General features: G+C 33.3%; 2 protein-coding genes and 1 long non-coding RNA gene across 4 annotated transcripts; 2 read left to right on the top strand and 1 right to left on the bottom strand.

The window, feature by feature from the left end:
* Positions 1-9171: 9171 nt before the first annotated feature.
* Positions 9172-9624, bottom strand: LOC127148931 (uncharacterized). Its single transcript, XM_051083366.1, has one exon. It carries the CDS (start codon positions 9622-9624, stop codon positions 9172-9174), a length of 453 nt encoding a protein of 150 aa, XP_050939323.1.
* Positions 9625-45433: 35809 nt separating this feature from the next.
* On the top strand, positions 45434-48764 carry LOC107990895 (uncharacterized). Of its 2 annotated transcripts, XR_001762708.2 has the most exons (4): positions 45434-45534; positions 45723-45891; positions 46038-46121; positions 48497-48764. It is a non-coding gene; the product is annotated as an uncharacterized LOC107990895 (long non-coding RNA). The 2 variants fall into 2 exon arrangements; XR_001762707.2 differs by lacking the exon at positions 45434-45534 and having other exon boundaries at positions 45566-45891; positions 45996-46121; positions 48497-48714.
* Positions 48765-50458: 1694 nt separating this feature from the next.
* LOC103489917 (cytochrome c oxidase subunit 5b-2, mitochondrial) lies at positions 50459-57485 on the top strand. Its single transcript, XM_051084346.1, has 6 exons — positions 50459-50774; positions 50942-51027; positions 51350-51400; positions 56105-56171; positions 56317-56396; positions 57013-57485. The coding sequence occupies exons 1-6, from the start codon at positions 50597-50599 to the stop codon at positions 57073-57075; spliced, it is 525 nt and encodes a 174-aa protein (XP_050940303.1). The 5' UTR covers positions 50459-50596; the 3' UTR covers positions 57076-57485.
* Positions 57486-57824: the final 339 nt, after the last annotated feature.

The following is a 57824-nucleotide window of genomic DNA, read 5'->3' as shown; positions in this document are numbered from 1 at the left end:
GAGCTTGAGGGTTAGTTTAGTTATGGAAGTAAAGGTGATAAATAAATGGTACTAGAAACCGAATAGTCAAAATACAAGTAAATAAAATATAAAGACAAATTCAGCTCCACTAACAACCAATTACTCGAAACATGGATCTTTAGTTTAATTTTTGTGTTTGTTAATTAATCATTTGGTTTTACAACAACTTTCCTAAGAAATTGAAGTCTTAAATTAATTAAAATTTTTAATTTTTAAAACTTTGGCCTTTTTTTCCTTCATAAAGTTGGTAAAAATAGAACAAATAACAAAGAAAAAAATTTAGAAGGAAGAGCTTATTTTGAAAAATACAAACCTTTTTTTTTTTTTTTTTCTTTTTCTAAAGAAGAATTTTATTTGTTTGTTTATTAGGATTATTTTGTTGGTGTGTTTGGTGAACGACGTGGTTGGTGGAGGGAAAACGAAGGATTTGTTGGGTGTGGGATCCACCACTAAGGTAGATAAGGTAACGCTCTAACTCTAAAAATGTTTGGTTGGTAAATGTTTGCTTTGTTTATTGGTTTATTTCATTTTCCAAATTTACCCCCTTACTTCAACCTCCCCGTTTTAATAACCAAGATTTGATTTTAATGAGGGCAATGCATTTACATGATTTTTATGCGTCTAAAATTATATTATTTCTTCTTCAAATAAAATTTCAACTCACCCCAAAGTGTTTTGTTGTAAAGTTGGTGTCACATAACTCCATTTTATCAAAGATTCGCAATTGAAATTTCCAAATTTATCTTAGAATTTCATCTCATCTTCCATTCTTTCTATCTTCCTCCCTTAAAGGTTTTCAATCGCTCCATTATCAACCACCGCTCATGCCCAACTCCATCGACAATCATCGTTGGCGATATACTTTGATTATCATTTTTAGCAGTTAACTCTAGCAATCAACTTCAACACTTAACTTTAGGGATTACCCATGCTAGTGGCTACAATGCTTCTCTTCAACAACCACCTTTTGAAATCCTCCAACAACCACTTTTTGGCACTACCACCTAGGGGACCAATTTCGATGATTATCTCTAATGACCAACTTTGTCTACCAACTTCATCAACTATCTTAAACGATCAACTCAAACAATGATATACCAAAACAAAAAAAAAAAAAAAACTCGAGCTCTGAAAATGTTTATTAATGCAAAACAAAAAATTATTAATTCTTAGAGTTTGATAACCAGTCTTATATATTATTTGTTAAAAAAAATAATTGTATTATATAGTAATTCAACAATAATACAAACATCAAGATTGCATCTTTGTCCCCTTTCATACATAACTCTTAATGGCTTTACTTTTGGTTACACCCAAAAAATCTCATATCATTGATGATAGTTGTCCTCCATATATATTTAATGATCGTCTCTTTATTTAGCCATTTGATCTCATTCCCAACACCAACAAACATGCACTACAAACTCCAACCTACCGTTTGACAAAAAATCCCATTATAAAATCCCTAAACTTCTCGATGACCTATATCGTATAATTTTGTTGTTTGTATCTAAAAAAGAGTATTTTATCTACCTCAAGCACCATTGTTACATGTAAAAAAATTGTAAAATATGAAAAATGGTGTAAGATAATCAAATAAATCTTTAGTTAATTCTAAAGTAAATAACTATTGTAATAACTAGAGGGACAGCAGAAGAAAATAACATAAGAAATTTTGGTAATCCAGTTCGGCTAATGTTGCCTACGTCTGGGGAGCGGTGCACAACCTTGATGAGTAATATTATTATAATTCACACTTAGTCAATATACATCGATACAACATATAACCTTTGTTCAATTATATGACTATTTAACATGTACATTAGCTTCAGACTTTAGGCTCCCCTAATGCATGATTGAATCTCTTCGACAATATCTTCATCATCTTCTGAAGTTTTCTATGACCACTGGAATCGCTACTATGTCGTATGCCTTACTCATTATAATAATATCTCAGATCAACACGTCGTGACCATAGATAGATAATCGCACTACCTTCTTCCGCTCATAGTTTTTGCAATATAGATTCGATTAATGGCTCCAAAAGTTTTATTCGTTCTTCACTCGTACTAGAACCCACAAGTTCCGTTGTGTGTATATATATTTTCTCAAGGATAATCTTAAAAAGATAATAATATAAGTTCTTAAAATAAAAGAGAATCTTTTATCTTTTCGAAATTAAATAACTATAATCTCATAAAATCTTTTTGACGAAATCCCAATAAAATATATATGCAATACCAAAAATGTTAAACAAAAGGTTATGCAATTAAAAATAACCACAAATCATGCATTTTTATATTACGAAAAACGACACCATATACCCTAAACTTAATAATTCAGCTTTGCACTTAAATGCAAACTTTGTAACCTAAATTAAACATCTTTAATTAAACCCTATGTACAAACTTTCTTACTTCACAAACGTAGAACTCACCTTTTTCATCAAAACCAACTCCATCCCACAATCTCAAACTCAAGGATACTTTTCTAGATTGGTTGTTGAATCTACAATTTGTTTAAACTTATACTAAATAGATAAATAATTTTACTATTATGAAATAAAGTTTTTTCTATTCAAATACTTTTTGAGTCACTCAAGCTACCAACCCATAGGTGATTTTCTGTTTAGTTTGTTCGTATCCAAAACAATTATTTTCCTTTTATTGATTGATTCAAACTAGGGATCATATGTTTTTCTGTTTGATTTGTATTAAATGATTCAAACTTTTTTTTTTTCTAGATCATGTTGTATAGATTCTTAGCCGTATGTTTTCATCTAGAGTAAGTGAATATCATATAATTATTATAAAAATAAAATCAAATAAATACTTTTAAATATTTTTAAAAATTCAGTTACTAAAATATTCATTTTGAAAATTTGGAAACCAAATAGTTTTATTCTCATAAACAAGAGACTAAAAAGATACATATTTTAAATTTAGGAACCAAATACACATATTCATGAAAACTCTAAGACGAAAAAGAAGTATGAAGAAGAAAAAGAAAAAACCATCTCAATGATGTTGTTGAATAACAACCAATATAACCTATATCCATACAAAAATTAAAATAATGAAACAAAACCTTGAAATTTAAAAAGAGGCTCTTGCAAATATGACAATTATAGTATCATAAATTAGGCCTATAGCACATCATTTTTACATTTGCAAAAATAGCAAAATTGAAGCCCAGCCCGCATTTTAAAATTACGAAATTACGAAGTTACCATTCAGTCATTACTGATACACCAATATATACGGTTGATACACAAATATATACGGTTGATACACAAATATATACGGTTGATACACAAATATATACGGTTGATACACCAATATATACAGCTGATACACCAATATATACCGTTGATACACCAATATATACCGTTGATACACCAATATATACCGTCGATACACCTGATTTGATGTACTGCTTGTACACTTTTTTTTACTCTCTAATACTTCACTGATACATATTATTAGTTTAAAACACTTGATATGTTATTGATACACTCAATCAATTAAATACACTTGAAGCACTAAGAATGATACACTTTATATATCGTTGATACATTTGTTATTATTTCTTGATACACTCGATAGATTTAATACACTTAATCACTTGCTAAACTTTATTGATACATATTATTAGTTTGATACACTTGATATGTTGTTGATACAGTTGCTCAACTGTTGATATACTCAATCAATTAAATACACTTTGATGCACTAAGAATTATACACTTTATATATCATTGATACATGTTATATATTGTTGATACACTTGTTATTGTTTGCTGATACACTTGATAGATTTAATACACTTAATCACTTGCTAAACTTCGTTGATACATATTATTAGTTTGAAACACTTGATATGTTGTTGAGACACTTGCTCAACTATTGATACACTTAATCAATTAAATACACTTGATGCGCTAAGAATGATATACTTTATATATCGTTGATACACTTGTTTGTTTGCTAATACATTTGATAGATGTAATACACTTAATCACTTAAAAAACTTCATTGATACATATTATTAGTTTGAAACACTTGATATGTTGTTGATACACACTGTTGATACACTCAATTAATTAAATACACCTGATGCACTAAGCATGATGCACTAAGCATGATACACTTTATGTATTGTCGATACAATTGTTATGGTATGTTTACAATCTTAATAACATGTTGAACATCATTATCGCCTATAGTCAACAAATTAAAACTGAAAGTTCAATACATGACTCAACCTGAATTTCAGTATGAATCAAGTTCACAAAAGAATCAAATGATGATATCGCTCCATCAACCAAAACACAATTTGTTTTGTAATCCACGTAGTAATGTTGCTCATCTCATTGACCACTTTGAAAAACAATTACTGCCAATTTAACCATAACTACAATGAACTGCAACAATTTTGGAAAAATAAAAAATACGTAGTAAGTATATCAGTCAACTAATATATATAATATAAGTATATCATACCGTTGATATAAAAAACTGATATAAATTAAAAAAAAAAAAGAGAACCGAACGTAAATAAATAAAACCAAACTGATCTACAAAGTTCCTTTCGATAAAAGATATTATGAACAAATAAAAGAGACGAGGAAGAATTAATCGTAGCCCTAATTTTAATAAATAATATATGAGCAATTTACAGAAATAATATTAGGGCTTCAAAAAAGGAAAATAAATACATACATAATTCTTGTTTTCTTTGAAGAAAAAATGAGGAGAATAGGAGAAGAAGACGAGGAGAAGATGATAAAAAAAATAGAAGCCGACGAAGAGAGAGAAATCTAGAAGAACGAAACTGAAGAGAGAAGAGAAGGACGGTGGAGAAGAACAGTGGAGAAGAGGCAGAAGAAGACGAGGAGAAGAGAAGTAGGTGAATAGGAGAAATGGTGAAGAAGAACGATAGAGAAGAGAAGAAGAAAACGAAAAATGAAGGAGGACAATAAAGAAAAACGAAAGAGAACAATAAAGAAAAACGAAAGAGGAAGAGAAAACACCAAAGAAGGGCAATTTTGGAATAATAAAAAGAATAAAATAAGAAATATCAACTAAAAAGTTGCTATATTTGCAAAATTGAAAATGTTAGTGCTAATATTGCTAAATTGGATTTTTATTGTGCCACCAAATACAATTTCCCATTTAAAAATGTGAGATTTTGCTGAAGATAATAACTGAGATAAACTTCATCAACAGAGTGAATTAATAAATGGATATCAAGAATCCATGCACAAAGAATGAGTATTGAGAATTAGAGGCAAAAATTAGGGTCTTGTTGAGGTTAATTAAGCTAAATATTTTGTTCTTCATTTTCTTGGTCTGTTTAAATTGAGACGTTTTCATTTTTGTAAGAATTTCAATGAATCGATAAAACGATCCTTAGAATATGGTAGTAGTTGTAAACAATTTGTAAAAATTTGATCTTCTAAAAGTGTTAGATCAACTAGATCATAGTCAAGCTTACAAAATTTGTAAAAGTTAAACTCACTAATGATAAAAGTCGAATATTTAAACTTTCAATCTATATGAAGCTTTTGGTCTAATTTTAAAAATTAAATAAGTATGAGAGTTTAATTTTTAATTTTAAAAATTTAAGGATATAATTGCAATATGAAAAGTAGATCAAATTTAATTACATTTTTTATTGTTTACTTGTGTTTTGTAATTGTAATAAAATATGAGATTTATGGTTAAATTCATAGACAATAACAAATATCATTCAACTGTGAAATTTATAGGTATTTTGTAAATAGTTTCAATATTTTGCTATTCATAACAATTCCCTTTCTTGGGTTGTAACGACCCAACTTTTTATACTAAGCTGAGGTCATTCCTATTAATAAAATAAAAACTTTCTTAAACAAATGAGAAAATAACAAATCTTAACTAAAAACCTCAAATGTTCATTAAAATTATAAATAACTAAAAGTGTGTAGAAATAAGATCTAAAATAAATTCCTAATTCAAGCCCTATCTACTTTTAAAGAAAATAGTCAAAGAGCACAAAAATATTGAAGTCAAAATTGGATAGTGAAAGCGAAAGCAAAAAGTTTCCCTATGGCAAGTCACGATCACTTCTTGTCATGCGCCAACTTTCCTCTACCTCTACCTCTACCTTTGCCTGAAAAATAAAACATAGAAAGAGTGAGTATAAACATATACTCAGTAAGGGACCTACTACTAGTCCCGCTAGGTGTTTGTTAACTTCCCATTAGAGTCCTGTAAAGAAGTACCCCTAAACTGGCATGTTCGGGGACACACGTAATCTAATGATCTCGTAAGAACATCTTTGGTCTTCGGTGAACCCAAAGGAACACCTAGGACAAAGTTGGTCTTCAGTGAACTCGAAAGAACACCTAAGACAAACTGGTCTTTAGTGAACCCGAAGGAACACTTAGGACAATCAGGCTGTAAGTGACCCCGTCGGACCATTCATATACATAGCATCTCATGAGACTAGTAATCCTGTCGAACCACACAGTCATAAAGAAGGTGGTGATCTCGAGAGACACCTATATGGGTACGATTTTAATAGATAAAGTTAACAGAACACTCTATCCATAGCATGTAGCACATCATAACATCATAAACATGACATGAATATTAATCATAATGTTCTTACTCATGAGACTAATATTTCATGCATCAACATTAACATAATCATTTATCATCGTCAACATAACTCATTCATAACTATCAGTCATCAATATAAGTCATCAATACATTATGCATTTTAGCTACATTAATGCATAATAGAAAAATCACATGGAAACTCTTAACTTTAGTACGAGGGTCTAGTAGGATAATCTCTTACCTTAAGATTAGCAAACATATAAATATGCCTAATAGCAATAACCAAGCTTTCCCAAACAGACAAGTCCTAGACAGTAAGGGGAAAATAACTAAGATAGTAAATTTAATGGTTGCTTAAAGACCAAAAATCAATTTAATTCAACTTATCCAAAGTTGAGGTTAAATCCAATTTATCCTTAGTTTATGAAAAAATCTACAGCAAAACTTCCAATTTTCTAACCAGTCCTTCATGAAAAATAATCTGGCCAATTTAATACAAAATTTAAATTATTTAATGTTCAAAATTAATATCTCATGGGTATTATCCAAAACCCACAAAACTTACCAAATAAGTGGAAAATGACTAGAACTAGTTTGACGACTCGACTTAAGGAAAACGGCTCGGGTGGCATAGAGAAAGTGGCTAGGTGGCTTGCAAAGGGGTGGCGGCTCACATGTGGCTTGGATGACAGCTTGGGGTTCATGTGTGGCTTAGATATGAGGAGATCGGGTTGGTAAGATGGCTGACAATAGAGGACAGCTTGCACGCCTGGCTTGCAAGAAGGTAGCGGCTCGAGTTGCGAGGCTCACGAAGAATTGACTTGGACGCTGGCAAAATGCAACGATTAGCGATTGATGAGGGCTTGTCGACGGTGCTGCTGCTTGATAGAAAGACGCAATGGAAGACGACGCCCAACTATTGGCTTGCAAAAGGAGAAGCGACTTGGTACTTGTGGCTTGCAACGGTCAACGACGAATGGCAGACAGCTTGTGCGCGGCGGTGGTTGGAGAAGGATGACGACGGATCTTGAGTGGTTAAGATTTTGTGTGAGGAAGAAGATAAATGAATAGTGATGGGCACACATCACGAGAGATTCTATTGAAATAAAAATAATAATAACATAACTATTATTTTTTTTGTTTTTCTTATTCTTTTCCCAAATAAACCAACCTAAAATAACTTTCTCTCTCCATTTAATACAAATCAAACCAAATAATTTTATTCTCCCTCCTAATTAAATCTTCCCATCACATCATCACTTTTATTTTATTTTTTTTCTCTTCTCCTCTAAACAATATCAAATATTCTCTTTCCACAAAACATATCATATTTCTTTAATTAAGTATATTATTCTCATGATATAATTAGGGTTTTTTTTTTAAATATAACAAAGCAGCAAAATATTTACACTATATAGAACAATTCCAGAAATGGAAAAAGCCCATAGGCCCACATGGAAAATACAAAAAATGTCCCGTCAACCACGCCTCAACAACGCACGTGTAATATATTTGGTACACGATCGTTTAGATTTGGCTATTGTTTAGTACACGATCATTTAGATTTGGTCGTTTAGATTTGACTACAATTTATTTTTTCAATTCTATTGTTTAAATTTGGTTACACGATCATTTAGATTTAGACCCAAATCTAAACGATTTTTTTTCAAAATTTGATCCACGATCATTTAGATTTGGCTAAATAATTTTTTTAATTCTTTTGATACACGATCGTTTAAATTTGTTTACACGATAATTTTTTTTATACGATCGTTTACTTTTTTTACACGATCCTTACATTTGGCTGTTCCAATATAAATGATTTTTTTAATATTCTTTATACATGATCTTTTAAATTTTGCTATTTTTTGTACATGGTCGTTTAGATTTAGTTACTCAAATTTAAACGACGTAAAAAAAGAAGAAGAAAAGAAGAAAGACGATGAAAAGAAATCGCAGCGGAAAAAAAGAAGAGGAAAAGAAGAAAGACGATGGAAAGAAAATGCAGCGAAAAAAAAAAGAAGAGAAAAAAAGAAAGGCGATGTAAAAAAAGAATAGGAAAAGAAGAAAGATGATGGAAAGAAATCACAGTGGAAAAAAAGAAGAGGAAAAGAAGAAAGACGATGAAAGAAATCGCAGTGAGCAGGAGAAGAAAGACGGAAGGGCAAACCTGAAATAATTAAAAAATGGCTAACTTCTGGGCTTTGTTACATGCGCCGTAAATAGTTTGGTGTTTTGTTACATTTATAAAAATTAACCATATAATTATTCTTATCTTTACTAATCAAATTAATTATATATACACATATATAATTATCCAAAATTCTCTAAACTTCAACCATACAAATCAACGAATAACATTCAATTTAAATCAAATCTTTCAACACCAAAAGTTTCAAATTTCCAAATTAATTAAATATTCTCCCAAAAATATTTAATTAAACCTAATTCCCACAAAATCAAATAAATCTCACCAATTAACTGACTTTGCACCCAAAATAATTTTGATATAATTAAAATTACTCCAAGATAATTAAAATTAAAATTACCTTATATTTTGGAGCGTTACAATCTTCTTTCCTTTGAGAAACTTTTGTTCTCGAAAGTTCGAATCCTTGAACAGCTCGGGATACTGAACTCTCATGTCATCCTCTCTTTTCCATTTGGCCTCTTCAACTTCGTGGTTTCGCCAAAGAACTTTAAGCAGTGCAATTCCTCTATTGGGAAGTAGTTTGACCTCTCTTGTCAAAATCTCAACGGGTTGTTCCTCATAACTCAAATTCTCATTAATTTGCAATGGTTTAAAGTCAACTATATGTATCGAGTCTGCTACATAATTTCTCAACATAGAGACATGCAATACATCATGAACTGCAAAAAATAACGGAGGCAACGTCAAACGATAAGCTACGGGGCTAATTTGCTCAAGTATCTTAAATGGCCCTACAAAACGTGGACTTAGCTTTCCCTTCTTTTCAAATCTCAAAACACCCTTCATAGGTGCTATCTTCAGAAAAACCATGTCTCCCACATCAAACTCAAGATCCTTACGTCGTTCATCAGTGTAACTCTTCTGCCTGCTATGCTTTGTCAACATAGAACTCTGATCTTCTGTATGGCTGCATTGGTGGTCTGAAGTAGCTCAAGTCCTAACATCCTCTGCTCACCAACCTTACCCGAACACATAGAAGATCTACAACACTTACCATACAGAGCTTCAAATGGTGCCATGTAAATGGTAGCCTGATAACTGTTATTATAAGCGAACTCCATTAGATGCAAATGTGAGTCCCAACTCCCTGTAAACTTTAGCATACATGCTCACATCATATCCTCTAAGATTTGATTCAAACATTCTGTTTGACCATCAGTCTAGGGATGAAATGTTGTGCTAAAATCTAATCTCGTTCCCAAGGCAATCTGAAGTCCTTTCCATAACTTTGAAGTGAAACAAGCATCTCTGTCAGAAACAATCGATACAGGCACTCCATGAAGTCTCACTATCTCAGTCATATATAATTGTCTCTACTTACTGGCCATATAAGTGGATTTCCTTGAAATGAAATAAGCTGACTTCGTAAGCCTATCAACAATAACCCAAATCACTGTTTAACCCTTCACGGTCCTAGGCAATTCTGTGATGAAGTCCATAGACACAGTCTCCCACTTCCACTCTAGCACACTCAATGGTTGACCCAAACCTGCTGGCTTCTGTCTTGGTGCCTTCACCTACTGGCACACCAAACATCTACTAATGAAGTCTGCCACTTCTCTCTTCATATTTGGCTACTACTAAACACACTTCAAGTCCTGGTACATTTTTGTACTACCAGGATGCATAGAAAATGAAGAACTATGAGCCTCAGTCAAAAGCACTATCTTAACTGTACTGTCTGCTGGCACACAGAACCGTATTTTAAACATAAGTCCATCATCAAAGGATATAGAGAACTCCTCAATTTGCCTTGCTTCTGCAAGACAGCGTTTCTCAACCAAATATGAATCATTAAATGTGGAATACATTGTGAATTGCCGATTCTTGTGGAAGATCAAGTTTGTTGCCACCTCCCCAATTTCTTTAGTGATCCGATAAAGGCCATAGTACCTAGGAGCTAACTTTTTTGACCATTTCTTTGCTAATGAGCGTTGCCTGTAGGGTCTTAGTTTTAGGAATACCTCGTTCGCAATTTTAAATTTGAGCTTTCTCCTCTTCTTATTAGTCATTTTCTTCATTCGATTCTGGGCCACATATAAGTTTTCCTTCAAAGCGTTAATGGCCAGGTCTCTTGCTTTCAACAATGATTCTACCTTGTTGTTTGGCATTTTCCTTTCTCCATAAGGCAACAGGGGTGGGGGCGGACGACCATAGACTGCCTGAAAAGGGGTTGTCCGCATAGAGGAATGGAAAGTAGTATTATACCATAGTTCCGCCCACGGTATGAACGGTCCCATTTGCTTGGTTGTTCATTACAAAAGCATCTTAAGAAAGTTTCTAAGCACTGACTAACCCTTTTAGTCTATCCATCCATTTGTGGGTGGAATGCCATGCTCCTCTTAAGTATGGTCCCCATAGTGGCAAATAACTCTTTCCAGAAATTGCTAAGAAAGATCTTGTCTCTATTTGAGATGATAGATTTAGGAATGTCGTGCCTTCTCACTATCTTATCAATGAACTCGGTTGCTACTTATTTTGTTGAGAATTGGTTCTTCAGAGTGATGAAATAAGCATACTTGCTTAGTCGATCCACTACTACCATAATCACATTCATTCCTCCCACTTTAGGTAGTCCATCTATAAAGTCCATAGTCCAGTCTTCTAAAATCCTTCCCGGGATGGGAATAAGCTAAAGAACTCCAACTGGCTTAGTGGCTTCATACTTATTTCTTTGGCAAATCTCATACTGCTTTACATAACGTTTGATGTCTGCCTTCATTCCTATCCAATATAACTCTCCGTTCATCCGTTTTGTAGGTTCTTAGAAACCCTGAGTGACCTCCTAAAATGGAGTCATGGAACATGTGCAACAGGCTAGACATGAGGGATGATGATTTCGACCATACTACTTTTCCTTTATAAAGCAGCCATCCATTCTCCCATTTATAATTACCTTCGATTGGAGGGTCCCTCCGTAGTTGTTCCACAATTTTCTAAAGCTCTTCACCTTTTTCTACTTCTTTTGCCATGGTTTCCATGTCTACAATTTCGGTCGTAGTCATAGTTGTCAGCTCGGGTGTAGTGTCCATTCTTGAGAGTGCATCGGTAGCCTTATTTTGGAGTCCTGGTTGATACAATATCTTAAAGTCAACCCAAGAGTTTGGTTAGCCACTTTTGAAACTGCAGTTGAACCTCCCTTTGCTCCAACAACAACTTCAAAGCCTTCTGATATGACATAATCGTGTACCTCCTCCCCAACAAATAATGTCTCCATTTTTGTAAAGAAAGTACTACAGCCATAAGTCCCCTTTTGTAGGTTTATTTAGTTTGAGCCCTTGGGAATAGGTTTTGACTAAAGAAGGCTATAGGATGGCCATTTTAGGATAGTACTGCACCCAAGTCGATTCCCGAAGCATCAATTTCCACAAGAAAAGGTAGGGAGCAATCTGGGAGGGCTAGTATTGGGATTGTGGTCATGGCCAGCTTGAGGTTTTCAAAGGCGAGAGTAGCTTCTCCATCCCATTTAAAAGAATTTTTCTGTAGTAGTTTGGTTAAAAGAGTTGTGATTTCTCCATACCCTTTGACAAATCGCTTGTAGTACCCATTCAGCCCTAAGAATCCCCTTAAACTGGTTATGTTAGTAGGTTAGTGCTATTGCAACATACTTATGACCTTTTCCTGATCTGCTTCCACCCTTTTCTTGGAAATTACATGGCCTAGGTATTGGATTTGTGAGTGTGCGAATACATACTTCTTTCGATTGGCATATAGTTTATTATCTCTCAACACAACAAACACCATTCCCAAGTGCTTCTCATGCTAAGTTATATCAGTACTATAAATGAGGATATCATAAAAAATACTAGTACACAAACTCTTAAGAATGACTTAAATACCTGGTTCATGAGGAATTGGAAGATAGTCAAGGCATTAGTCAAGCCAAAAGGCATCACTAGAAATTCATAGTAGCCTTCATATGTGCGAAATGTTGTCTTCTCAATGTCCTCTTCCTTCATTCTGATATGGTGATAACTAGATTTTAGATCTAACTTCAAAAAAACAGTGGCCTCATGTAATTCATCTAACAACTCTTCAATCACTGGGATGGGGAATTTATCAGATATAGTGGCTTGATTTAATTTCCTGTAGTCAACATAGAACCTCCATCCACCGTCCTTTTTCTTTACTAGCAGCACCAGGCTTTGAGTAAGGGTTGTGACTGGATCAGATCACCTCTGCCTTAGATTGGGAAGCTCTTTGTTAGAGCCTCATAGCTTAAATATAGTAGAAGAAATAAAAATATTACGAATGCCACACGTGGGAGTATAGAGGAGTAAAGGAATTGGGGACCACTCTGTTGGGGCCCATTAGTTAGTTAGCACAACATAATAAAAAGAAGGAAATAGAGGGGAAGAGGCATCGAGCATTTTGTGAAGGAGAAGAAGGGTTGTGTTCCTCCTCGGGAGAGAGGGAGTAGCAGTGGGTCCAGGTTCTTTGTTACTGTTCTTGCTTTTCGTAATTCATCTTGAGAATTGTAGTGAAGTATTTTTGTTCGTTGACTGTTCTTTTATTAAGTTTCCGTAATTTCCTTTAGTTGATGAATGTGATCAATTTCCATTGAATCACAGAGAAGTTTATATTGTCATTGTTGATTGAATATCAATATACAAGGATATTTCTGTAGTATCCTTACAATATGGCGACAAAATAAACAAGAGGTGGTCGCTGGCAAGAAATTGTAGGACACCTTGAATCAGATGAGAAATGAAAGTAGCCTTGAGTTGTGCAGAATCTTTACTACAACTCTTTCCTTTATGTATTGTTTCTTTCTCCTATATCAAGATATTCTATTCCAATAAAATCTACAGCATAGATTACCATTCTGATTTTTTATTTTAAATTTTTTCTGGCGGAGTTGGTTCAAAAAGCCCTTCATCTAAAGGTCGATGTGAAGACGTTACAATGCACTTCTATTTGTAATCCATACTGTGATAAAACGAGACAAATTTTACTTGGTCTTATCAATCTTTTACCACTTACGAGATAAAAACACTCAAGTTGCAAATATGGATGGGATGGTTCAACTGGAACAATTTTGGGAGAACCTCAAACCTACTTAATCTGTAAAATTGTGGCCTATTTAATCTAACCTAGATAAACTTCTATCTAACCCTACTGAATCTGTATAGTTTGGGTTGGGTCGACTCATTCTTTTGAGTCACTAGAATTGTTTGGGCATCATCGGAGTGAAACAAGACAACTAAACTTTTTCATTTGCAAGCAAGGCTTTAGCTATCTTCAAGTCAAAGGCAGCAGTTGAAATGGCATTAACTGATTTGGGCAAGAGATGTCTGATGCTTCCAAACTTCTATCTCATTGAAAACACACCAACAGTTTCAAAAAGGATATCCAAACACCACCAATGAGCTAGACATTAGATTTGATCAAACATGGGATGACGCTATCACATTTCATTATCTTCTAAACTAGGAAGTTATTTGTACCAGATGAGAGTTTTGGAAGTTGAAATTGATCTCATAATTTAAACAAACAAAAGTTAATTCGAATTATGATTTAAAAATGCTATCTTCGAAAGTTAATTCTGAAAAAACAATGTGAGATAATCAAATAATCCTTCGGTTAATCCAAAAGTAAATAACTATTGTGATAGCTAGAGGGACAACAAATAAGAATGACACAAAGAACTCTGGTAACCTAGTTCGGCCAATGATGTCTACGTCTAGGAGCTACGCATAGCCCTGATGAGTAATTTTATTATAATTCACTTTCAGTCAAAATACATAGATACAGCATATGAACTTTGTTCTACTATATGACTATTTAACATGCTTAATAGCTTCAGACTTCATGCTCCCCTTGAATGCATGAGTAATCCTTCTCGATGACGTCTAACTTCAACTCTTCCTAAGTGCATGAGTGAATCTTCCAGAGATATCTTCATACTCTACTGAAGTTTTTACTGTGACCACTCAAATCACTGCTTCGTCCTTTTTATTACTCATCATGAGAATTAACTTAGATCAACATCCAATTCCCTAGACATAAGATCACACTACCTTTTCGTACCTGCAGCTTCTATAATCGATTCTTACCTGTAGCTTCTGCAATCGATTAGTCCGTTGATCTTCTATAGTGTATGCTTTTTCGTTTCTTCGTCGGTCAACCCTTTTCGATAACCATCTTTACATATATATATATATATATATCTAGGTGTGTGTGTGTGTGTGTGACTTATATATATATTTCTTATTTCCACAAAAATATTTTGTAAGATTCCTTAAATAAAGGAGAATCTTTTTATCTTTTGATTATTTTATTTTTTTAAAAGAATAATCTCACATTTTCTTTTGGACAAAATCTTCAACAAACTCCCCCTTTTGTCTAAAAGAAGAGATTTCTTTTTTTGTTCAATACAACGCTTTTTTATTATCATCTTATGGATCAGATAGCTAGTGTAGATACAACAGCATGACATACCAATTTTCCAAAAAAAAAAAAATAAACATCATATCTAACACCACCATCTTTCAACAACAACCTAATCAGTTTATCAACATTTCAAACATAGTTGGCTTTAGTAAATAGAATAGAAGCTTTAGAAACAACATACTTTCTTTCAAAAAGTTCAAACAGAAACTAAACAAGGAGAAACTTCAAAAAGATAACAAAAACAAGGACACAACATTCTAGTTCAGATACATTCAACCATCGATTAACATCCAGCGTTTAACATCCATCATCCATCCTTGCCACTTCTCCCCCTTTGGACTAGAAAGAAATAGCATTCAAAACTATGAACCCTTACTTGTAGAAGGAGCAAACGTCTTCAAATGACGAATTAGAGAGTTAACTTCCAAACGTCATTCAGATAACAGATTAATGGAAGTAGAGAGAGCTCGAGACTCAGTTGTAAGAGAATTAACAATTCTAGAAGCTAACTCCCGATCAACAAAGAACCCATCAGCATCCTCAGCCCAATCATTTGTGTCGAACACACGTGGACCTCGAGAAGGATGCATATCATAAACTATATCAGGTACACAACTACCCTGAAAAAGTTTGTAGCTCAGGGATAAGGTCTTAGGCTGAGGTCTAGGGGCATCGGATGTTGTTAATACATTGGCTTTTAAATGGAGTAGCAGACCAGAGAAGAACCATGGTAAGGCAATCAGAATTTTGACCCCAAACGATCTTACATGCCTTAGGAGTTGATTATATATAAAGTACCTGTGTCTACATGTCGTCGTTACAAATTTGATAAAAGAAAGTCCCTAAAGCAACGGACACACTTGAGGCATGGGAGGATGGAAACCAATTTGCAATGCCAATCTTATACAATATGACATATTTAACACTTAGAGCAACTGCAGGAATACTATTAACAGGCCAAGAAGACAAGGTCCCTCCAGATAAAATGGATGCCAAAACTTCATTCGATGGAATAGATGGAGAAAAGTCAGGTGTAACATTACTACCTAGAAAACCATTAATGAAAGTCGGAGAGATTTTGAATTTTAAACCTCTAATATGAACAATCTGATAATCAGAACTACTCGGATCATTAAACTCACCTGGTAAATTAACTATAAATTTCCTAATTAATTAAGGATAAAATGGTCCAACATTTGATATAGTTTTGAATAAACTAATCTTCTCAATAAGACTCATGACACTCAAACAAGAATGATGTTTATCCGAGACATTTATCTCATTAGCTATTCTTCGCTACACAACAAATTTTCAACGTTGAACATTTTCTTCGAGATGAAACGATATTCCATCAATAGGAACAGATGAAATATTATGAGGGATCTTCTTTCTTCTCGTCTTGGTAGTCATATTGCACCGGTTCTGCTGAAATTTCTTCCTTGCTGGCCTGAACTCCTCTACAAATGGTTGAGTCTCAGATTGAGAATCATTATGAGCATCTGGGTCATCATTATCACCAACAGGAATCTCATTAGTATGGATACCGATGTTGACAAGTTTAACAACATCTTTATCATTAGTAGGGATTTCATCATCGGGAACATCAGGCTTCCTTCAGTTGCAATAGACTCATCAGTAGGAGCAGGTGCAGGGTTAATATGTAGATCAGTTATAGTAGCATTGTCTGGAATGGATGACCCAACTGGTGGAGAATGATGCAATGGACCAGGCTCTACATTAGAAGTATGTGCTTGAAAATGAAGACCAAGATTAGGAACAAACACACCTTCAGAAGACGAGCATTTCTGAGAATGAACTGATATAATAGGATCAGTAAATTTTTCAACCGCAACATCAGGAACAGAATTCTTATTTATCAGGTTAACTAGTGGAACGTTATCTAGGTCATCAGAATCTATGTCGGAGATATGAGTCTCAGAAACACTAGGAGCAATTTTAGTGTCTTTCGCTGCACCTCCAGTACTAACATCATCTTGCACAGGCATATGAGATCTTTCGGAGACATGTGCCTGAAATTTTTCTGACGAAAGTCGATAGGGTCTTCGTGGCAGTGTACTTTTGAACGACGGCCTCTCATTCTCTTACCATGCATGGAAAACTTTGAAACTAGAGCATCATGAACCTCTTCGGATGATTTAGCTGCATAAATCCCCTTCCAAGTATTCACCATTGTTGTCTCAATTTAACACACAAAATAGTGTATGTGAGAAAAAAATTCTCAAATAGTATAGAAGGATGAAGAATGTTGAAGATGAAACGATCAACTTAAATAACCTATACTCCCTCTCGAATAATTAATTTTCCCTTATCAAAGAAATCTTTTCAGACATCATAAAGATAGTTATTAATTTCTAATACAGCGTTGACACAACTCATCCTTCTTGATCGTGTTAAAGTGCTCTGTCTTTTTAGTTGATTAAGGAGTTAAATTTTACAAACTCCTAATTCAACGCGTAAGTGCTCAAATGTGCTCGCGTCAAGAGGCGTGGTAAAAATATCTGCTAGTTGTAAATTCGAACGAATATGTTCCAGTGTAATAATATTATCTTCAATGTGCTCTCTAATAAAATGATGCCTTATATCAATATGTTTGGTTCGACTATGCTAAACTGGATTCTTTGATATATCAATAGCACTCATATTATCACAGTATAGAGTCATAATATCTCGTGTAATCCCATACTCATGCAGCATATTTTTCATCTATATCAATTGGGTACATGCACTCTCTACTGTAATATATTCAGCCTTTGTAGTAGATAAAGATACATAGTTTTGTTCTTAATAAGCCATGAGATAAGATTATTTCTAAGAAAGAAACATCCTCTAGATGTGATTTTCCTATAATCGGAAGAGTCAGCCCAATCTGCATCGCAAAATCCTACTAAAATAGAATTCGTATCATAGGAATATAGAATTCTAAAATCACTTGTTCCGTGAACATACTTAAATATTTTTTTGACTGCTGCTAAGTGTGAAACACGAGGATCAGACTGAAATCGAGCACATATTCCAATGGCATAGGCAATGTCAGGTCTACTGGCCGTTAAGTACAAGAGACTTCCGATCATGCTCCCGATTGCAAAATCCTACTAAAATAGAATTTATATCATAGTAATATAGAATTCCAAAATCACTTGTTTCGTGAACATACTTAAATATCCTTTTGACTGCTGCTAAGTGTGAAACTTGAGAATTAGACTGAAATCAAGCACATATTCCAATGGCATAGGCAATGTTAGGTCTACTAGCCGTTAAGTACAAGAGACTCCCGATCATGCTCCTTTAAAGCTTATGATCTACTGTTGTGACATTTAATGATGTTGTTCTAGAGCAAACATCATTTATGCATGATCTCTTAAAAGAACTGTTGTTATTCATTCGAGAGCAATATGGATGACTATATTTGCGCTAAGATGCTTTACGCTCTACAGAAAACAAGTACCAAAAGGCTCCAAAGGCTTGGAAGGAATAGATAGATACTGAGTTAATGCTAAGATATGGGCAAAGATACAGAAGTTTAGAAAACATGTTTAGAATGATTTTCTAAGTACTTAAAAAATATGTTCGAGTGCAAAAAAAAAAGTGTTTTTAGCCGAAATCTACTACACAACCAATGATTTTACACTTTCGAACAGAAATTCACATTACTTTCACCAAACAATTCGAAGTTGATAAGATAAGATGGAAAAGCACAAGGACACGTTATTTCCCACGCCAAAGAAACCCATAATACCTAACAGGTTATTTTGTAGTCTTCATAAGTATCCTCTGATTTGAGAAAAAGAAACAAATAGTATTGAGACATAATGAACTCTTGTTACAAGAATAGAGTTTAAAACCCAAACAAGTAAAATAATAATTTGTAAATGTCCTATCTAAGAAAGAGATGAACAAACATAAATAAACTTAGCTGTATTATTTAATGAACTCGATTAACCCAAGACATTCCCAAACAAAGAGGATAGCACATAAATGTATAGGAAAAACCCAAATGTGAATCTTTACTTCTTCCCTTTCAGATTCTAAAGAAAAAAAACTAGATCCCTTTTGTTAGAAACTGTAATGAAGTAACTTGTCTCCTCTCCCACAAGAACAGATCACAACACCAGGCCAGAATAAGAAAATGGTCCAAAACTAACTATATATGGTAAGAATTGAAAAACAGAAGAATAAACCGTATGGCATCATCTTCTACATTCATAGCGAGGTCAGGACTTTGTTGGTGGATATAGGTGAATATTCTTATTGCATTGACGAGTAAACAAGCTGGGTGAAGCAAATACACGATTTCGTCAACCATTAAAAGTAGTCTTCCTTCATTGGTTGTGGAATATTGTTACTTTTTTACAATAAATTTTATTTAGTTTATTTTAAAAAGAATTATTTAAAGAAAATGTATCAATCCAATTCTTTTGATCCCATTATTCTCTCGCTAAAAGATATTTTCAAGAAGATATTTTAATTTCTTCTCCAAAGAGTATTCTCAACATCTTGACCAAAATCTTTAAAGACTAAATCCACGAATCCCTTTAAACCATAAATCTCTAAAGATTTCTTTTCCATATCAATCCAAGATGAATGAAGATAAGAGATCAAAAGAAGATTGTAATAATTGGATGTTTTAATTATCTAAATCAAGGGAGACTGGTATCTTCAGAAGGACTAAATATAGAAGTCATATATAGTATTTATAATAATTAAAGAGTGTACCAGTCAAGGGGAGCGTTATCTAAATTAATATATATATATATAACACTCTTACAATATTGTACTCATTTGAATCTTGATTAATAAATCTCTTTATTTAACATCAATACAAATTTGAGTTTTAATGACACAAAATTTGCATCATAAAGACATTGGACGACACAATTTTTGCGTCATTGAAGCCACTATCAAGAAAGTCTATTTAACGACACTTTGTAAAATGTGTCATTAAATATGCTTAGATGACATCAAAATTGTGTCATTAATGCCTTTACCATGACACAATAAATATGTCACCGTTAGCTATAACTTGACACCAATATATTATCATCATTGACGCTTTAAATATGTCATCGTTATCTACCACTCGACACAAATATATTGTCATTAATAACCTTACATTGATGCTTTAAATGTGTCACTATTATCTATACCTTGACATGAATATATTGTTATTAATACCCTTATATTGACGCTTTAAATGTGTCATCGTTATCTGCCACTCGACACAAATATATTGTCATTAATACCCTTACATTGACGCTTTAAATGTGTCACCGTAATCTCTCACTTGATACGAATATATTGTCATTAATACCATTACATTGACAATTTAAATGTGTCACCGTTATTTATCACTCGACACGAATATATTGTTATTAATATCCTTATAACGACGCTTTAAGTGTGTTACCTTTTCATATAACTCAACACTAATATATTGTCATTGTAAATGTTTCGTTACACATAATTCTTGGCAAAAAATGTGCTTTGACGACATTGTTTCTCTTCAATAAAGGCTTATATGTCGACACATGTTTGATGTTATTCTTCATTTTTTCAACACATATTTTTCTGTCATATATTCTTTTTTTAAAAAAAAATACTAAATTTCAACATTACCCATATATTGATAATAAAAAATGTAAATTACATTGTCGGTAAATGTTTTACAATAATCCAAAAGATAAATTAACTGTATTATTACATGTATGTGTGACATAATCTAATCAAACTGAGGCACAAATGAACTTGATTGATACTATGGTCTATGGATTCTTCAACTTCCTGCAAATTTGAAGAAAATGGACCTTAGCCAACATTCATTACGTAAAATGAAAAAGCATATGCATAAACATTAAGTACATGCCAAAGAGATTCCTTCTTCTTAATAAAGCCAACAAATGAGCTTTTCAAAATCAGCCAAGGGTCTTAATAAAAGACCCATAAGGGACACAAAAGATAACTAAAAACATCATTTACATAAGCATAAGCATAGTATATAAGTGTTGCAAATGTAAGTTTCGATCCAATTTTGACAGACTCAGCAATGTTCTAGTTTGCATTAAGTTGAAACTTAAGCATAAACTTACCCCCCTCTCCCCCTCTCCCTCCACAAACACAGAAACACACTTAAATCTAAAACTCAGCAAACAAAACACCTAAGCTCATTATAATAACACAACATAAAGTATATGACAAACAAAACACCTACAAAACAAATAAAACTTTACAAACAAACAAAGTCACGTCGTTTATAACAACACAAAACAAAGTATCAAGTTCTTAAATTTATGTTAACATGATTCCTAAAATATATGTCTAAGCAAATCGAACAAAATAGCTTTTCATGACTACCATAACTGCAGGGTAGTTAACGAAACAAAGTAACAAGTTCCCAAGTACATGTCAACATGATTCATAAAACATATGTCTAAATGAATCCACAAAATAGCTTTTTATTAACTACCATAGCTGCAGGATAATCACTGCAACAAAGTATCAAGTTCCTACGTGCATGTCAACACGATTCTTAAAACATATGCTTAAGCAGATCTAACAAAATAGTTTTTCAATGACTACCATAACTTGTAGGATAGTTAACAAAACAACATGTTATGTAATCAAACCTACACAAAAAAACAAATAAAGTTATCTCTACTGTTTTACAAACTTTACCTTTGAGAAAAGAACACATGCAATCCGACGAATTCAGCCCAGTCCGATCTCATGACATCTAAACATCCTGTGAGTATGTCAAAGTTGATCCTTCCATCTATTCATCATTTAGAAATGTATTAATATGCAACAGTTGTAAACAACATATAAGTAACACAAAGAGGTAAAATGAAATACTTACTACTTCAACGATTGTCCTGTCGCTTGATAATATTATATCACGCATGAATCATCTGACGTAAAGTGCTCTATTTCCACTTCTTCTAGAACTTGTCTATTTCTTTCTTTTGTGTCATGATCATTTCCATCATTTAACATCTCTATGCTTTTAGAAGCCATTTGACTCTAGACCTTGCTCTGTTAACGGTTTCTTCTTTTGTTGCCATTTTTGAACCCTCTTATGGTTCAACATTCTTCATCCTTCTATTCTATTTCAAAATTTTTTTCTCACATACACTATTTTGTGCGTTGAATTGAGACAATAATGGTGAATACTCGGAAGGAAAATTATGCAGCTAAATCATCTGAAGAGGTTCATGATGCTCTAGTTTCAAAGTCCTCCATGTATGGTGTGAGAATGAGAGGCGTCATTTCAAAAGTACACCGTCGCGGAGACTATCGACTTCTGTTAGAAAAATTTTAGGCACATGTCTCCTTAAGATCTCATATGCCTGTGCAAGATGATGTTGGTATTGAAGGTGTTGCGAAAGACGCTGGAATTGCTCCTAGTGTTTCTGAGACTCATATCTCCGACATGGATTCCGATGACCTAGATAACGTTCCACTGGCTAGACTGATAAAGAAGAGTTATATTCCTGATGTTACAGTTGAAAAATCTACTGATCCTATTGTATCAGTTCATTCTTAGAAAGCTCTTCTTTTGAAGGTGTGTTTGTTCCTACTCTTGATCCTCATTTTCAAGCACATGGTTCTAATGTAGAGCCTGGTCCATCACATCATTCTCCACCAGTTGGGTCATCCATTCCAAACAATGCTACTACAACTTATCTGCATATTGACCATACACTTGCTCTTATTGATGAGTCTATTGCAACTAAAAGAAGGAATGATGTTTCTGATGATGAAATTCCTACTAATGATGAAGATGTTATTGAACCTGTCAACACTGGTGTCCATACTGATGAGATTCCTGTTGGTGATAATGATGACCCAGATGGTCATAATGATTCTCAACTTGAGACTTAACCATTAAGGAAGAAATTTCAGCAAAACCGTCGCAATATTACTACAAAGACTAGAAGAAAGAAGATCCCTCCTAATATTTCATCTCTTCCTATTGATGGAATATCGTTTCATCTCGAAGAAAATGTTCAGCGTTGCAAATTTATTGTGCAGGGAAAAATAGTTGATGAGGTAAATGTCTCGGATAAACATCATTCTTGCTTGAGTGTCATGAGTCTTATTGAGAAGGCTGGTTTATTCAAAATTATATCGAATGTTGGACCATTGTCCTTCGTTAATTAGGGAATTTATAGTTAATTTACTAGCCGAGTTTAATGATTTGAGTAGTCCTTATTATCAAACTGTTCATATTAGAGGTTTAAAATTCAAAATCTCTCTAGCCGTCATTAATGGTTTTTTGGGTAATAATGTTGCACCTGATTGTTCTCTGTCTATTCCATCGAATGAAGTTTTAGCATCCATTTTATCTGGAAGGACCTTGTCTTCTTGGCCTGTTAATGGTATTTCTACAGTTGCTTTGAGTGTTAAATATGCCATACTGCATAAGATTGACATTGCGAATTGGTTCCCATCCTCTCATGCCTCCAGTGTGTCTGTTGCCTTGGGGACTTTCTTGTATCAAATTTGTAACGACAATATAGACATAGGTACTTTTATATATAATCAACTCCTAAGGCATGTACGATCGCTTATGGTCAAAATTCTGATTGCCTTACCATGGTTCTTCTCTGGTCTGCTACTCCATTTAAATGCTGATATATTAACAGCATTTGATGCCCCTAGACCAAACCCTAAGACCTTATCCCTGAGCTACAGACTTTTTTAAGGCAATCATGTGCTCGATATAGTTCATAATATGCATCATTCTCGAGGTCCACGCGTGTTCAACATAAATGATTAGGATGAGGATGTTGATGGGCTCTTTATTGATCGGGAGTTAGCTTCCAGAATTGTTAATTCTCTTACAGATGAGTCTCAAGCTCTCTCTAATTCCATTAATCTGTTATCTGAACGACGGTTGGAAGTTGACTCTCTCATTCGTCATTTGAAGACGTTTGCTCCTTCTACAAGTAGGGGGTTCATAGTTTTGAATGATATTTCTTTTTAGTCCAAAGAGGGAGCAGTGGCAAGGATGGATGATGGATGTTGGACGCTGGATGTTGATCGATGGTTGAATGTATTTGAACTAGAATGTTGTATCCTTGTTTTTGTTATCTTTTTGAAGTTTCTCCTTGTTTAGTTTCTGTTTGAACTTTTTGAAAGAAAGTATGTTGTTTCTAAAGCTTTTGTTCTGTTTACTAAAAGTCAACTATGTTTGAAATGTTGATAAACTGATTAGGTTGTTGTTGAAAGATTGTGGTGTTAGATATGATGTTTATTTTTTTTGGAAAATTGGTATGTCATACTATTGTATCTACACTAGCTATCTGATCCACAAGACGATACTAAAAAAGCGTTATATTGAACCAGAAAAGAAATCTCTTCTTTTAAACAAAATGGGGAGTTTGTTGAAGATTTTATCTAAAAGAAAATATGAGATTATCCTTTTAAAAAAATAAGATAATCAAAAGATGAAAATATTCTCCTTTATTTTAGGAATCTTGCAAAATATATTTGTGAAAATAAGAAATATATAAGTCATATATATATATATATATATAAAGATGGTTATCGAAAAGGGTTGACTGATGAAGAAACGAAAAGGCATACACTGTAGAATATCTACGGATTAATCATTGCAGAAGCTGCAAGTACGAAAAGGTAGTGTGATCTTATGTCTAAGGGATTAGATGTTGATCTAAGTTAATTCTTATGATGAGTAATGAAAAGGACGAAGCAGTGATTTGAGTGATCACAGTGAAAACTTTAGTAGAGTATGAAGATATCACACTAGTAGAAAAATGGCCTACGATGACAGTTAAATGCTGTCATCAAAAGCTTTCGTGACAGTTTTTTAGAGTCATTGATGCTGCAGTCATGGAAAGTATTTCATGACAGTTGCAAAAACTGTCACGAAAAGTGGTTTTTCATGACATAGAATAAATGTCACGAATGAAACATTTTATGACAGATTATAACTGTCATTATTTAGTTACGATGACGGTTAATAACTATCACAATTTACATTTTATGACAGAGTGTAACTGTCATTATTTATTTTCGATGACAGTTAATAATTATCATTGTTTACATTTTATGACAGCTTATAACTGTCATAGTTTACTTTTTATGACAGAGGATAACTGTCATTGTTAATATTCTATGACTAATATTAAATGTCATTATTTATCATTTATGACACTTTTTTACAGTCATCATTTTACAGCCCTCTTTCTTATTGAATCTTGTATTTCTTGTCGCCCTGCCATTACACATACCATTACAGACTAATACAATCACATATGGAAAAACAGTGAACGCTTTTATAGGCCCAACACATTTTGTAATATTGCTTTAATTGTTGGTACAAATGTGTTTTGGTACGAACAAACTATTTAAATAACTACATTTAAACAAAAAAATTTCCTACCAAACCTACAAAAAAACCTATACATCAATGAATTGGCGTAAATATGGCTTCATTGCTCCAATGGATTGTGACAAAACCTAATAAGATAAGAAAAGGAAAAAAAATGATTCAATAAGACAACACATTCACCCACATAAACACATTACATTCACTTCATGATAAACAACACACTTCAACAACACTTCATGATCAACAACACGCTTTAACAACACTTCATAATCAACAACACACTCCAACAACACTTCATAATCAATGACACATTTCAACAACATTTCATGATCAACAACACACTTCAACAACATTTTTTTATCAACAACACACTTCAACAACACTTCATGATCAACAACACACATTAATAACACACTTCAACAACATAGATCACATACTTAACTAAATTACATACACACTTCAACAACACATAAGCGCAAACACCAAATTCAGCCTACAAACTTACCTAAATTACATACACACTTGAAGAATACATAATCGCAAACACCAAATTCAACCTACATACTTAACAAAACTCAAAGCTAAAACACCTACAAGCATATCAATGGCTAAAAGTAAGAAAATTGATCGAACAATGCACTAGCACAAAGTACAAAACAACTAAAACAAATGAAAGACATATATCTTCAACAAGATTTGAATTCTTTAAATTAGTTCATATAAAAGAATCACATCCAACTACATTTTTGAAAATAGAACCCCCAAAAAGTCAATATGTGGTTTTATTAGAACAATTTATGAGTTTTGGTGAAGAAAAACATCTTTTTAATGGCTACGAGGAGATGGACATGGAATTGATTTGATAATATTTAATTATTTAGGATTAATAAATTGCCACCACATAAAATTATATGAACTCCAGAAAGCTTTAAATACATTTACCAAATTATTACCCAACAACTTGTAGCTGAACATTCACATCTTTTGAAAGCAGAAATTATCAGTTTACAATCCTTTTTAGTGTACGTAAATTCCAGAAAGCACCACCATAGAATAATCTAGTAGCTGGGATCTAATCGTTAAATAAAAGGAAGTTTTTGAATTAAAATATAATGCATACTTGGTCAGTAGGTCATGGACCATAAAAAGATCGCAACCTTTTGTCTGCAGAACAGTGAAGTATAATTCATCTTTTGATAATAACAGATGCGTACAATAGCTTTTCATAGGTTCTGTACTCCCAAAAATCATATGTAGAAAGAGCTATAGTTAGTGGTAGAACAAGATCGCAAAATTATCTAAAACACCAGCAACAATCCCTTTTCCAATGTTCGATTCACAGGCTAATCTTCAGTAACCTCTCTACTGCCCATGCCGACCAATCCCATTCTAGATACATAAACTCTTTGTTCCTCATTATTGAAAAATAAAATGAGGTTAAAAAAAACTAGTTCTAAATGCTCAACTTCCAGATAAGCATAATTCATAAGAGCTTCAAAATAGTATAAACACTCTAACTTTGAGAAATTCATTTCGGTTATTTAACCAATTACAACAAACAAGATGAAATCCACACCATAGTAATTAACCTAATTAACATTTTAAAATGACATGTCATAATAAGAGAATTCCACCATTTTCAGCACAAAAGAGAGCACATGCTCAATCACTTTGTTTCTGGAACAAGGATCCATAATTCATTAAGAAAATAAAAGGAGAAATAAAACACAGCCAACCATTGACTACAGAGTGTAGACCATGAAAAGAAAATAAAAGCAGGAAAAGAGAGAGACTGAAAATCACAGAAACAAAACATAGCTAACAACGAAAGCTTCAAAACACGTTGAAATATTAGGAAGAAGGTGGTTCCGACATAAGAACACCACCACTTGGACTCACCGCAGTGCTATTGAAGTGTTAGGTACTACTTATTGAAGGTTTCTTTCTTCAAACATCACAAGAAGCAGTTAAGTTCTTAACACTTCCACAAAAATTTTCAAGGTATACTAAATAAGTTGACACACTAAACAGCATGACATAAAAATCTGCACATGAATAACTAACCAGGAGAAAACAAGTGATGAAAAAGAGTTACCTGCTCAAGCCCAAAAACCAGATTTGCCCACTCTATATCCCTGGTAATGAGCAAATTAGATCTAGCAAGAAGAGGTGCAACTCGAACCTAAAGTATAAAGAGATGAAGGAAACACTCATGTTAGTGTAATTCAGTTCGAATATGGCAGAAGAAGCAAGCATTTTACCATAAAATTCACACGAAGATAAGAACAGGTTTCCAAATAACAAGTTATAAAATCATAATGTTGAAACTCCTTACCTCCATTAGCGCCACCATAAGATAGTGAATGGCTGAAATATCAACAGCCTTACCATGTAAAAACATCAGACATTAATTTCCATCTTAAAAAGGCTAAGAGATTCCTTAACATTTGTTGTTGCATCCCAATGAACTTGATTTTGGAAATCTCAAGTAGAAGCACAAGAGTTCATTTTAGTAAGAATCTGATGGTACCCTAATATAATCTGAGGTATTTTTTTATTCAAGGAATTAAATCAGATAGGAATTTCAAAGTAAAATTGCCTCCACACCCCAAATCCCCCAATGTTAATATAACATATTCCGATTAACCATACGAAGCGATGTGGTAGTTACCATCAAAGCCGGAAAAGCAAATTAAAGGTACCGTTTAAGACCTGCAACCCATCAAAATACAATAATTACTACATATGTATGCGTCGGAACCGTGGGCGGAAGTCGAATCAGAGCGAAAGTCGTACCTGGGCGAAAGTCGAACGTGCGCCGAACTCGAACCTGGGCAGAAGTCGAACAGTGGCTGGACGTCGAAGTCTCGCCTAATGTCGAATACTCGACGGATGAAGAAGAAGACGGAGGGGGTTACGAATCACAGTGGGTTGCTGATTGTCAGAAGAGGGACGAGATGGTTGTCTCCGATGAGTCTGGTCGCCAGGTGATGGCGTCGGCTGGAGGAGATAGGGAGACGGTGAGCGCGAGGGATAACCGGTGGGTTGCTGATCGTCAGAAGAGGGAGACGGTGAGCGGAGGAGAGCGATGGAGAGGTAAGGAAAGACGACGACGAGAGAAGGAGTCGGCGGAAGAAATTATCAAAGAGGGGGGTGTGTCGTTCTCCAGAAGAAATGAAGAAGAAGAAGAAAGGAAAAAAATATTATTCTCCATCCTTTTCTTTTTTTTTTTAAACTTAATAATAATAATTATAAAATGACCAAAATGCCCTTCAATTCCCATTGAATTCACTTTTCACCCTTCTTTCTTCTTTTCAACACTCAAAGTAAACAAGATAAGAAAATATATAATTAAAAAATTATTTTATTATTTATATTCAATGACAGTTAAAATTTGTCATAGATTTATGACAGTTAAAAACTGTCATAAATTCTTCAAATCCGAAAAATTCCGCCTTTTCCCGCCAAAAAAGCGCATTTTGACCTTTTATGACAGTTTTTTCTAATTTCCTTTTATTTTCAACAACACATTTTAATCCATCCCACCCATTTTTTTTTATTCCAAGTGTCATTAAAACCCAAATTTCTAGTAGTGTGAGCTTAAAAGCTCTGCAGTAGTTGATATTCATCGAAGTGGATTATCAAATGTTCATTTTACTTATTGTTCTCTTAGTTAACGATCTAACATTTAATTAAAGTAACAACCTAAAAGTAAAATAATTTATTTTACTTTTTCAATTGGTATCAGAGCGGGTTGAACAATTTGATAAGATGTCCAAAGATAGATATTGGGTTGTCCAAGATGCACATAAATACTTTTCTTGGTCGTCTTAAATTAGTTTATAACATAGGAACATAAACATAAAGTTCAAGAGAGATTAAACTTTAACTTAACCTATACGTATTTGTGTTCTACTTTGTATGATATTGTGGATCAATAGCCTTAAGAGTGAAAGCTTCCATTTGGTTCTGTGTCTTAAAAGTAGATTTGGACAAAGGAATTTTAGATATATGAAGATTTCACGCTGCCCAATTCAGTAGTTGCTCCCCAAACAAATCACCTTTTCCAAAAGTGTTAATCATTGTTCTAGTTCCAGTGCTCTTGCTCGTGAACAATAGCATCTGCTCTAGAGGCTTCCCCTTTCGAATAATATGGCTCTACTCTTTAAAAACCATTGGCTTCATATCCTTCATCATCTCTTCTAACTTCTCATCTTCAAATTCTTTAAGCATTGGAACCTGCTAATGAAACATATGTACGGAGCAAAACTCACCCTCTTTAGGATATCTCAACAAAGTTCTTTCTTTATCTCCTCAACGAATGGAGACGGAAACATGTCGAGCAGTGTTTTCAAATTGACATCATTTTTCCACTCAAACTTGTCTCTCACAAACTCCTTGATTTCCTTCTTCTTCTAGAAGTTATAATAATTTATCCATAAATCTATTTCAACATCTTTCTTTTGCACCATCCTTCGTTTCTCCTCTGATCTTAAAGTTGAGGACTGCAGATATACTTGTTTAATGATGTAGCCATTTTTTTGTTACTGATTTAGAAAAGGAAAGGTTGACATATTGGATGAAAAAATCTTTAACAAATCTGCAAGTTGATGATAAGACAAACAACTAGAAGTATTCCAAAAATGGTAATGAGAGCCGCAAAGATGTTTTCGGGTGAATTGATACTTCGAGATAGGTTTGACCCAAATGAGTTGCAAATTGCATTTGATCAAACATGAGATGATACTATCACATTTCATTATCTTCTAAACTTGGAAGTTATTTGTACCAGATGAGAGTTTTGGAAGTTGAAAAGTGATCTCATGATTTTAACAAACAAGACTTAATTTGAGTTATCATTTAAAAATGCTATCTTCGAAAGTTACTTCAAACATACTCGAGAACATTATCATTTAACCAGCATGGGCTGGTGGTGGTCTCGTGGGAGGAGGGGGTATGGTTAAAAGTTGAGAAAACTTAACAAGTTAACATAATCTCAAACTTGGATCTTTAAGTCTAATTTTCTTCTTCTTCTACTTGCCACTATAGCAAGTCGGGTATTCTCTACGCATTAAAGTGTTGTAGTCGGCTTGAAATATGTTGAAAACTAATTTCCCGACATAGAAAGTGACATCGAAATTTGATACCATCAAAATTTGTGTCCATTTTTTTTAACACCAATCTTTGTAAAGAATAGTAGAACACTATGTTATTTTTTTAAAAACCGAACTTAATTCCTTCATGGTTACAGCTTAGAATTTGCTTATGGTTCAATTCTAAAGCAATCCTACAATGTTCTCTATCTTAGAATTTCTCCTAATTTTCATGCATGAGGATGTGCAATGTTTGGAGAAAATGAAGCAGTTGGTGGTGTTCATAGAAAGAAAATTGGAGGATAAAGTAACATGTTAAAAGTTTTTAAGAAACTTTTGTTTGCTTGTTTGTATGGATGCCACAAATTGCCGTCTTGATTTTTGATGTCTATCTTTCTGTAGAAAGCAGAGAAATTTCCATTTGAACTTCCCGTAGGAGTACAATTTCACTTATTTGTTACTCGTGTCGTCTACTATCTCTCTCCCATTTTTTAGAAATTGTCAAATTTGTTTTTCATCAGATAGAATAATCATATTTGCCTTCTGAAATTCGTCTGAGTTGTAGCCAACAATGAACTATTGGCGTGTATTATTATTAGTATATATTGGTTTATTGTGCAATTTTGTTGCTTGACTTTAATGTAGTTGAAAATTTACTTCAATGCTATTAGATTGAATTGTATGGTTATTTGATTTTCATGTAGGATACTATTAAATTGGACTTTTTCTCTCAGCCTGATGGTCCTCTGATAGGGAATTTCTTTTACAAATCCTTAGTTTTAGTGAGTATGTTTTCGAGAAACACGACAAGAAAATGGAGGATTTCCAACGCCAACAAAGACGTCGACATAAAGAACGTCGGGAATAAATGTATTCCCGACGCTATGAACACTGTGTCGGGAAATGCATCGAGAATACACTTTTTTCTAACGCATCAAACATGCATCAGCCACGCGGCGTTGGGAAAAGGCCAAATTAATTTAAAAAACACCTTATTCCCAACGCCGTGCACAGTGCATCGGGAACGGCGTCGGGAATAGGGGGTTTCCCCGAGCACGGTAACGCATCGGGAAAATCGTTTAATGAGCGTCGGGAATCCCCTTTTTCTCGACGCCTTTTTGGGCATTTCCCAACGCCTTCCGTTGACATACAGAACTGAAACCGAGAGGGAAAAAGGGAGGAGAGAATCGCTTCCGTCTTCCGTCGTCATTATCGTCATCTCCTTCCGTTGTCGTCGTTGTTGTTCATAACCACCGTTCCGCCACCGTCTGCCACTTTAGGTACGTTTAAATATAAAGTTTGTTTAGTTTAAATTTATGTTTTAGGGTTTTTTTAGGATAATTATTTTAGGATTTTCTTTTGGAATAGATTTTTGTTTGTTAAATGTATTTTTGTATAGAATGTGTGTAATTTGTGGTTGAATTTAAATTTGAAGAGTTTAGGGTTTATGATTTATAGTTAATTTCAAAATTGAATTGGGGGGGGGGGGGTTAATATAGTTAAATTGAAATTTGAATGGTTTAGGGTTTAAGGTTTATAGTTAAATTGAAAATTGAATTGAGGGACGGGGGGATTTATAGTTAAATTGAAAATTGAATTGGGGGGAGGGGGTTTATAGTTAAATTGAAAATTGAATTGGGAGGGGGGGTTTATAGTTGAATTGAAAATTGAATTGGGAGGGGGGGTTTATAGTTGAATTGAAAATTGAATTGGGATGGGGGTTTATAGTTGAATTGAAAATTGATATTGGAAGGGGGGGGGGGAGAGAGGTTTATAGTTAAATTGAAAATTGAATTGGGGGGAGGAGGTTTAAGTTAAATTGAAAATTGATTTTTTTTTTTTTTTTTTTTTGGGAGGGGGGGGGGGGGGGGTTATGGTTGCATTCAAATTTTTTGGGTTATGGTTGAATTCAAATTTGAATGAGGGGGTTATGGTTATATTCAAATTTGAAGGGGGTTTATGTTTTGAATTGAAAATGTAATGTGTGTGCTAAGTTTGTTTTGACTATCCTGCAGTTATGGTAGCCTGTTTGTGTTAAATATTATTATTGTTGATTTGAGATGGCTATCCTACAGTTATGGTAGCTTTTTGTTTTGAATTTGTTTATGTTTAGGATGGCTATCCTGCAGTTATGGTAGCCTTTCTTGTTTTGAATTTTTTTTTGTTTGGGATGGTTTCAAGGGGTGGTAGTAGGATAGCTTGAAGTATTTTGTTGTTAATAATTAGGTTGTGTTGACTATCATGCAGTTATGGTAGCCTCTGTAGTTTGGAGGGGTTTGTAGGATGCGAATATTTTGAAGTATTTTGTTGTTAATAATTAGGTTGTGTTGGCTATCCTGCAATATCCGAGAGGGAAAAAAACGTCGAAAATGAGGCATTCTCGACGTCGCGAGGTGTTTCGGCATAAGGTCCGTCGGGAAAGAGGTATTCCCGATGCCACCTTTGCCAACGTTTTTTTAGGCGTCGGGAGAGGCTTTCCGACGCCGTACCAACACGGCATTGGGAAATCCTCTCCCGACGCGGTTCTCCCGACATTCTTCTCGACACCGTGATGTACGTCGGCATGTCCTTTTTCGACGTATTTTTCATTTTTGCCGACATTTTTTAGCGTCGGGAGTACCCCATCTCTTGTAGTGAAACTTTTCCTTTGTTCTATTGCTCAGTTCAATACTCAATTTGATGCATTTTCTTTGGTAGGAAAAAAGAAGTCTTCTATAGGCACCATCAAAAGATAAGTTTTTATTTGTTCTATTGCATTTTCTTTGGTAAAATCATATACAGTCTCTTGAATTGACTACCTAGAATTCCTTTGTTCTATTGCTCAGTTCTATTGCATCAAAAGAAGTCTTCTATAGGCACCATCAAAAAATAATGCATTTTCTTTGTTCTATTGCATTTTCTTTGGTAAGATTATACTTTTTATTTCATTATTTTCGATAGGCACCGAACACTTCACATACAGTCTCTTGAATTGACTACCTAGAATTCCTGAATATGCTTGAGGGGCTTTTGTAAGAAAGATTTTATAGAGATCGTAACATACATAAGGAAAATTCCAACTATAGAAGACAACAAAGGCATGGGGTTGAGAGGAGCCCCCCACCCCTAGAATAGATTATGGACAAGATTAAAAGGCAAGCTCTTTAGGCTTCTTGTCCTTTTTATTATATGGATGTATTTAATCATTTTGCACATTTCTGAATGTGTCGTAATTGGAATATGTTTATTTATCCTTTATAGAATTTTTTTTTTATATTTTTTATTTTTTTGTCCATTTTTCCTTTTGGTTCACTATACTTTTGAGTTAGTCTCGTTTTAATATTTCAATGAAAAGATATATTTCCTTATATATATACACGTACATACACATACTATATATGTACATGCTATATATACACACGCTATGTGCATATGTATATATGTGTATGTACTTCATTTTTTGGGGGGAAAAAGGCTTTCCCTTTCCGTGTCTGTTTGCATGGTTCTTTTATCTCCATTTTGAGATTTATGCATTTCTTGGACTATTTTCTTTAGCCTCTTAGTCTTAGCTTTCCTCTTATCTTCCTCTAACGATGCTTTTTGAGATTGGTGACAATTTTAATCGTCTTACACAAGTAATTGGCTTATTTTATCCTTCCCTTGGTCAGGTTCGTGATGCAAAGATCAAATTTCTTTCAAGTCTAAAACCAGAAAGCAATGAAGAGTTTTCAGAATGGAAGAAGTTGTGCTCATCCATTAAGTTTCAAACTTATTTTTTCAGTGTTATTTAAAATATTTTCAGCATGGGGATTGTTATTTTTCAGCATGGGGATTGTTCTGTGTTTTCTGTTTGAAATTATGCCGGTCTATTATCTAAGAAGACTAGTGACGTACGAGTATTTTTTAAGTTTAAATTATTAAGATTTACCACTTTTCTTTTTAAATTGTGATTTGAAGTTGTACAAATGATAATTATTTTTTGAACATTACAAATTAAGTAATTTAGAGAATTGCAAATATATTGTGAAATTTAAATAATTAGTTATGAGAAAATTAAAACTTCAATTTAAAGTGACTTTATGATTAATTTTCATCGTGGTGCTTTCAATCCAAAGCTTTTGATGATTACTCCATAATGGTGACATGCTTAAACTGGAATGCTTTCATCTCTCCTAGCTAATCTATGTACCTTCGTATTTTCTTTGAAACATTCAGTTTCTTGTAATTTTTAGCATTGCTCTTTTCATTAAATCAATGAAAAGTTCTCTTTCCCATCCTAGAAAGACGATGTCTGCTATTGTCTAGAGTAATAACTAGGTTTATCCTACTCGTTAGAAAGCATCTTTTACAATAATCTTGCTTGGACTGATCTTATGCAACATGATGTCAAGGATCTTTATGTAAAATATCCGTGTAGATTTATTAATCAGGTTCGATTTCTACATATTTGTTACTAACATTTTTTACCGATATTGCTATTATTTTTTTGCTAGAGCGAATATCCAAACTACACTCCGCTGCTTTCAAAATTAAAGTATTGGAAGGTTTGATTTCTCAGAAATATTGAGGACAGAAGCTGCCATGATGAAGAGGTAAGCGGATCTTAATAAAAAAATCATTTAGTTCTTTTAGAAAAAAGAAAGGATTTAAAAACCAGGAAAGATGACTGAAGTCATGTCATATCTGTTCTGTTGGCAACACTATAGTGATAAGAGGTGAGATTGACGTTTGTTGCACCTTCGCATTTGAGTGTGTGCTTAAATGGTAATTTCACTAACGAAGTAACATTTTACCCTGGATAAAAGAATTTACACAAAAAAAAAAAGCATGATACAAAATGGGGAATCACAAGAAATTTTTCATTTGAATAAAAGAAGTGTTAGTCACCAATCATCCAAAAGCTTAAGCTCTTAGGTTGGGGTAAATTTAACATTACATTAGTATTCTAGCACTTTCTCTCACTTTGGGCTTGAAAAATTATTGAAGGCCTAACAAATGAAATTTAATATTAAATGAATGCGAACTCGAGATTTCTTACTCTAATACCATTTTAAATTACCAATCAACCAAAATAAGCTTAAGCTCATGGGTTGAGGCAATTTAATATTATACCAACACTCAAAAAAGGACCATTGGGTGCTTAAGATAACAAAAAATTACAATATCATTTTTGGAAATTAAGGATGGCAAGAGTCAAGTCTTCTATCCTAGAGGCTAGAACATACGTTGATTTCTTTCCAATCACGTTATCATACTACATTAGTTAACATATCACCCGAATTGATTTCATGTCTTGTTTTTTCCTATTTCTGTTGTACAAATTTTTATATGAGATACAAACTTCACCATCTCGATAAGTTTTGAAACTAATCCTATGAGGTGTTGCTATGATATATCCCATGCGCATTTCGAGGAAGGGAAAATTGAGATTGACAATCGTTGATAAATGCTTCATATAGAATAGATGCACATAATGTAATGACCTAACCTATTTATACGGTTAAATAGTTCCAATATAAGTAAACAATTGAACGACTATCCTTAAAATAGAATTACTGATGTATCGTGACTGGAGAATCTCAACTAGAATACTAAACAATTTTAGTATAAACAACATAGTATTAAAAAAATGACACAATCTTTCACAAATGAGTACTTTTCATAGGTCATTGATGCTGCAAACGAGGTAGTTGATAGCATAGATAGAGATGAGCTGGCCAGGTATTTTGCACTGAAAATGATCCCGAAGATGAAGACGTGGAGGTAACCCACTTTTACTACAATGGTGTTGATTATTCAAATTTGTTTGTTACGTATTTAATTTGCATTTGAAAGAAGTTGAGTAAAAGCAGTAGTATTTAGGTTTTTTGTTGAGCTCCTAAATAAATAACTACTGTCTTCCTTTCTCTCAATCACAGAAAATGAAGAAGAAGATGGAGGCTACCCGTGATCAATTGGCAGAGGCACTATACCAAAAAGGGCTACTCTCGGCAGAAATTGAGTCTTTAAAGGTTTGAAATTGTCTTTTTCTTTCTAATAAATAGTAACAGAAGGTTCTCATGATATCTTTGATTTGAAAAATGTAATTATTACATCAAATTTGTTTTGCGTTCAGAATGTAAAATTACCTCAACCATTTTAATAAAACCATAATATGTCATCTCTAAACATGCCTGTTAAGATGCATATTAACAGTTTGTTTTCTTTCTATTTATTTCGTATGCTATACTTGATGGGGTTTGAAGAATCATTGACAATTGAGTGTCGATTCTTCGTTAGAGCTAGTGATTTTGGGGACTAAAGAAATTTTTTTCGGCATAAAAATGGGAAATCCTAACTTCAATTTTCTGTATATTTGTTTACACCTTATTTTATAATCAATATTTTATGTATTAGGTATTATGAATCCAACCAACGTTTTGATATTACATGAAATAGAGGCATGAAAAGAGATTTTATGAGTCAGTTAACTACTTAACTTTAATCTAATAATTTTAGTCGTTGAAGATTAAGGTTGTTTAATTTCAAAATGTGTGCTGTTGGTTATCTATATGAAAGTAACAATAACAACATAACCTACTTTAGAATGAACAATAGAATGAATCTATCTTTGATAGAGTAAGGTTGAGAGTACTTCGACACTTAGTTCGAGAAGATGCAAAAGATGCTAGGAAGTCTGAGGATTCTTTTGAAGAGAATTTCAAACAACTAAGGAAATGGGTAGATGTCAAGGAACTCTTGTAGTGTTGCACGAGAAGGGCTGTGGGAGGCTAGGTACAGCTCTCAAGGTATACTACTACCTCTTTGCTATTTTCTTCTCTTTTTCTTTTTAGCAACATTGTGTTTGGATGACGTCTCAACGAACATTTATTTGGACTTTGATCTTAGTGAACTTCCGCATAGTATTAATACCATCAATAATTTATATTTAGATAACGAAAAGGAAAATTATCAAAAATAGTAAATTTGACAAAATATAATAAAATTTTAGAGAGTGATTTAATGAATGTTATAAAAAATAAATTAGGGGAGAGAAACTTAACAATGGAGAGAAAATGAACATTGAATGAAGTACCAAAAAACAAACTAGCAAATGCAATCATAGTTAAAATAAAATCATCTTCAAAAGTAGTCATAACTCAACCAAATGGCACTATATTTTCTATAAACCCAACTTCTTTTCACTTTTGAAATATTCAATTTGTGTTAGTTCCTACACACAAAAAGTTCTCAAACTCTTGAAATGGAGAGAATTACAGGGCTGTAGGTTATGGACTTCTATTGTGACTTAATTAGACTATATATGATTGCCATTTTCAATCACAGTTTCTATAAAGTACGACAACATTTAGATGTTCGTTGTAAATGGATGTGTAAATGTTGATACAAGAACATAATTTAAAACAAATGAAAAAATAATTATACTACAAAATAATATAAAATTTAGAAATATTTGAAGGTGCAATGATGTGAAATTTTCGTAAAAAAAGTTTGAATAATGTTAGAAACAAATGTAGTTTTTTTTTTTTTTTTTTGTGGGTTTTTGCAAAATAAATTGTTTTTGAAATTAAAGTTTTGGGTAAAAAAAATAAAGCTAAAATTTTAGAAAAACATAACACATATGAAAATTGAATCAATTGAATTTTAAATATGTACCAGAACTATAATTTTTTTTACCTTGATGTGTAGAAATTTTTGGAAGTCTGGAAAATTAGAAATTTTGTTAAAATGAGGAGAAATAAAGTATCTCGAAATATTCTCGAAAATTTGAAGTTTCAACGAAATTGGAGGAAAAAAATGTCACTCAACTGAAATTTTGAGCCCTTTAAAATCTCAAAATTTTGAGATTTTGATGGAAATTTTAAACCATAGTTTGGATTGGACAAGACAAGTTGGAATATGTTCATCTTATTGGCTTGAAGTTTTTTTCTCGTTGCAAGAAAGTGAAGATCCTTGAAGCAATGACAATATGCTATAAGATGGTGAGTACTCCTTCTTCTAATATCTTAAATGTGAAGGTTGATTTTAATTGTTTTGGAGGTTGTAAGTTTGTTAAATGATATGATTTCATCAACCATACAAAAATCTTTTTCTTCTGACGACCAATCGGAAGTTGTTGCTCTCTTTCATATCACTCAAAATAAGGTGACTCTTATTTTTTTTACATATAAAACTCATCGAAAATCTAAATAAATAAATAGTAGATGTTGTGTCATCACCATCAATTTTGTCTCTTTTTAACTTTTCGAATTCACAATGTCAACAAAGTTTGTCTGTCCCTTCGACCTTCTCCTTGGCCTTCTGTACCAAGAAAACGCATTCAAAACCCAAAACCAAATAAAGACTCTTTTCTTGGGATCTTATCTTAGATTTGTTGGGTTATTTCGTTTTTATTGATGTTTTTTAAAATAAACTTATAAATACTGCAGTTATTTTCAAATTTTAAACTTGAAAACTAAAAAAAAAAAAAAAAGTAACTTTTAAAAATTTGTTTGTCTTTTTCAATTTATCTAAAAATTCAATCATTTTGTTTAAAACTAGGGGTGTAAAAATAACCCGAGCAACCTGACAACCCGGGCTACCCAACCCATAGGTCGGGTTGGGTTGGGTTGCAGGTTGGAGGGTTGAAAAATCCGGGTCAACCCAACCTAACCCGAATTAATATAATATATATGAATAAGAATAAATAAATATATATTATAATTCATTATTATTTATTTATTTAATAAAAGTTAAACAATCTTGAGTTTCGGGAGGCTTTTTTTTTCTCTCTTAACTTGAGGCAAAACATATTCAATTTACGATTGATGATTTTCATTTATAAACATTAAAATTTAGAAACGAAAAAATAAAATAAAAATAATACAACCCGACAACCCAACCCAACCTGTTTACACCTCTATTTAAAACTGTGTAAATCAATTATAAGAAATGAGAAGTAAATAGACTTAGTTTTCATTAAAAAAAAAAAAAAGTTAACAACTAGGACCTTCAAGATTATAACAATAGCTACATATGATTAATCTCTTAATTTTTTAGTTGAATTTGATTATGATGGTTGGTAGAGTGTTAAGTTTGTTGCTCCCATTATTTATTTATTTATTTATTTCAATGGGTTTAGTTTATATATTCTCCGATTGTCTTATGTATGTTGTTTGTTTTGATTTGGCGCCTCTTTTGGTGGGCTATTGGGAACATAAACAAAAATAAATAAATAAGTTATGTCAAAACAATTATTCAAGTTTGAGGTTAAAATTGATGCAATTATTCAAGTTTTAGGATTAAAAATTGGTATAACCGACAAAGATTATGGTAAAAAAAATGATTTTTTTTTCCTTTTTATAGCATCTAATTTGATTTTCTTTTGACATTAAAAAAAAAAAAAAAAAAGAGGATTACAACCTATTTGGATGACATTGGAAAAATATTTTTCAAAGATGATTTTCATTTTCTAATGTTTTTGTCCACATTTTCTAAAAATTACTTTTTATAGACAAATGTGTGTCCGATTTGCTAGATATTTAAAAGAGTTTTATTGATGTGAGTTATGATGTTGTAGACAGATGGAGTCATTGAAAACAACGTAGGGAGAGAGCTAACCAACTCAACTTCATCAACATTTCAAATGGGTAGACCAAACATATTATTGAAGTTAGTTAGCCAAACACCATTTAAGTTTTTGAAATGTAATATTTTTAGTGGTAAATGTAACAAAAGTTTAAAAGGGTATTGAAAAGTTGATTGACTTAAGATTTTAAATATATTATTTTGATGGGGATATGAATTAAAATGAAAAGTAATTAAGGATTGTAATCATATATCTTCATGGTAGATTGTTCACTCTAAAGATATGGTCACACACATACATGAACTTTGAGTTTGGGATTTAAGACTTCAACAATTTTCAGAGAACATGTGAGGACTCCGGAGGAAAAGGTGTTTCATTGGAGAGGGAACATCAAAAACTTACCAATCAAGAATGCAAAGATTTATGGAAGGAAAAGAATCACACATTTTTAAGACATTGTTTTGTTCTTGCAAGTCATTGCTGTTGCTAGGTCCAACCTCATCATTGCTTCCTTTCCCTTTTTTTCTTCTTTGATAAAGCATGTAATATGCGAACAAAAAATCTAAAGGCATGAAGGATTGTAGTGGCGGCTGCAGGTTGTGGATTCCTACTTTCAACGACTATGCTTTTCAATGGGTGCAGGTTGTGGGAATTGGGCTTTTTTGTTGCTTTTTCATGGGTGATTGGTATACCAATTAACTAATAAATAAAGGAAGATATATGAAATTGTTTCCCAATTAATAAAAAAAAAGGGAGACTTATATGACATTGGGATTTTTGCTACAAAGAATCAATGATTTCTCGGGTGTTTGGTTCTTATTATAATTGATGTTTGATTTATTGATTCATCCACGAGTGAATGTGTTCCCAATAAATAGTTCCTACTTTATGTGATATTAAGTTACTTATTAATTAAAATTATTGCACACTTAATAAAGATGATATCAACATAATTCTCTCCATTTCTACTTATCATGTTTACTATTTTAGAGTATCAATTATCGATTTTCAACCTCAATTCTCTATTTTAGCAACAAAAATACTTTGTTAACAGTGTTTTATATCTATTTGATGCTCTGTATTGAATATATACACATAAATTTACCAAATAGTAATTACCAATGATGTCAAGGGACAATAAGTATATAACTCTTCCAATGTGTAAAGTATATAACCCTTTCAATATATAAAATATACACAATGTTACTATACATCACTGTCATCTACTCGTTTCTTTGGATCGTTTTTGTTTTGATTCACTCTTTCTTGGTAATTTAATTTTGACTTAAAATTCATAATCCACACATTCATAATTATGGTTGATGACTTTGTTATCTAATATAAGCTTGAATATTTTAATTTTATTCTTGTTTGTATTTAGATATATATTCTAAATACTTGGTCATATATGCACATGGGTATGCTTGAAATTGAGGTATAAATTTCACATGCTTTATCATACATACACATGTATATATAATTGATATTTAGAAATAAATTTGGACTCTGCCATATACATACATATTTGTATATTTGAAATAAATAAGTAAGGGGTTTTTTTTTAAATCTTCTTTCAACGTGATTGTATAGTTTTTTTAAAAAAACAAAATTAGTTAATGGTTTGAAGTAAAACTACAGCATATAACCTTTGAACCCATCATTTTAATGAGCACAAGAGAATGTTTCTCTCCATAGCCCCGTAACCTTATAACCAATCACTGCAGAAGAAAATGTTTCTCTCCATAGCTCATTTCAAATAGTATAGATATTTATGCAAATAGTTCTATAATTCTATATTAAATTTTCTTTTGAAACAATTGCAATGAATCTATGCCTTTGCAAAAAAAAAAAAAAAAAAAGTTTATAACATAGGAACACAAACCTAAAGTTCAAGGAAGATTAAAATTTAACTTAACCTATACGTATTTATGTCCCACTTGGTATGTGGATCGATAGTCTTGAGAGCAAAGACTTCCATTTGGGTATATGTCTTGAGAGTTCATTTGGACAAAGGAATTTCAGATATAGGAAGATTTCCTGTTGCCGAATTCAGTAGTTGTTCCCCAAACAAATCACATTTTCCAAAAGCATTAATCGTTGTTCTAGTTTCAGTGCCCTTGCTAAATGTCAATCTCATACCTTTTGTGAACAATAGCATCTGCTTAAGAGACTTCCCTTCTCAAATAATATAGCTCTGCTCTCCAAAAACCATTGGTTTCGTATCCTTCATCATCTCTTCTAACTTCTTCTCTTCAAATTCTTTAAGCATTGGAACCTACCAATGAAACATTGATCAAGGTCGTTTGTTTCTATTCTAACAATTTACTTCACAAATGTACCGAGCAAAACTCACCCTCTTTAGGATATCCCAGCAAAGTTCTTTCTTTATCTCCTTAACAAATGGAGACGAAAACATGTCGAGCAATGTTTTCAAATTGACATCATTTTTCCACTCAAACTTATCTCTCACAAACTCCTTCATTTCCTTTTTCTTCTGGAAGTTATAATAATCTGTCCATAAATCTATTTCAACATCTTTCTTTTGCATTGTCCTCCGTTTCTCCTCTAATCTTAAAGTTGAGGACTACAGATATACCTGTTTAACGATGCAGCCATTTCTTTGTTACTGATTTAGAAAAGGAGAGGTTGACATATTGGATGAGAAGATCTTTAACAAACCTGCAAATTGCCGATAAGATAAACAACTAGAAGTATCCCAACAATGGTAATGAGAGCCGCAAAGATGTTTTCGGATGAATTGCTACTTTGAGACATTTTTGAACCAAATGAGCTGCAAATTGCATTTGATCAAATATGAGATAATACTATCACATTTCATTATCTTCTAAACTAGGAAGTTATTTGCACCATATGAGAGTTCTGAAAGTTGAAAAATGATCTCATAATTTCAACAAACAAGAGTTAATATGAGTCCTCATTTAAAAATGATATCTTCAAAAGTTACTTCAAACATACTCGAGAATATTATAACCAGCATGACTTGGTGGTGGTCTTGTGGGGAGGGGGTGAGGTTAGAAGTTGAGAAAACTGAACGAATCAACATAATCTCAAACTTGGATATTTAAGTCTAATTTTCTTCTCCCCCTATTTGATCAGACTACGTTTTGATGATGAAGACCAACACATATAAAGGAAATCATTGAGCTTGTAAACTCAGATGACCATTTGATCTAGTTCTAAGTTGAGTTGAAGCCTATTATCCTTATAAAAACCATAAACTTACACCAATAGTTGATGATTAAGGTAATAACCATTTAAAATGAAGAACAAATAAAAATGTGTTGAAACGAAGAGTTTTAAACTTTAATGCACGTAGTCCTCAAGAGAAGCAGTATAATAACTTTGCAGGAAAATGATTTACCCACGTGATACCAAATTGATGGGCGTTAAGAAATAAACCAAAATCGAATATGGGTGGATTGATAAGGCAATACTTATCAACAAACTGTTCATTGTCCGTGATATCCTCACAAGAAAATTAATTCACCCTGCATCCATTGTTAGAATTTGCAGGCACTTTGCCAACAATTTAGTTCTGATATAATTGAGAAGTAGTACCAAAATGCTTCAACCACCCTCACGAACGAAAAAATACGACAACTTCAAAACCAATACGATCATTCATAACCTTAAAACGCTAAATCTCCATTTTTGATAAACGGAAGGTAAAGAAAACATACATAACTAGCAAAAATGAAGAGGACAAAATTGATGTGCCTTTGAACTGTCGGGTTCTTGTTATGTCATTAGGAGCAACACTCCTGGAAAGCTTCTTACATAACACATAGATTCGGATGATTCTTGGTACAAATTGGAAAAGAGGCAAAAAGATCAGTTGCCACTTGTTTTCGAAATATTTTATACCTTTCCTACTTGTAAAGACTCCCCCAAAGATAATTTGCACATTTCTTGTTGTCAATGTTAAGAATTGAAGTTTGAAGGGGCTTTTTGTGATCATTTACATCATTTTTACCGCAAATTAGTAAGGTGTGGCTTGACTTTTGAGTTTGTTTTGCTGTAAACCTTCTATTTTAACCCATGCCTTTATTTTTATTTATGTTTGTAAATTGCAAGAAATATAATAATTAAGCATATAGCAACATTTCTAAAAATGCAAATATAACAAAATCTCTTAATGATAAACTCTCTCATTGAGAGACTCAAACCGCGGTATGGTTGTCATGAACATACTCAAAGAATTGGATTTAAATTTTGTCTACTGAACAGAAGAATCGAGAAATGAATATTTCTTTCAAGAACCCTATGTTCCAAAATCAATCGATGCTAGAAATTAGAATCTTAAAAAGATGCATACTTCTCCCCTTACACTAAATCAAGCGTTGAGATGGAATTTCATGTTATCTAATAAATCTTAAGATTTAAATTGTATCTCTTCTATCTTAAGAGTCAATGACAAAACTCAATGTTCTAGACAAATTAACTACAAGTGAAGATCAAAAGTGTCATGAGTATGCCATTAAAAATGGAATTAGCTAACTTCTCTTCTTCAAATTCTTTAACCATTGGAACCTACCAATGAAATATTGATCAAGGTCGTTTGTTTCTATTCTAACAATTTAATTCACAAATGTATCGACCAAAACTCACCCTCTTTAGGATATCCCAGGAAATCTCTTTCTTTATCTCCTCAACGAATGGAAACGGAAACACGTCGAGCAATGTTTTCAAATTGACATCATTTTCCCACTCAAATTTGTCTCTAAAAAACTCATTGATTTCCTTCTTCTAATGGAAATTATAATAATCTATCCAGAAATCTATTTCAACGTCTTTCTTTTGCATCGTCCTCCGTTTCTCCTCTGATCTTTAAGGTGAGGACTGCAAATATACATGTTTAATGATGCAATCGTTTCTTTATTACTGATTTAGAAAAGAAGAGGTTGATAGATTGGATGAGAAGATCTTTAACCAACCTAAAAGTTGCCGATAAGATAAACAACTAGAAGTATCCCAACAACGATAATGAGAGCCGCAAATAAGTTTCCGTATGCACAGCGCTACTTGTAGTTAGGTTTAAATATGTCCTTGCGTTCTAGTATTATATATCAACAAGTAACACTAGAGTTCTATGATTAACAAGCTAAAATATCCCAAGAGAAAAACAAACGCAAGATAAGGGAAATAACAAGGAAAATAAAGAAATAAGTTAAAAGAGCCCTCTCTTTCAAATGAGCTATCACCCCCAAAACAATCCTGCCTCCACACTGAATCCCAAAACCCTACAAAAACCCTTCAGCTGGTCCTCGCAGGTAAAAATATTCTTCTGCTGATCCCCTACCCCACTTTCTACTTGTCGAATTCTCTTCTAACCCTTTTTCTTTTCATACACTCTCATAATTGGAGGTCTCGCAGAACATAAATACCGATTTCTTTGACATCCTCAAAGCAAACTAATCTAGTCCATTGCTCTTTTTATTTGCATATATGTTATATTTAGATTTGGCCTTGAAGAAATAAAAGCTCCATTGCCCTGTTTGATTCATTGCAATGGTTACAGACCCATTGTTGGTAGCAGAGGATTCTTAGCCGACCCTAGCAAACAAGTCAAATATGTTGGCCATCTGACCCTCCCAAAATCATTGCATCACAAGCATACTAAAGAGATGGTAACTCATATTTATTAAATATGGTAGCACATGGTTATTAGAATATCCCCAGTAGATTTTGGAGTACAATTCTTGTGTGCATTTCTTTAATATTTTGTTCTCAGGCCTCTTAGGGAAGTGCATTCTTGACACCACATTGTTCTCAGGCCAATACTCTTGAGTCTGATATGGCAATGGAGTGGGTACTATGGCAAGAGCGGTCAGATTTGTGTTGAAAAAAGTTGTATGAGGTACTATGACCTTTTTAACAATTTGGTGTTGTTGATGAATATGTTTGATTGTTTCTAATCACCATAGCTCATGAATACCTAGGTATTTGAAAAAGTTTATGTAAATTATAGGATGATGAAGGACTTTTGACTCATGGATTAAGTTTATCCGTAATGAAGTTGGGAAGTGTAGTTTACATTTGATATACGGTTTACTTATCTTAAGCTATGAATTCGTTGATCTCACATGTTATATAATCTTCGGCTATGTAAATCCCTAATGTTAAAACCCACTGCTCTCAATTTTCTTCTAGGGTATATATAACTCATAAACCTATGAACCAAACCCGAGTGGTTTAAAAAAGGATTGTGTCTAAATAAAGTGAGATTGCAATTAGTTTAGATTGAGAATAATAATGATGAAGGAGGGAGCGAATAACACCTACTGATCTTACATGAAAAACCCTTAAACCAATTAAAATATGAGTTTCAAACTTTCTTTCCTTGCTCTCTTATAAGAAGAGACCTACTCTATTTTATCTCTCACTTTACTCCCTTGTTGGAGATTTTAGATTGCTTTGGCAACCATGGGTCCCCAAAGATATTTGCTATCAAACAACTCCAGTGGTTCCAAATTGTCCAAATCAATATGAAAGATTTAAAGGCCATATATTGATCTTAAACAAAGCGTAAGATTTAATGGCCCAAAACAAAATTTCTAAGATACTTCTTTAAGATTTTCTCATTATTTAATACGAGCAACATAAGCTCATGCCCCTGAAATTCAGAACTACACAAACTCAAGGTTTCCATATCTATTAGGATGAAATTGGTTTGTTATTACCAAACGTCAGTACGTTTAGTACATTTTTTTTTCTTTTTGTCCACTCTTCTTGGGCCTGTTTATATGACTTACATTAATGAAAGGCTTAAGTCAAAATTACTTACCCTCTATTGTAATAAAATCCATGTATTAAGCTCGAAAAAATCACTTTTTTTTTTTTTATCTGATTTCCCCTATCTATTCTTCTAGGATCAAAAGGAGGAGATCCTCAATCTTAAGAGTAAGCTAAAATTAACGAAAAAGGTGTCTGGTAGCTTGATCTAGACTTTGGTAAGTACAAGTAGAACATGAGTCATGGCCCTTTTAGACTCTCTTATGAGAGATAAAGTCTTGCAAATACCTAATAATGGAGTTGTTTATAATTCATAGGCATTTTCTTTCTGGAACCAACGTGAATATTTGGTAGCATGTACAGTCTCATTGTCGTGTAAATTTCTTAAAAAAATTATAGTTTGTATGATTTCTCTTGATAACATTCATTTCTTCTTTTTTTTTTTCCTTATATTTGCGCGTGCTTGAGTCAACTTATACACACATGTATATAATGATATTATATAGCCCATCTATATTTTTGTTTTCCAATGTTAGATTCTTAACATCTCAACAACATATCCCTCTTTGTGTTCACCAATCTTGATCAAATCTTAATTTCATTTTATTGGACCAAATACTCGTTTACACTTTATGAGCTCTAATACCATATGTGATAGTATGAGATTCCATCTCAAAACCAGTTGGTAATGAGAGAAGTAGTCTATCTATCTTATAAGAAGTGTGAGTCCCCTTGATTTTTCCAATGTGGGATTCTCAACATCTCAATAGTACGTAATTTGAATTTATGAAACTAGATGCTTTTCATTTTTCAACATACATTACGTTTTCTTTAGTTCTTTTAAGAAAAACATTTTACACCTAGTGATTAGTCCAGTCATAGCTTCAAAGTCCAAAGTCTTTGGTCTAGTACAGTAAAGGCTTTATTATCTAAGTTGTGGTTTGGACAAAAATTAGAGGTTTTCAATGACAAGCATCTTTCTTGGGATGATTGGTTTGCCTCTTCTCGTTTGAAGGCCTCTTAATGGTATTTCTCTTTCTAAAAGTTTTGCAGGATATACTATTCTAGATATTTGTCTCAATTGGAATGCTTTTATGTTGCTCTCATAATTCTATTATGTTTTCTTGTTTTAGTTCTCTTTCTATTATGATTTTGTATCCCTGTTTTGGTTTCTTGTACTTTTAAGTATTAGTCTCTTCCATCATGTCACTAAAAAGTGAATGTTTAAGATGGTTTTTGGCTCAGTTACGAGCTTGTTACATGGAAGGACCTTGTTGAAATAAAATCTAGTGTTTCACTCCATAGAAACTGCTAAGAAAATATGCATCCGTTGTAAATCTATTATTTCTAGTTTCAAAGTTGAAACTATCTTTAAATTGTCTAATGACTATCATTTGTTGAGTTCCTCTCATGTGGAGCTGTAGTGGCTGCAAAGTATTATACAAAGCTACTTTATCTTTGAATACTCGTTCATGATTTATATAGATTTCTTTTCTCCAGGTTTATGTGCAGTGACAACAGAGGAGTCAAAGTTTGATGATAACGGTAAAGAACTATGCATTCATTTGCATTTTGTTTTAAGTTGCACGGACTGAAACTTATTGATAGTCAATTTTTAATTTGAAACGAGTATCTATGCAAGCTTTTAGAAGGAATTTATCCATTCCTTCCATCTTCGGATTTCATAGTCTATGGTTTTAGAGCGAGCCTGTGATGATTTTGAGTATTTTGTTCCTTTTTCTTGGTTTTATTTATTTATTTATTCTTTTTGATAATATAAGAATTTCAACCTAGAATACAAAAATTGGCGTGAGTACTCCTTCATGATTTTTCTTAAAAGAAAATATTACGGTGCAACCATTCAACTGTTCAATCGTAATTTGTCATATGGTTTAACTCTATTATTTTTCTAAATAATTTTAATTCTTTTTCGGTGTGAGTAATAAAAGGGAATTCATAAAGATGAATGGTTGAAGTACTTACAATTATAAAATAAGTATAAAATCGTTAAGCGTTTAAGTTTATTTTAATCACGGCCTTTAGTCACATAGTCAAGTGGTTCTTAAATATAAAAAATGGGTCAAACTATTTACGAGTTATAGTTAATAATTTTATATTCCTTACAACTTCGGTAAGTGCTAATAGAAGTCTATCAATTCTATCTATGATAAAAATTGATAAAAATCATTGATACTATTAATAGTAGAAATTGATATAAGTTTAATATTGATAGAGGTTGATAGAAGTACTTCAGAGTTATTAAGTTTTTTTTTTTTTTTTTTGACACTTTTTATACACAAGTGCGGGTTTTTCTTAAATAAAAAAGCCAAAAAACAAAAGGTTCCAATGGTTACCAAATGGAGCTAAACTTGTTATTGTGTATGATTTTGAACAGAAAGTTCTCATTAACATAAAAGAAGAATAGACGAAGCAACAAGGTTGAGAAAGTAACAAAGTTTGGACAAGAAATAGCACCATAGGTCCACAATGTGAGCTCAAGAAGAGGGTAGCTTGGGTCAATGACCAAACTAGTGTGATTAGCCATGAGGTTGAGGTTGACCCTAGCAAAGTAGCCAATAAGGCATATCTCACATATGCATAAGTGATATGAAAACCAGAGAAATAACCCTAATACTCTTATATTAATACATCAACCTAATATCGTGGGCAAACATGAAATTGAGTACACCATTTCGTCCAATTTATTATCTTATTGTCCTGAGGCAACTTTGAAACTCTAAGAATAACCTATGCCAACTTTCTCCATAAATATAACATTATTATAATTTCACATATTCTAACTTAAACTTTTGATTTATTCTCCATTCTATAGTTCTCATTCCTAACTTTTGTATCCAATTTATTTTTCTTTGTTTTGCAATTTTCTCTTTTTAAAATTATAAACTACTATTGTTGTCATGTGAAAATCACATGGGGCTATCCAAACTTTGACATCAATACTAGTCAAGTTATATTAAGTTTTATACAAACTTTCAATCTCGTCAAATTTTACTCAAACGATTACCAGCGATACAATTTAAAAACTTAAAAGAACAACAATTTATTTTCAAGTATCATTAAAAAGAAGTTTTTTCTTCAATGAACTATGCAAACCAATGTACAATATTATAAGAAAAACAAAAAAATTTACTGTATTACACCAATCAACTTTTTTTCTTTATTATTGTGATCACTATTTTTTATTTAAACAAAAATAGTTTATATTCAAAAACACGAACAAACTAAAATAATATACACTCAAAAACCTATTATGTCTTATTGACTACTATAACCTACCCTCGAACCACCCTTTAAAAGTTCAATTTGAAAAAATGAGATAAATTTAGAGTTGAAAAATTCATTTTTCATTCCCAATTTAAAATAGTTGCAGCACGTGCAACATATTTTGACTCGTGCGAAATCATTTTGGTTAATCGCCTCCTCCTCTTGACTAGTTCCGCCTTTTTCTTTTCTCCCATTTCCAAAAGCATAGAAACTGCTGAAAGGGCGAGAGAGTGAAGAGCAAAAGAGAGCCAAATTCGCCGTTCAAGAGGTGCGACCTGAGATCATAGCCGGAGTATTCACCGTTTTCAATCTACGATGTGGAGAAGATTGCTCTCTTCGTCGCTCAAATCCTTAAAATCTCTTCCCTCTTCATCGACGCCTGCATCCGCTCCGTTGGGATGCATTTCCCAAGCCGCTCGACTCGGTGCTGCTTCTCATCTTTCTCCTTCCTCGACTGTCTCGCTTTTCGCTCGCCATTACGCCTCTGATTCTGGTAGATCTTGCCGTTTTCTTCGGATTTTATGCTCCCTTCATATATATGTGGAATGAATTGCTCGTCTGATTATTAATCGATTACTATCGTACAGTCGTATCGATCTATAGTATGAGCAGGAATGTTGTTTTTGTTTTCTGTGGTTGTTAATTGATTTCTTAATGTAGCTGATACTGGTCTGAAGAAGAAGGTTGAGGATGTTATGCCAATCGCAACCGGACACGAGCGTGAAGAGCTTGAAGCTTCTCTTGAGGTGAAGTATCTTGTATTTTCTTGCTTACCGGGATCTCTTTCCGCTGCGTGTTGTTTTTCCCACGCTTCATTTCACGTTGTGAAATTTACTGGATTAAAGAGTAGTTTAAAATTTATGGATTCATTTTGATTGTCAAACTGAGCCTGGCATGGTAATTTTCAGTTTCGGAAAGCCAGGTTAAAAATTTTATGCCTTCATTGGTTGGTTCATTTTCATTTTCAAACTGAGCGGTTTATGTTCATATTTTTTATAAGCTGGCTTCTGATGGATGTGTTTTTCGTATTGGATGCAAGTCTCATTTTAGTCGGTTTAACGTTTGCAGGGAAAAGACATACTTGACATAAATCATCCTGTTGGCCCCTTTGGAACTAAGGTTGGTGTAGTTGCTTGTTTTGTCGTTTTTAGAATTAACTTCGATGCTTTATCTTTTATTCAAAGTTTCATCCCATGTAGATATCAAGGCATCGCAAGATAGCAATATTTATTGAGTTTACTGCTTTCACTTGAATTTAAGCTGCACTTTTGTCATGCTACATTGAGATCTCGGACACTCTGAGATATCTGCAAACTGATTGTTCTGAATTTTGGTCTGCAGTTATTTTACCTTCCATCTCCTGACTATCCATACCATTTTTCTTTCATGCTCTATGGCACATCATAACTTAGTAAACAACAAGAAAATTCAAAGTTAATGAGTTTGTGGATTTAAATGCTTAAAAAATTAGTTAAATGTATTTCATTTTCAAAATTGTTTACTTTTGTCATATATGTGTCTACTTGGTATATGTAACGAGTGTTTGATGCATGTCTAACAAATGTTGGTCTTGTGTTGACTTTGTACAACTAGACACATCTATTTTACTAATAAGTGTCCTATGTTGAGTTTGTAGTACGTGTAAAATGTGTCTGCATGTTGATACATTTATGAGGTGGATACACCGGCCAAACTTAAGTGTCCATGCTTCTTAGCATTTAGAACGAAGAATCTATGCAAGTTCTGATATTGGTCTCACTTCTAGCATTCCCTCATAGCTTTTATTGTTCTGCAAGAGTATCTAACCTAAATCAAGTCTAGAGAATAAGGTCATTCAAAGAATCTTAAGCTTCCTTTTAAAGCAATAACCGAAAATCTTATGCTCCTCTTCTAAACCCTACCTTTTGCATCTTGTGTATCCTTTTCAAAAATTTTAACTTTTTCTGGTTGAAAAAAATTGTGGTCTTGATTCTTGAAGAGTTAAATGCTTGTCATTGGCTGTAAAAACTGTCTCTCTTGCTTCCGTTCTTCGAAGTCTGAACTCCTAAGTGTTGATTATTTATTACAAAGCATATGAACTAGTGATATAATTCTCAGTGTTGTGATCTTTTGTAGTTTTTGTGCCAATGCCTCTTCACTTGATGTTTTTTTTTGGGTACTTCAAGAGTGCATTCTCTCTGCCTTTTGGTTTTAGATGTATGAGTATCAACTCTTTATTATAACCATTATGGGTTGGTCTAGTAGTAAAAAAGGAGACACAATCTAAATAACTAACTAAAAGGTCATAGGTTCAATCCATGGTGGCTACCTGCCTAGGAATTAATTTCTATGAGTTTCTTTGACACCAAAATGTTATAGGATCGGGCGGGTTGTCCCTTGAGGTTGAGATACGTCTAAGCTGGCTCGGACATTCACGGATGTAAGAAAAAAGTTTGAACTCTTTGTTGCACAATTTAGGTAGGAACTTTTCACCTCATTTTGGAAGATAACTCTGTAGATTGGAAAGTTGTTTGTTGAAATAATCTTATTATATCTTGCTGGTCTGAAAATGTAGCAAGGATGGCCACATCGATTGAGGCCCTAGGTGTCGAACCTTGGCTTTGTGCTTTGGCCGGAAGCTTTCTCCTTGGTCTTTCAAAGTTGGAATATAAGGTGCATGAAGTAAGGTTCTCCTAATCTTTGAACAACCAACATTGGAAGAAGAGAATCCATAACATTATAAGGGCAAACAAAACTAAAGTTCGAGACTTTTGAAAATTTTGCCTATAGCCTTAGAGATATGGGAGTTCAAGAAGAGGTGTGTACTTTGGGAAAGAATGGTTATGTTGGATACAAATAAGAGGTGATACTTCTTGAACGTAATCATATCGAATTAAACCCTTTGAAGAAAGCAGACTAAAGGAACACCTTGTACTTTCTAGGAACCTTTGGTATGCAAAACCTTTTTTCATAAATCCAAAAGAAGATAGGTTTTTTCCCTCTCTCTCCCTACCTCCCTCTCACTCCCTCCCTCTCCCTCCCTCTCCCTCCCTTCCTCCCTCCCTCCCTCCCTCTCCCCGAAACCACAATATAATAAACATAGCTAACTGACAATGCACTTGAAGTGGAATTTCAAACTCTCAGAATCCTGGTTTTAAGGAGACTGAAAACAAACATGATAATAAGGTTCATCCTCTCTTCGATTTCCCTGTAGCTGTGCTACTTTCTGTTTTTTTGAAATGCGACTTTGGTGGTGATTAGCCTCATCCCACAAGTCTTGAACTAGAGGTTTTTTGAGCTGGTATCTGTTATGATATCGATAGTATCTTATATTTCTATTAAGTTCCTCAACGATTACAAGAGAGAAAACGTTCACGCCAACACTAACAAAGATCCACAAGGATCAACACAACAGAACAGACCAGAGAAATATCCAGAAAACGTAAAGATAAATTCAAAGAACTCTAGAAAAAAATAACAAGAGCGAAAGAACTTGGCACTTTGTCTTCCTTCTCACGCAAGGAGGAATTCAGCCCTTCCTCTTCACCACAAAAACTTCGGTACCCTCCCTACTCTTCTTCCCACCTTTTATCCTCCACTACTAACTAACTGTGGACCCCACCAGGCTGGTCCCCAACTTCCTTGCTATCCTCCCCACTCCCACGTGTACCTTCCTCATTTGCTTCTGGCTTTTTCTTATTCCTTCTATTATATGTGAATAAAATTGGAGGTCTAGCATCACTCTCCTCCTCTAAATCCACCTTGTCCATTAGGTGGAAATCCGGGAACTGCTGTTTGAAATCTGCAGTCTTCCCAAGTTGCTTCGTCTTGGGGAAGTCCCTTCCAGCTGATGAGTACTTCCCACTCCTTGGTAGTAGGGTTCTTGTGATAGCCAAATACTTCTTCGGGCCTTGTTGTCTACTCATGATTTACATTCACGTAAGGGTCAAGTGGCTGCACCTGTTCAAGCTTTCCCACTGCCTTTTTGAGTTGAGAAACGTGGAACACTGGATGAATGGCCGCTGTATTGGGGAGTTCCAACTTGTAAGCCAATGTCCCAATTCTCTCTAGGACTTTGTATGGCCCAAAGTATTTTGGTGATAGCTTCTCATTACGCTTTCTTCTCAGTGACACTTGCCGATAGGGTCTGATATTAGGAACACCATATCTCCCAATTGGAATTCAACATCTCTTCATTTTAAATCTGCATACTTTTTCATCCTTTCTTGAGCCATTCGCAAATGCCCCTTTAAGGCCCCTAAGATCACATCTCTATCCTTCAGCTGTTGATCTAATGTTGAGTTGGGTGTTTCCATGTCTCCATATTGAATCAAGGGTGGGGGTAGTCTCCCATATACAGCTTGGAACGGTCTAAGCCCGATGGAGCTGTGGTATGTAGTGGTTTACCAATATTCTGCCCAATGTATCCACTGACTCCGTTCCTTTGGTTTTTCCCCACATAAACACCTCAAGTAGGCTTCCACACTCTTGTTCACCACTTCTGTCTGCCCATCTGATTGGGGATAGGCTGTTTATTTTAAGACCAGAACCTTCTTCAAATTGGCCAATTAAGGAAAGGAGATTAACAATATATCTTCTTTGTTGGTGGAGAAAGACCACAACAAGTGAGGAGAGAGAAATTATAAGATTTGGATTCTTTTCCATTCCAATATTTAGGCCTAGTTCGATAAACCATGTAGGTCTCGTTTGGTCACCATTTCGTTTTTGTTTTTGAAAATTAAACCTATTTTCTTTCTATGTCTTACAATGATTTGTATCTTTCTTAAATACAATGGTTGACTTCTTAGCCAAATTCAAAAAATAAAACAACTTTTTGAAAGCTACTTCTTTTAGTTTTTAAAATTTGGCTTGGTTTTTTAAACCATTGGTAGAATGTAGATAACGAAGGAAGAAAGTTGAAGATGAAGGTAGTGTTTGTAAGCGTAGTTTTAAAAAATAAAATGCCAAACAAGGCCTTAGTTTTTGGTTTTCGATTTTTGAGAATTGTGCTTGTTTTTCTTACAATTTCTTTGCCATGGTTTATGTATTTCCAACCAAAACATTTTTAACCCTTAATCAAATTCCAAAAAAGCAAAAATAGCTATTTAAGTACTTTTTTCAAAAAAAGAATATCTTGGCTTAGTTTTTTAAATTAAGCTTATAAACACTACTTTTACTATTGATTTCTTTAATTTGTTATATGCTTTTTAGGAGTGTTTGTGCTTGTTTTTTTTACAATTTCTTTGCCATGGTTTATGTATTTCCAACCAAAACATTTTTAACTCTTAACCAAATTCCAAAAAAGCAAAAATAGCTATACTTTTTTTAAAAATAATATCTTAGCTTAGTTTTTGAAAACGCTCCTAAAAAGCATATAACAAATTAAAGAAATCAATAGTGAAAGTAGTGTTATAAGTTTAATTTAAAAAACAAAAAACTAAAATCAATTTGGTTATCAAACGACCCTTGTTGTTTTGATTCCTTATTTGATGATGAAATATGTTAAGTAGATCTAAGTGCATTGCTGCCATCTAAGTGGGGATTCTTACCGAGGTTTCTCCCACTTAAGTAGATCTATTGTTTATGCTTATGTTGTAGCTATGATATTGATCATTCACTTTTATGCTCTTATCCAAAAACTATTCACTTTTATGCGGTTGTTGATTTTCTGATCAGTTGTTTAATGATCCAAGGCTGGCTTTTCTTCTATGGAAAGAGCCTGTAACTTCCATTGCATCTTATGGTCCGTGCTTTACACAAAAAGACTGTGTTAGAGTATATGAATGAAAAGATTTTCTTGCATGACTTATTTCTGGGAGAAATCTTATACTTGTATTCCTTTAGGAAGCACCTGCAGTTATCAAGTCATATTATGATGAAAGAATAGTTGGATGTCCTGGAGGTGAAGACGGTGAGTACTTGCAATCTCTTCCTTTCCATGGTTTTTCGCAACATTTGTGCAAGTCTAACCAAGTGTTACATAGGCTAATTTTGTGTTTCTTTTATTACACATTAGAATTTTCATCTTACTTCTGTTGCTTCCTTTCTAATTGTAGAGGATGAGCATGATGTTGTCTGGTTTCGGCTGAGGAAAGGAGTGCCACATGAGTGCCCTGTGTGCTCACAGTACTTTGTGGTGAGAATTCATTTTAAACTAGTATGTTATGTTGATGTATATTTCTTCACAAAATTTCAATTGGCATTTTCCAATCAGCATGTTCGGCTCCTTTTGGAGGGAAATGACACGATACTCAAAACTACTAAAATTGCAATACTATAACTATTGAAAGTGTTTTTAACTAATCTTGCAAATAGTTTTCAAGATTCTTTTTTGATGATTGTTGCCTACATAACCAAAAATGCTTAGATCAAAATCATGCTTTTTGAGAAATAAATTATTGGTAATCTTTTCATGTGTGTGTATGTATTAATAACTTAGTGTTTGTTATGTATAAAAAAAATGTGATATAGGAATTAAGAGTTCTCTCCCTCTTCCATGTTATCCTATACTCCTTCGATAGGATGTAGGCATTAGTGGTATATTAATAGCTTTGTCCTTTATATTCCAAAGAACAAGGCTTTTTCAAATATGCCTATTCATTTGGGATCCTAATCTTCATTCAACCTGCTGACCCACCGTTTCCTGTTCAAAAAAAAAAAAAATCTTTCCCATTCAAAGATCAGCCTTTTGCCTCTATGTTTTCACATCGAGCTAATCACGAGTTTTTCTAATTGTAATTTGTGTTTCACAGTTGGAAGTTGTGGGACCTGGAGGCTCGCCTGATGGTTATGGAGATGATGATCACCATCATTGATTAACAGTCATCCATCTCGAGAATAAAACTTGGCTTTTAGACGAAGAAACAGATATCACAATTGGTGCTATTTAAAGCTGTGTTTTGTTTGTTTTCTACTGTTCCTTGTTTCTTTTGCAGTTCCTTCAGCAACAAAAAGGAATTCTGAGTTTTTTCGAAGTCAGTCGCGGACACTGGCAACTCATCTGCTAGAAGTACAATTTTTTTTAGCTTTTCTTCTATGAATTTCCAAATAATTGAAGACATCTCAATTCTTTTCCAAACAAACTCCTTGATCTTAGAAAATAATCTCATGAACCTGCGGAAACAAATCGATTTTAGGAAGTTTGAAATGGCTGTATGGAAGTGGCTTTAGATGCCAACTCATTGCCACTTTTATTGCAAATCTTGTCCATTGTGTTTTGTTTTAATTTCTTTTTCATAACCCACTTTGTCCTTAAGACCTCTCTTCTTGATGTCAATGTGGGGCTTCAAGTCTTTCTTATAATTCTTTTTAAAATCTGTGATGCTGTTTGCTTAGTTTGGACTTTGTTGCTGAAAGTTAATTTGTTGAAAGAATATGTATTTTGAAAATTTTGGGTTTTTTTCTTTGACTTTTGGAAATTTTAGTAGTTTGTTGAAATCATGGTTTTAAAATTTCATTCATTTATATCGTTGTTAAAAAAGTCATCACAAAATTCTCCAATTTTTTTTAATATTAATTCAATTTATCATAGAAAGTTTGCCCGTTTAGGGACACTTTTATCGAC

The sequence above is a fragment of the Cucumis melo genome, chromosome 4 (genome assembly GCF_025177605.1).
Source record: "Cucumis melo cultivar AY chromosome 4, USDA_Cmelo_AY_1.0, whole genome shotgun sequence".
NCBI classification, from domain to species: domain Eukaryota; kingdom Viridiplantae; phylum Streptophyta; class Magnoliopsida; order Cucurbitales; family Cucurbitaceae; genus Cucumis; species Cucumis melo.
Note: the sequence above shows the minus strand (reverse complement) of the source record. Positions and strands in the feature narration are given on the sequence as shown.

Excerpts from the sequence above, each read along its gene's own strand:
- LOC127148931 (XM_051083366.1), bottom strand. The coding sequence starts at position 9,624 with ATGAAGGGTGTTTTGAGATTTGAAAAGAAGGGAAAGCTAAGTCCACGT.
- LOC103489917 (XM_051084346.1), top strand. The coding sequence starts at position 50,597 with ATGTGGAGAAGATTGCTCTCTTCGTCGCTCAAATCCTTAAAATCTCTT. Across the intron at positions 51,401-56,104 it reads TTGGCCCCTTTGGAACTAAG|GAAGCACCTGCAGTTATCAA; the intron begins GTTGGTGTAGTT and ends GTATTCCTTTAG. Across the intron at positions 56,172-56,316 it reads ATGTCCTGGAGGTGAAGACG|AGGATGAGCATGATGTTGTC; the intron begins GTGAGTACTTGC and ends TTCTAATTGTAG.